The 71,766-nt window shown below is 33.1% G+C and overlaps 3 protein-coding genes and 2 pseudogenes across 3 annotated transcripts; 3 read left to right on the forward strand and 2 right to left on the reverse strand.

Annotated features, from left to right (window-relative positions):
• The first annotated feature begins 791 nt into the window (after positions 1–791).
• On the forward strand, positions 792–3,248 carry LOC120170471 (annotated as a pseudogene).
• A 2,827-nt stretch (positions 3,249–6,075) lies between these two features.
• Positions 6,076–28,622, reverse strand: LOC120170445 (ADP,ATP carrier protein 1, mitochondrial). The gene is made up of 5 exons (XM_039178381.1): positions 28,611–28,622; positions 8,559–8,635; positions 7,125–7,599; positions 6,668–7,039; positions 6,076–6,568 (listed from the first exon to the last, which is right to left on the reverse strand). The coding sequence occupies exons 3-5, from the start codon at positions 7,596–7,598 to the stop codon at positions 6,272–6,274; spliced, it is 1,143 nt and encodes a 380-aa protein (XP_039034312.1). The 5' UTR covers position 7,599; positions 8,559–8,635; positions 28,611–28,622; the 3' UTR covers positions 6,076–6,271.
• On the forward strand, positions 23,791–25,872 carry LOC120170446 (zinc finger protein WIP2-like). Its single transcript, XM_039178382.1, has 2 exons — positions 23,791–24,317; positions 25,288–25,872. The coding sequence occupies exons 1-2, from the start codon at positions 23,865–23,867 to the stop codon at positions 25,708–25,710; spliced, it is 876 nt and encodes a 291-aa protein (XP_039034313.1). The 5' UTR covers positions 23,791–23,864; the 3' UTR covers positions 25,711–25,872.
• A 12,107-nt stretch (positions 28,623–40,729) lies between the features above and the next one.
• LOC120170364 lies at positions 40,730–60,458 on the forward strand (annotated as a pseudogene).
• A 1,307-nt stretch (positions 60,459–61,765) lies between these two features.
• LOC120170263 lies at positions 61,766–71,012 on the reverse strand. The gene is made up of 10 exons (XM_039178241.1): positions 71,002–71,012; positions 65,741–66,161; positions 65,096–65,196; positions 64,584–64,935; positions 63,395–64,252; positions 63,252–63,309; positions 63,017–63,072; positions 62,822–62,928; positions 62,622–62,709; positions 61,766–62,237 (listed from the first exon to the last, which is right to left on the reverse strand). Exons 2-10 carry the CDS (start codon positions 65,873–65,875, stop codon positions 61,932–61,934), a joined length of 2,061 nt encoding a protein of 686 aa, XP_039034172.1. The 5' UTR covers positions 65,876–66,161; positions 71,002–71,012; the 3' UTR covers positions 61,766–61,931.
• Positions 71,013–71,766: the final 754 nt, after the last annotated feature.

The raw sequence follows: 71,766 nt of genomic DNA on the forward strand, positions 1-71,766 counted from the left end.
ACCACTATAAACAAAATCAGAAATCGAAGAAGCGAAATAAGGAAAAAGAAAAGGGAGATGAAGAAACGAGGCATACCTGAGAAATTGTACCGCTGTCTTGTCGGTGAAAAGGATTTCAAATAGTCGCCGGTATGGAGCAAGAGACGGGAGAAATCAATCTTGGTCTTCTCTGTGTGGAACAATGGCTGCTTGGAAAACAACTTACCCTTTTAGAAACGGTAAGTTGAAATACCGTGCCTAAGTTTTCCCTTGACCGTAAAATGTTTTACGTTGACGCGAACCAAGCACTCCCGTAAAATATTTTTCCCGTTCCAAACAGACCCTTTAGTTCTCTCTCGTTTTCCCTTAGATCTGTTTTGCTTTTATTACCAAATTTTCAGCTTCAGCTTGGATTTCCTTGTTGGTAAGTTTGATTTTTGCTGCTGCTGTATGTTTGTGTGTGTTTTTCTGCTGAAGATTGCAAAAAATGAAGCTTCGGAGAAATGTGTTTTCTGTTTGGCAATTTTTTTTTTACTTTATTGAGCAAAAAAGCATTAATGGCTAAAATCTTGAATAAATACCAATGTACCATGGATTCAAGTTCATCACAACCTATAGAGCTTCAAGGTTATGATTTAAATTATGGTTGAATTTGTATTTACTAGAAAATATTCATTGAAAATCTCTTTTGATCTCATTCTTGCCTTGTCTGCATTTTATTCCTTCTCAGATATAATTTTTTAAAGATTCATTGAAAAGTATTTTTTATCTTGAGAATAAGAATCATTGGCTTTCTTAATTTTCTGTCAATTATTTATCCAGATTATTCGAAATTACCTCCGGATCTGTCATCTGACACAGAAGATTTAAGATTCTTGTAGTTATTGATGTGAGTGTGAACAAAAGTTTCACATTGTCTTTCATTATTGCTTACAAATTTCCAGCTAACGGAAGCATGTGCGGTGGCCCGGAGCATTCGAAATCTGAGCCGACTTCTACATAGACTGGAAAAACAATGAGTAACACCAGAGAAATGAATCACTTAACTGCGAAAACTGAGTACTGCTTTTCTAGCTTACTTGAGCTTGCTTCTAACAATGATGTTGAGGGTATTAAACAATATATAGAGCAAGATTCTTCTTCAATAGAGGAGGTTGGGCTTTGGTATTGTCGTGAAAAGTGCTCGAACCGAATAGATGCAAAGCATAGAACTCCTTTGATGGTTGCTGCTACCTATGGCAGTGTTGATGTTGGTAAGCTTATGTTGACTCAGTCTGCGGCTGTCAACCTATCATGTGGCACAGACAAAAGTACTGCCCTTCACTGTGCTGCCTCTGGTGGATCTCTTCATGCAATTGATGTTGTTAATCTACTTTTATCAGCTGGTGCAGATCCAAATTACTCTGATGCCATTGGCCATCGACCTGCTGATGTTCTTGTAGTACATCCAAAGCTCCAAGGCATGAGAGGTGTTCTGGAAGAACTTCTTTCAGGATGTGTTTATGATAACCCTTTTGGCAAGCCGAATTTACGGATATCCATTGATAACTCTGCTTCTGGCTTGCTGACCCTTTCTTCATCACCAGAAAATGGATCACCACCCTCTACTTCGAATCTAGCATCTTTATTAATGGCTTCAAAGTTCATTGATATACCTGTTAACTCTGCAACATTGAGGAAAGAGTACCCTGTTGATCTATCTCTCCCTGATATCAAGAACAGCATTTACACAACTGATGAGTTCCGGATATTTTCATTCAAGATTCGTCCTTGTTCGAGAGCATACTCCCATGATTGGACGGAGTGCCCATTTGTTCATCCAGGAGAGAATGCACAGAGAAGGGATCCTCGTAAGTACCTCTACAGTTGTCCCTTGCCCTGATTTCAGAAAAGGAGCTTGTAGACGTGGGGATATGTGTGAATATGCTCATGGAGCTTTCGAATGTTGGCTACATCCAGCACAATATTGCACTCGGATGTGCAAGGATGGCACAAGTTGCGATAGGCGGGTATGCTTTTTTGCCCACACAGCTGAAGAACTGCGCCCACATTATGTCTCAACTGGCTCAGCTGTTGCCTCTCCACGCTCAGCTGCATCTGCTGCTAGTGTCATGGACATGGCTTCCGTTATGAGCCTTTTACCCGGTTCACCCTCATCAGTATCTTCCATATCCCCTTCACCGTTTAATCAACCCATGTCTCCATCTGCAAATGGCCTTTCACACTCATCTGCAGCTTGGCCTCAACCAAGTGTTCCAACATACTTCATCTTCCTGGTAGCAACTTTCAATCAAGTCGCCTGAGTTCCTCTCTTAGTGCTCGAGACATGCCACTTGAGGACTTTGACATGTGGCCAGAATTTGATGCCCAGGAACAGAATCTAAATTATTTATCCGACTTTTCCCAGTCTCATAACAATCCAGTGTCTATGAGTCGTTCTGAACTGTCTAGAACATTAACTCCTTCAAACCTCGAAGAGCTATTTTCAGCGAAAATCTCTTCATCTCCTAGATATGCTGACCAGCCAGTTGCTTCTGCTATATTTTCCCCAGCTCATAAATCAGCTCTCCTTAATCAATTTCAACAGCAACAGAACAAGTTATCTCCTATTAATACTAATGTTTTTGCACACAAAAGTGTCGAGCATCCACTGTTGCAGGCTTCTTTTGGTGTTGGTTCTCCTGGAAGAATGTCACCGAGACGTACTGAGCCAATCTCCCCCATGGCTGCTCACCTTTCTGCACATGCTCAGCTCGAGAAGCATCGACAACGGCTAGGCTGCCTTGACTCTAGGGAACTTGGTTCCAACAATCCTGCTTGTATTGTCGGATCTCCTGTGAATTCTTGGTCAAGTGGGGTTCACCAAATGGAAAGTTCAACTGGTCAGTTAGTACAGACGAAATGGGTCAACTACAGAGATCGTCGTCACTTGAGCTTCGTAACAGTACTGAGGAGGCCGACTTATCATGGGTCGGTCTAGTCTCTTGTAAAGGAACCCCCACTCGAGATTCCTATCGCACATGGTGCATCATCCGGTGAGGTTTCGAATGATTTAATTCCCAGATTTATTCTGTTATAGGAGCATGGATTGAGCAAATGCAACTTGATCAACTCGTAGTGTAGTGTGTAGAAAAAAAAAGATGACACTGGAAAATTGACTTGTCGTGACGGCCGATGAACTAGGCGCAGCATAAAGTGTAGGTGGAAATTTTATTCGAAATTCTTTTTAACAATTTATTGTTACAGCTGCAGCAGATTTCCTGCAAAAACAAGGTGTACGAAGCCTCAACCGGGGCTGATATTAAGCACTCACGCGCCTGTTGTTTAGGGTCCTGTACCATTTTGATGTCTCTTATTACTTCAATATTTATTTTGCTTGGATCAGTGAAGAAAGAACACTGAAGAATAGCTAAGGTGATTGCTCTGTTATATGATTTATAAGTTATGCAATTTACTAGAAGATGCAGTTTATGGAATCATATTACTTAATGCATTTCCATCAGATGATGTAAAAACCTGCCTTGTTCTTCTCAATTTTCGATGATTGCATGATTAAACTGAATTTCAGGTATAGTTACTGAATTTCGTATTTGAGAAGTTGCGTGAATTAATTTTTTTTATTAAGTTAAAGGTGATTGTAAAGTAATATTTATGCTAAGTATTTTTAATCATTTGACACATGAATCTAAGATATGATAAAATATGATCTTAGATTTTTCTGTTAAAAATTGGTTGTTTAAGTTAGATGTAATCCTATTGATTGAGATATGATAAAATCTGATTATAGAATCGTTCGAGGCTTTGAGTTATATTTTATGAATTGACTCTTCGTTTAGATTATGTCGTCGAGTCAGTATTTAAAACATTATAGTGTCGAACTAGTGCTTGAAAGTAACAATGATGTTATAAAACATCATTAAAATATGATTTTATCATATCTTGATTAATATGTTAATATTTAAATAAGATAACCGTTAATATTTTAACTAAAATTGATGAATTTAAAATATATAAATAATTTGATGATTATTTTATAACTTTTAATAATTTAATAAAATAATATATAGTCGGGAAGTACATTTGTATTCCTATCCTGAAAGGTACGTGGGTTGGTCTTTAATGGCAGATGGAATTAGACAAGAAATGATATCGACGTTGATATGTGTAGGGCCATGGACGTCGATGGTCGGTTAGGACTTAAGGTTAAGGGTTCAATGGTTTGGTTCAAAGTATCATCAAATGTATCTCATATGAAACATACCTCCGCCACCCAATTGTTCTCATATGAACGGCGAGATCAAAAGTCGAGGGGGTCATGATATAAACCTCCAGGTACACTTAAGTATACGGAATGTAAGATTACTAATGAGAATGTAAGATTATTAATGGGAATATAAGATTATCAGGGAATAAGATTATTGAGAATATTGTATTTTGTGTTTGGTTAGTTTAGCAGGAATATAAAATTATCATGTTTAGTTAAAGGAATAAAAGATTATTGGAATGTATATTTGACCAAATTGTCCTTATTATATATTTGTTTTTTTTAACAAGTTGAAAAATATTTATATATTTTCTTTTAAAAAATTAAATTCATATATATTTATTTACAAAACTGAAAATATAAAAATGTTTAATGAAAGAGTAAAATTTTATTTTAACCCCTGAACTTCATATAAAATTTTAATTATAGATTTTTCTTGTAAATCTAAAATAGTTTAAGGATAAATTTGTAATTTAACATTCGTAGAATTTTTATTATTCAATGAAAAAAGAGGATATTTTTGAAAAATTTTAAGGGCATTTTAATCCAAAACGCCAGTAATCCAACAATACCTAAGGAAAGGGAGGTAATGGCATTCCCAGTAATATACCTAAAAAATTTACTATTGATAATATTACATTATCGAAAATGAAATTTTTGACTAACCAAACGAGAAAGGTGGATTTCATTCCCATGAAATCTCACGTTCCCATTCAAACGCCCCCCCAAGTATCAGAGGTGTTCCGGAGTAGGAGCTGCAACGCTACTGATTCGGATCAGCTCCGAAAAATCTTTAAACGGAGTATTGAACCATAAATATATATATTGCATAGTAAAAGCTTGAGTTTTGGATCAGCGGTAGGGTACGAGAAACATATCTAAAGTGGCCATCTGGGTTAACAAAACTGGAATTGGATCAGCCAATGATTCAAAGAGCACGGCTGCTACGGTTGAGAACCACAACATTTTCACCGGAGTCTGAATCACCGTTCTTGGTTGCCCCGGCAAGTACCTGCTCTCTTCGAGAAATCTCATAACGGCTCCTCTCAGTGGCCTTGCACCGTAGCTTGGGTCATATGCACCCTAACAACACGAACCACTTTGAGAGACTTAGGAACATACTGTGCTCAGGAAGTTGCTCAGCTTCGATGTAATTGTCTTGAGGGTGTTATTTTCTTGGACAATAAAGAGAAGGGGGTTGCATATGTTGAAATTTGTATTTCAGATACATTATGCAGGAATCAGTTAAATGGTCTGTCCAAAAATAATTAAATAATTCTTTAAAATTTGATTCATCAATTAATTCAATTTGAAACACATTAATTAATTATAACTGTAATATATATCTAATATAATTTTAGATTTAAGTTTAAATTCCATCAATGATCTATAATATTTAAAATCTAATGTTTACATTTTAATTCTAATATTAAGTCCACAGAGATTAAAAATTAGAAATAGAGATTATCTAACAAAAGAAATTCAGTTTTATTTATTGTTACTTGAATTATTATTTCAAATCAAAATTAAAAGATATTAGACAAAATTGATTAACAGTAAACGTAACAACAAATCATAAAAGTATTATAAAATAAAACAATAATCTAAAAAAAAAGAAGAGGAAATGTAAAAGTAATATCTACTAGGCAAAATTAGGAGAAAATGGTGATAAAAATTGGGGAAATAATGTTTGTAGAAAATTATTTACGGCATTAAAATATTTTCTACAACTGGTGTTGATAGTTACTATCGACGATTTTATTTTATTTATTTTTTAGATGCATAAACCACAATATAAATTATAATAATAAAACCCATCATTTCAATTTCTTAAAGTAAAGCCAAAATCCGAGATGGGTAATCAAAATTTCCCATCTGAAAAATAAAAATCGTTTAGGGAGTTAATCCCCTAAAATCTGAATTATTAATGAAATTTTGCCGGAAATAAATTTCTCGAGTCGAGCTTTTCATCGCCATCTTTAAAACCTAAAACAAACACAACAAAAGAAGAGTTGGTATACCCCAAAATTAAGCACTTCCAGATCCATACTTCTTTCCGAAAACGATGAGCTGCAACTTGTCGTATCCGGCGAGCACACCGGCACCGGCAATAGCACGAAGAATGTTAGCGCCTGCACCTTTAAACAGAGACTTGGCACCCTCATTCTTCAAGATCTGAGAAAATGCATCAAGCGAGCTCTTGTATTTGACGGCTTCTCCAGACGTCATCATCATTCTTCTACGAACAGTGTCGATTGGGTACGATGCAAGGCCAGCACCATTGGTGATGAGCCAACCGAGGGCAAAGCTAGCAAAGAAACTATCCTGTAATCATCAGAGAGATGTCATTGCAAAATAACAGCAGGGAGAATTATGATCAATGAAACAGTGGTAACATGACATAGCTTTAAACATCATACTGACCTGCATACTTCCGGTCAAAACAACCGGCTTCAGAGAGTCGTACATTCCGAAGTATAGACCGCGGTACACAATGATTCCAACACATGAGATGTTGAAACCACGGTAAAGACCGGCAATACCATCGGATTTCAAGGTCTTCCTGTAGACATCAACAAGACCATTGAATTGCCTCTCTCCTCCCTTCTTTGCAGCCTTTGCATCATTGGCAAGACGGGTTCTAGCATAATCCAAGGAGTAGACAAAGAGAAGGGAAGAAGCACCGGCTGCACCTCCAGATGCCAAGTTTCCAGCAAACCATTTCCAGTAACCATCTTTGTCTTTCTTAAAGTTGAAAAGCCTCTTGAAGTAATCCTTGAAAGCAAAGTTCAAGGCCTGTTGCAAAATGAACAAGGCAATAAGCATAAAACATGTAGAAATAAATGTAATTGAACAATGAATTAAAATTACAACAGCTAACCTGAGTGGGGAAATAACGAATAACATTGGCAGTGTTTCCTCTCCACAAAGAACCAAATCCTTCATCCTGGATCGTTCGCTTGAAACAATCACCAATACCCTTGTAGGGTTCAGCAAGCCTACCAGTTTTGATCATTTCGTCTTGGTTCTGAATCAAAAGCTTAACACGCTCAATTGGAGCAGCAGCAGTTTTAGATACGGCAGCAGACACTCCACCCATGAGGAAATCAATAGCAAAGCTGGTAAATCCTTTCTCGGCAGGGGCTTGAACACAGATAGCAGATGCTGCTGATGGAACCACAGAGAGGTCATACTGCAGGGCAGCATTGGAGTAATTACCATATGGAACACGCCTTTGGGACAGAGCAGGCCTGCTGAAAGACCCACCATAACCTTGAAAATTTTGAGAATGGCTAGAATGAAGGAGCTGACCAGCTACCTTCTGCATGATGGACGGGTGTTGAACTTGATCCATTCTGATGCAAGAAAACCAAACACGTGAACATACATAGAGAATACAATGTAGCAATGCAGAATACTAATTATCAAATGAAGCAAAATCATCTAAAACATGGTAATGGTTCAATCCATCATTAATAATCAACAATGAAACAAAGTCGGATATATGATCAAGGACAGAAAAATAATATAACCAAGATTTCAGCAAACATCAGGCAGAGCCGCGGAGGCATAGTTATTCCTAAAAAGCATAAGCAAAAGGTGCATCTCGGTAAACTAAGAGGATCTTGCAGGAGTGACACACCTCAGCAAGAACAAAGCATCACTATATGTAAAATCAGAGAACAAACCGGTATCCTAAAACAATCATAGATACAGGAAAATAAACATCAAATGAATTTTAAACAGAAAGCGTCTAATAAAAACAATATAACAGACTAAACAATCAACTAAAACGCACTGCATGTATAAGCATAACAAAATCTTTCACATATATAGGTATGGATTCAAGTATGCACGTATTTCAGTATGAGGTAAAAAATTTCAGCAGATATAATTCAACATTACAAATAAATAAACATAAATATTGCCTCGTTATGCTTAAGCTTGTTAGAAAAAAAAAAGTAAAAGAAAAGCAGTGGATCTGAGAATTTCAACAGCATATGAGCAGTAAGTACCAATAGATCTAATAAATCAAGCGTAAACATTTACGAAAACAACACATTCGCGATGTATCAGATCAAACGTAAGCAAAAAATAAAGGAAAATCAGTTCAAAGCATTTCACAATTTCTCCACAGATCAACCGCAGCAGGAAACAATCAGATCTAATAGTAATAACAACGATAATGATGAAGAAGAACCTCTGACAGGATAATAACAATATAGATCAAAATAGAACAGTGATGAACTAGAACATATCTGATACTTGTGTAAAACAGTTTACTTGATTTGAATTTTTGGAGAGAAATTTTTACCTTTGAAAAGAGCGTGATTGGTTGGCGTGAAAAACTGTTGGAGGTCTCAGCGCCAATCTCTCTGCGTCGGGAGAGAGGGAGAGGGAGAGAGAGAGAGAGAGAAAGATTCCTTTGATCTTTTTTGTTAAGAGAAAGAGAGGAGAGAGAGAGTGAGGGGCCGTCCTGCCATTTTTTGGGACTATAAATATTAAAATAATTGGAGAGAGAGAGAGAGAGAGAGAGACTAGGGTAAGGAGGGCACGCCGCTCACGTCACGCGCGGATATGACGGTAACGAAGCAAGGTGGGATAATATTTTACTTTTGGCATAATGTCAAATTTAGTCGCCAATGTTTAATAAAATAATATTTGAGTCCTTATTTTTTTTAGCATTTAGACCATGTTACAATTCATTTTAGAGTTTAGAATGTTAATATTTTCTAGCTGACAATTTTCATTTATATAGGAGAATTTTTTTCCCAAATTAAATGTTGTGGATCAAAATACTTAAAAAAATGATGACTAAAATAATTATTTTGATAAATTGATTTTTAGGTAAAAAAACTAACAACGTGATAATGAAATAATCAAAGTAAAATAATAATAATAGTTTAAAGAATAAATTAATATATAACAAATCAAATATTAATAGTTAAAAAAAAAAGTCTATGGTTGACTATGGGATGGATGGGTCCGGGGACTTATTTATTTGGCAGCTTCAAAACGTGATTGCTCTTCTTCGGTCCACAATTTTAGTAAGAATTAGCGACTCCGGTCTATGAAAGCCACCTGTGGAGAAAGCTGAGGAAAGTTCTCTTCAAATTAGTTACGCTTGCGATGTTTATTTGATTTCTTGATTTCGGCCGTTTATTTTATTTTCATTCTTTATATATACATATATGTATATATATATATATGGAACTAGAATGAATTGTAGGATATTGAAGAAGACGTAGGTGAAACCATCATCGTTAGCAGAAATTTTAGCAAGGGCATCAATGACAGTTTGTTTTACGACGAATAAAAAGAAACTTCATTATTTAAGGTTTTGAAGTCAGACAAAAGATGATATAAACAATATTAAACTGACCACTTAAAATTATATAAAGATCGTACAAGGAAAAAAATTAAACACCTAACAAAAAACTCGAATGAAAGATAAATTGTAACACTCTTAGATCGATAAGGGTGACCTGATCTGATTTGGAGTGTCACATTAGGGTCACCGAAGCGACCCAGACTGAAAATCCTAAAAAAATTAAATTTTTTATTAATCCGTTAAAAATTGTAAAATAATTTATAAATAAAATACAAGTTCAGAAAAATCATTTATATATTAAAAATAGAATTCAACAATATCCAATAATAAAACAAGTTTTAGACTCGAATTTAAAAATAGAATACAACCTACATTCCCCATAATTACATGCATAGTACTCCACAAGCAACGCCGGTGAAACTCCTTTATTGATGATGGTAAAAGCACATGATCAAATTCTTTAACCTGAAATGGTAAGTAACAGAGTGAGCTTTGGAAAGCTCAGTAATACAGAACTACCAGATGAATGCAATAGGCCATCGAGTATAAGGTAATGCATAAATTTTCTTAATGATACAAATATCATCAGATTCTAGCGACGAGTTCATATTTCCTTAATTATTTCTTCGGTAACCATCCAGAAATCATAATCTGAAGGAAATATTCAGAAAGACAGATTCAGGAGATTGAGATGAGGAGTCTAATGTGTTTCAACAAAATCAGAGAAAGTGTACATATGTTTTAAAACAACAACAGTTTAAAAGATATTTTTAGGACCACATTAATACCCTCCAACCGAATACAGATATGCAATTCCCCAGAACTGCATCCATAAGGACTTACCCTAGGCCTATTGGGCGTAGTTGTCAGCCTAAGGGATTATATTGTGCTTAAGAGCCTACCCAATAGTGTACCTTGGGGCCTAAGAGCCTACCCAAGGGAATACCTTAGAGGCCTTAGAGCCTACCCAAGTATCACCTTAGGTCCATAAGGATTTACCAGCTTGATCAGAGCTGAATCTCCATACTCCATAATCCTACCCAGACAATATCCTAATAAATTGGTTCATACAGTAACCAGTAATTTCCATGATCCATAAATCAAGCATAATTATATTTTTTTTAGTGAAAACAGATAACCAGATAGTACATATCATGTAGCCATAGTTCATAAACAAAAAATCAATACATTAGTAAGTCAGAATATCGAACTGTTAAAATATTTAATATATTAGTAAATTCGATGAATCACAATTCAGAACAAATAACACAATCATATAACACATAGGGAACACACTGGAGGATCTAGTTATTTTTTGAGGTACTTGGTATTTATCAGGTAGGGAACCATAAAATTTCTGCAAACTGATTGAATTTCAGAACGAGTTCCATATAAAATGGAGGTTTGATAGCTAACGGATTCATCAGTCATTCAAGAAGTGATTTATCAAGATCATAATATTCAGATATATTAGCAAGGGATTCCGGAATAATTGTATCAAAATTTATTTAGAATTCGAACATTCATAAAGTGATTCCATAAATCAAGTTTATAAGAGCATTTTAGTCATTTAATTCCTGAGAAATTTGATAAATCAATTTAATCAATGTATGCAGCGATTTACAGAATTCTAGATTTCAAGCATCTTAATAGGTTTTCAATTCCAATCGCGTTGTACAAATTCCCAGCAAAGGTGACACTTATCAATTATGTAGGTAGAGAAACTTCACGAATATTCATTTATTAGAACTGGGTACACTGCAGAATCGAACTGATCACCTTCAGAACCATCTTTGGATGGATCATGAGGAGACAAATATGTATTTAAGCCGTATTTATTTACTTCTCGTATTGTAATAGTATTATGGATGGTCGACCTACTTAGGTCGTACTCCATAAACCTCAAAGGCGTTACAATATTTAAAGATTCACTGATATCTTCCGAAGTTATCCAAAGGCATTTGCTTAATCCAAGTCATGAGGATATTCAAATTATTCTAGTATTCAAGGTAGATTCATTCATTCCAGAGCTTAAGGGTATTCAATCATTTCAGGGCTTGTGGGTATTTTAGGTTATTTTACACTTCAGGGATATTTTTGTCATTTTACAACTCAAGGGTATTTCACTCATTTACTTCTGTCCAATATTTCCATTTAATTCAAACTTGTCATTTATTTCAGTTATTTCAAACAATTCTGACAATAATGGCACTTCTGATAAGTTAGTATTCAGGTGTTTGCTCATAAAACATAAATTCTAGGTCAAGTGATTTCTCAAAGGAACGAACTAATTCTAAATTCTTTTCAAACAAATCAAGAATTTAATAGGTGAATTAGTAATATATAAGATTAAATACGAATTCTCAGGATACTTTCACTATCATTGTCAATTCGGGTCATTTTTTCTTCTCAATGGTAATTTCGTAATTTATTAATCGATATTAAAACTTTTAACGAAGATAAATAAAAGTTTAAGATTATGAGGTTAATTGTTTTTCTGGATAATCATTAAACTTGAAATTATTTTTATCAGTTTTCTAGTGTCTTATACGTATAATCTGAGTCTTATTTAGTTTAATACTTTATATAGCATACAGATTAAGTTTAGAAATATTAACTACACTCATGTGACCAAACATAATCATTCATGCATTAACAAACACCAACATGAGAAACTTCACGAATATTCATTTATTAGAACTGGGTACACTGCAGAATCGAACTGATCACCTTCAGAACCATCTTTGGATGGATCATGAGGAGACAAATATGTATTTAAGCCGTATTTATTTACTTCCCGTATTGTAATAGTATTATGGATGGTCGACCTACTTAGGTCGTACTCTATAAACCTCAAAGGCGTTACAATATTTAAAGATTCACCGATATCTTCCGAAGTTATCCAAAGGCATTTGCTTAATCCAAGTCATGAGGATATTAAAATTATTCTAGTATTCAAGGTAGATTCATTCATTCCAGAGCTTATGGGTATTCAATCATTTCAGGGCTTGTGGGTATTTTAGGTCATTTTACACTTCAGGGATATTTTTGTCATTTTACAACTCAAGGGTATTTCACTCATTTACTTCTGTCCAATATTTCCATTTAACTCAAACTTGTCATTTATTTCAGTTATTTCAAACAATTCTGACAATAATGGCACTTCTGATAAGTTAGTATTCAGGTGTTTGCTCATAAAACATAAATTCTAGGTCTAGTGATTTCTCAAAGGAACGAACTAATTCTAAATTCTTTTCAAACAAATCAAGAATTTAATAGGTGAATTAGTAATATATAAGATTAAATACGAATTCTCAGGATACTTTCACTATCATGGTCAATTCGGGTCATTTTTTCTTCACAATGGTAATTTCGTAATTTATTAATCGATATTAAAACTTTTAATGAAGATAAATAAAAGTTTAAGATTATGAGGTTAATTGTTTTTCTGGATAATCATTAAACTTGAAATTATTTTTATCAGTTTTCTAGTGTCTTATACGTATAATCTGAGTCTTATTTAGTTTAATACTTTATATAGCATACAGATTGAGTTTAGAAATATTAACTACACTCATGTGACCAAACATAATCATTCATGCATTAATAAACACCAACATGTTCCATAAAGTACTCAAATGGTAATAATGTATTACCTCAATTTTTGAGCTACACCGATCGAACATTTAAACTCTATTCAATCGCTCTCAACTTGAATCCAACGTCCAATAATATCTCGGATACATATCAACAGAAATTACATCAGAAATGAAGCTTAATTGTGAAAATGGATCAAATCAAGAGGTTAATCAGTGAAAAACATATTATCAAGTTTGAATTTGGCAAAATGAACCTCAAAAACATATTATATACATCGAAAAACATAAAATATGACTTTTTGAAAAAAAAAATTAACTTTTTAGTCAAAGGCAACGGTCAAAAGGGTCAACATGTTTTGAGTCAACTCAGTTTGGGTCTGCTGGCCCAGATCTGCTGGTTCAGGCCCATCAGTTTGGCTAATGGATTTGGATCACACCAACACTTTAGCCCAAACCCAAACCCTTATTCACACAAGCTTAGAAATAAGGTTCCAAGCCCTCATACTAACGACGGCGCGACGAACGGGAGCATTGACAGCGATAGTGGCGCGATCGACGGCGGCGACGACTGTAACACCCCAACCAGTATCCGACCCAGATCCGAGTCTGATGTGTCACATTGACTTTTCAAACATTTTTCTTTACAAAATGACTAAACTTTAAATTCCTAATTCAAGAAAATGATTACTTTTCATTTATTTAAAATCAATTGGTTTTACAAAACATATCAGAGCTTATACAAATTAAATCTTTTAGACGACATGCCAACTACACTCTATATAACCAAATACATATACTTAAATACAATTCTGATCTGATATGTGAAAAGGAGAATCTGACCTGCCTTGCTACTCTTCGCTTTTTTTCTCGTTTTCTGGAACCTACGTGTGAAACACTCACACGCTAAGTTTATGACTTTGTGAGGCATATAAAACATATAATGTAAATTCCAAAATAACAATGCATGAATAATTAATATTATCATATCATATACAAGCACATATCCAGTCATATAACAAATACACACATGCACATATATTGTCATATTCATTCTTAGTATTAACAGTAATTCCTCTTATTAGATTATCCCATACTTAATTATTTGCACACATCATTTATCACACATATCACTTTACAAGAAAACAAACATATTATCATATCAAGTTCTATACTTTACTTCATATTACCAAAAACATATACATGACATATAGAGTATTTATTGTTATATCTGTTTTAGCCCATGAATACATGTGAGAACTTAAGGTATGCGAGTACATAGAGGTTGTGCACTGATGCTGTCACCACAGCTCGTATAAAATCCACTAAGTGGCATATGAAATATGTGTCCCGAAGGACCTATCCATATGTTTCGAATAGCATAGGTAATTGTCCATATGTCCCGAAAGACATAGGTAAGCTGTTCATATGTCTCGAAAGACATAGGTAACCCTCGACTCTTGGCATGTCAACTATACCTCTAGCTCTCATAACTCATATCATGGGCATTATCTTTTATCATTTCCCATATTCACATAGTTACACAAATCATCACATAATGTATAACATTTCACATGTAGTCACATGGGTCATATCTCATAGCATCACATGGTTCATGTAACATTTTCATGTGCTCACTTAGATCATTGTCTTATAACACATATCACATAGCTTCACATCTCATTTCATAACATATGGTTTATGTTTTATTCTCTTATATTCACATATTCATAAAATCACATAATTTATTATCTCGTAGATCATGTCCCATTTTCATACAATCTCACAAATCATTGTCATTTATTGATATCACATTTTACTTAGTCACATAGATAATACTACATAGCATTTAAATCACGCAGTTCATATTACATAGCTTATATATTGTTCTTATATCTTCTTATAGCCATATAAACACCTAGATCATCATTCCCTAATTTATATTACATGTTCATATAATCATTTATATCCATATCACCTAGCTCATATTTTGTTCTCTTATGTTCACATAGATCATATAACATATATTGTAGCATACCAACATATATCACTTATATAACTTCATTTATATACTAATTTCCTATATTCCCTTAGTTCAATTTCGCATTACTCCTGTAACCTTTTCCTATGACTTCATAGATCTTTACCATGTAACCAATATATCATAGTTCATCTAAGCATATTAATTTTTCTCATATAGCTTATCTCACATATGCTTATCATTATATATGTACAGGTCTCCTAATTGATATACTATTCTCATCTTGTCCTATAGATCAATCCTAGTTAGTTTATCTCACTTTTCATTTAATACTATAAGTAGATTATATTAGTTGCCATAAATTTAACTCATGTAATTTATGTTTTGTTATTATATCTTCATCTAGACATATATTTACATGTTCATAAACACCTAACTTATATTCTTTCTATTGTTATCACATACGACATTTACTATCATACATAGTTCGTGATCTTATAACTTATTTTATATACTCATACAACTCATATAAGGTTCACATATAGTTACATATATTGTTTCCATATAGCCCATATCATATAAATTCACACCACATAACATATAATATGAACAAGGTATATTCACCTAATACAAACATAATCATGCTTCTACTTATGCAATCATATATAAAGATATTAGAAACAGACTTGTCACAAGTCTAATTTCCATATAATAATATGCACTCACATGGCCTCACTAGGTAATACCAATCTCTTATCTTATCCTCGATGATTATTACTTGTAACTTGTTTGGACATTGCTCTCGATCAATATCTACACAATCATATGTATTATATACATATTAGCATTCTAAATACCATGATTCGATCCTTGATTTCTTAAACTAAAAGAAATATCTAATTTCATTTTCCCCTTGAAGTGTATCGATACACAATATAGGGTATTGGTACATTCTTTGACTTAGTGAGACATATAAAACATATAATGAAACTATTCACATATTCATGCAAAAATAATTAGTATTTTTATCGCATACCAAAAGCATATATCCTTTCATATAACCAATACATACATATACATATATGATTTCACAAAGAGTACACGTAACATCATATCAAATTATACATATTATTGACAATCATTTCCATTATTACCAATATGTACGTTAGTTCTTATTATTTGCTACTCTTATCCGCCAACATCATATCATAGCCCATATATCACTTTATATTACAAAAACACATATACTCTCATTATTATTATCATCATTCCCATTATCATATGATTTCAAAATTATCATTATACATGTCACATAACACATATATCAATTCACAAATGAACACACTTATTCTCATAACAATTATTGATTCTCTTTAAAGCCCATGCACTCTTTTGAGAACTTAAGGTATGTGACTACATAGAGGTTGTGCACTATGCTGTCACCACAGCTCGTATAATTCCCACTAGGGGCGCGTAGAGTTTGTCCCGTAGGACCATTATGTCTCGTAGGACCACGTAGAACACATGTCCCATAGGACCACTATGTCCCGTAGGACCACTATATCCCGTAGAACCACGTAGAGCACATATGTCCCGTAGGACCACTATGTCCCGTAGGACCACGTAGAACACATATGTCCCATATAACCACTATGTCCCGTAGGGCCATGTAGAACACATATGTCCCGTAGGACCATTATGTCCCGTAGGACCACGTGAAACAAATATGTCCCGTAGGACCACGTAAAACCCTCGACTATTGGCATGCCAACTATACTTGTAGCTCTTATAACACATTACATGGGCGTTACCTTTTATATTTTTCCACATATTCACGTAGACACATAGTTTACTTTCATGTAGCATAGTTCCATGTAATTCACATTCACTTATCACATAGCTTCTCACTTTTACTTGTATTATTTTTCACATAACACATGGTTGCATATACATTCTCTCATACAATCCCTTCATTCAGTTATAACATTGAACCTAGCTTATTACACTATCATGTATTCATATCACTCATTTAGCATACATAGCATATCATGTAACATTCTAGTAGAAACACGTATAACTCATATCACTTTCATATATATATTTCATCTCATGGGATCACATAACATATTGTCATACATACATACATTTACATAGGTCACATATAAAGATAAATTCAATCAATTAAACATATGTATTTACTCATATACAATACATTTAGCATCATATCACTACATGTTTATACTTCAGTTATCCTTACATGTTTATGCTTCAGTACCCCTAATCACATAATTTTGGAATTATACTCATAACAAGTCTTAATTCCCTATACATAATGTACACTTAATATCATGTACTCACCTGGTCTCAATGAACACTCATGAGCTCTTGTTCTTCCTTGTGTATCTTATTTTTTCGACCTATCTGAACTTTGCTTTCGATCGATGTCTACACAATCATGTATTGATACCATCAGTATCTAATTAATATACTATAATCTATCATTTCTTAGACTTAAATAAAGATTTATTCCATTTTTATTGAAGTGCATTAGTACATTCTACAGTGTATCGATGCATCCCTTTACATGTGCATCGATGCACTGCCCCTGCATCGGTACACAATTTACATTCGATGTTTGTATTTTAATGGGGTGCATCGATGCACTCCTAATGCATCGATGTACTAATTGCATTCGATGTTCATTTATTTGAGAGTGCATCGATACACATTGAAGATGCATTGATGCACACTACCCATAAATTACATCTTGAGCACGAAATTCACTCTCTTTTCAGCTCAAATATTCATCTTTGGCCTCCTTTAATATTCCTAACTTTCATACACATACTTGCACTCATTTCTACTCAATAATCACTTCTTTAACCTCCATATCCTCTTCTCTTTATGAAATTCAAGAATCATACCCAAATTTTAACATATTACAAATCCAATTCTAACACTTCATACATGTTAATTAGATTGATGACAAGTCAAATTCACTCTTAAACCTCATTAAAGAACCCTCTTTCAAGATTTCACTTATTCCTCTATTTTCTTTAATTCCCTCTATTCTCTTCATCTTATTGTTTCAAAACAATTTAAGCTCTCCTTAAGCTTAATTATCACTTAATAATCAAAACTCAACCTTAAATTTAACCAGAAACTCAAAAATCAGAAAACTCACCTTTAGCTCTTGGTTTTCACGCATGAAGGAAGAATAAAGATGAAGAGAGCTCTAGAAACCACTTTGATTCCTCTTCGCTTCCATGTGTTTAATATATAACCATCTTTAATTATTTTCCCTACAAATGACCCTTTTGCCCTTCAATTCATCTAATAATTACTAACATCTTTCAAGTAATATTTCCTAATAATCATTGAACTATTATATTCTTCTACTTTAGTCACCAAATTCTGAAACTTTACGATTTAGTCACTAATAATAGTTTAGGATGTTACAATTAACTCCTTCTATTTCAATAATTCACTTAAAAACTCCTTTTACTTAATCTCTCATAACTTGTTCATTTTGGAGTTTTAAGTCACCTTAAATCTTCCCTTACTCTTTCTTATCACTCAAGAATCAAAAGAAACCATAAAATTGAAGAAACAAACAATTTGAATCCAACTCACCTTATAAATGAAGACACGAGAAGAGAAAAAGATAGCTCCACCATCTCCAGACTCTTCTTTTTCTTCCTTTCTTTCATCTCAATTCCCACGTGTTTTATAGCCCCCAAATGAAAGATAAAATCTTTCTTGTCAAATGACTATTTTGCCCTTTATTTCATTTAATAATTACCAACAATCCCTTAAAAATATTTCCAAATGAGTCCCTAAACTTTACAATATTTTGAAATCATACCTCAAAGTTTTAAAAATTCCATTTTAGTCGCTAACCCTGATTTTGGGATATTACGACATTCCAAATGGACAGTTTTGGTTGCAAATCATCGGGGAACACAAAGGTGGTGGCGGTGAGAGGAGTAGACTGTTGGATCGGTCAAAAACGAGAAAAACAATGGCTCCGGTTTAGGTTTCCGGCTTATCTTCAAGGCGTTTTCTACGGACAACAATGGTATCTTATGTCAATAGGCCACCAAGGTTTTGATCAGACAATCGAGGCAATTCCAGTGGATGAAGCGATGACGAACACGACTGACGGTGGTGGAGACAGGAAGAGGAGGAGTCGAACAATTTTCCTCTTATCGGCGACGACTAGCAAAAATGGCAACCGAGGTTGAGGTCGCACGACGATGACAGAGCTGTTGGTATAGGCGGTGTAAGCCACCGCTGGCCGTAGATTGGTGAATGATGGTGAGATGGCGGCGACGAGAGCTTTAAGCCAAATTTAGGGATTTGATTTGGTTCCACATTAGGGATATCTGATTTTTTGGATTAAAACCGAGCCTTAAACAATTATAAGATTTTTTTATTATTATAATCATCAATAGTGACCTAGACTAGATGGCTAAGACATCAATGGCTATCCCCATGTTATAGGTTCAAGCCTCCCAATAACTATTTTATTTAAGTTTTGTGTCAGATGATACTTTTGGTTATGGAAAATTGTGAAGCTAGTCCTTGAAACATCTTTGGTTTACATTTTAACCTAAAATCATTAATAAAAATTCAATTTAACCCGTTTAATAAATTTAACAAATTTCTAATATTTTTACCCGAAAATTTTGGGGATTGACATAAATACAAACAAATATGGAAATATCAACAAACAAATCACAAAAAAGTTAAAATTACTTACAAATCATAAGTTAAAGTTGAGCGACATGAAAAAATTATCCACAAACACAAATCGATGTTTAGTTTATAATGATCATAAAATTTGGTCAACTCAATTATCATGTGGAATGGAATATTAAATTAAAAAATCGATTAACTGTTTGTTCACCCTATTGAGTAACCTTCCAGTTGTTTAGAAGTTTATTCAAATATCTCTCAAGATTTTTTTTAAAATTAATAAAATTTTACAATTAACTCCTTGAAACTTGATGTTAAGAACAGAATAGAATAAATAAGATCAATCTTAATATATATCTGCTAATAATAAATATTTAACCAGCCAAATAATAAATAAAATTATTTATAAATGAGTATTATTATATTATTATTATTAATATTAATTATTAATATTAATTAGTGTTATTATATTATTATTATCCAATCATAAACGAGTTTTATATAAGTTAAACTATTTATAAATGAGAATATTTGTAAATATAAATAAATTAAACCTATTTTGTTCTCGTTTAATTTACTTAACAAATGAACTTTAATTCTTTATTTTTTAAAAAACGAATATATTTATTTATAATCCTAATGATGCCTAAAAGGTATAACCGACTAGAATTCAATAATAAAATATTGATAAATTTAAACGTAAATTCAAGTTTGATTAAGTTTTTTTTTTAACTCGAGCTTGTTTCGATATAGATATTGAAATGATCAAGTTTGTTAGATTAAAATTAATTACCTAATAAAATAAGGTAAAGTTATACAAATGTTCTCTCGATTATAGGGTATTATTTTCTTGAGTCCCTTAATTATTAAAAATTATGAAATGATCTTCCGATTATATAACATTGTTTTGTTGAGTTCACCGACTATTAAAAGTTACAAAACGGTCACCCAACTATTCATATGTTCTAAATTCGTCTTTTTCTATTAAAAAAAGTGGTGGTCACATGAGTTGGACGTTAACATGTTGACTAAGAGACATGATAAATCTGATCCTATAACCGCTTTGAGTTGTATTTTATGTATCGATTTTTACATTATGTCGTCAAACAAATGTTTGAAACATTATGCCGTTGAACCAATACTTGAAAGCAAGGGCGGTGTCCGTAGACATCATTAAAATATGATTTTATCATATCTCAATCAACGTGTTAACGTTCAACTCAGATGTTCGTCAATTTTGTAACAGAAAAGGATGAGTTTGGAACATATGAATAGTCAAATGATCATTTTATAACTTTTAATAGTCGAGGGACTCAACAAAATAACATCGTATAATCATGGGATCGTTTTTGTAACTTTTAATATTGATACACTCAATAAAGTAGTGTCTTATAATCGGGAGATCATTTTTATACTTTTCCCAGTAAAATATAACTATGGTTATCATACTTGACCTCGAGGACTATTATTTTGCTTAAGCTCAAATTCTAATACAATAATTTGTATCGATATTTTCCCTTATTAATTAAAAAAATAAAAATAGTTCAATGTACCAATAAATTCAGATTGCTAATAGTCCAAGGTTGGCCCAAATTTTAAAGTGTTATATTTTTAATCTTAAACTGATGATTTAACAATTAGATCATGACCATCGTTTTACCTTTGTTATATTTGTTCTCTTGAAATTCCATTATGATTTTATCCCGAAGTATAATCGAGTTGAATTGGTCTTAGCACGTAGAAGTTTAAGTTTGAGCTAAACTCAAATATTTAAACTTAATTTCAATCGGATTTCACTTTTATAACTTGAAGTTGTTCTAAGATAAATATTATAATTATCTCTTATATATTTAGAGATAATTATAATAATATATCTCTATATATTATTATTTTTAATTAAATTCTTATTTTATCTAATAAAAATGAATATATTGGATCGATGCGAGTGTTCACCTAAAAAATAAATCGAACTTCATGTCAAATGTAACCATCCTAAACTCGTATGGATAAAGGGTTTACTTTTTAGGTCGGATACGAGTGGGTAAAATACCAAACCTGACTCATGACCATCCTTACCCATGCCCCTCACATTTTTCATCTAATGACAATTGAAGTCCTTATAAGTTTAAATATTAAACATATTTTTTAGTTTAAGCCCTTGTATTTTTGAAATTCAATAATTTAGTTCTTCTTAATGTTTAATCCTAGTTCCGTCCGTCCCTAATTCGATCTTACATGGTGTATTTTCAATATTAATTAAACATAAAAAGCTCGACAGACCAACAAGATACTGTGCAGTGACAAATGATTTATGAAGTTTCAAGTCCATCCCCAACCTAAAATATAAAGTAAGATTTAATTGTACCAGAAAAAACTTGGTTAGACTTATGAACATTAAAATACTTCAAACGTACATACATTTATTATATTTCGTAGATGGTTAATTCTTCGCATACTGATACAACCACCTCTACTGAGAAAAAAGAAAAGAACAACACTTCTATTATTGTTCAAATTTATGAAAGATAAAACCTTTGAACTGTTTTTGTTTTTGGGAATTGTATGAATATATCTGAGTTAGTTTAATTTACTTACAAGACAGATGACATTAATGAAACAACAACTGCTGTCGCACTCTCTGTCTGTCTTAGTTGGAGGCAAAGCAACGTGGAACCCTAGTTTCTCACTTCCTTTTTGTTCTGTGTCTGCCTTCCTGCTTGTATTAATTCTTGTTTTCTTCCCTATCTGCAGTCGCAGAGGGTAATTTCTTGACTTTCCATGCACTTTCTTTTTACCCCCACTTGCTTTATCTGTTTCCTTTTTTTTTATAACTTTGCCAAACTTACCCTAGTTTATCTCTTTCATTAGTCTCTTAGGTCAAGTGGGAGTACTGTGAAGTTGTTTGGGTAAAATTTGGAGTTCGAATCTTGGAGGTGAAAAGTTAATATTGGGAGATGGAGTTAGATATGTTAGTGGTTTAATTGTACTTTTAAGCCTTTGTTAATCTCTGCCAATTTTGAAATTGGTTACCAAACGTTTGTTGTGGGTACAATAAAAGGTATATTAGAGGTACGTTCTTCCCGGTCCTCTCATGGTATGAAAAAATTATCTCAATGATCTAACATAAAACATTGTATATGGACTTAACTGTCTCTCGACATTCTGAATCCAACTCACCGTTTTGGTGGACAAACAACTCGACCCTAGAAATATACTACAGTTACAAGCGGCGAAGAGCTGACATTGAGGTACTAAACCTTCATGTCGATGTGATTTGGAGAAAATCAACATTTAATCTCTAGAGTAACTTTTTTCATTGGGTTACGTCCCTTTAACTTTACATCATTACATCATTAAAGTCAATTTTCGTCTCTTTTTAATAAAAGGGTCTTGTAGTCAAGCTTTCTTCTATCATTTTACTCGAGTGTCAATCTCTGATTGATTTGAAGAATCCATTGACACTTTTACTGAGTTTTTTTTAAAATCTTTACCAGCGATAGAATTAGACAAATTAAGTCATATCTTTATTATATATGAATATATAATATTTCTTATGTATGTGACAATTTTGAAGTCAAACAATTTGTCTGCTAAATAGAACCGTCCTAGTTTTCACCTTTGTTGGGAGAATTTCTTTCGATGTGGAGGGAGAAAGAAGCATAGAAGTTAAACACGATTCGACTATGAATATATACATCAAACTTTGTCAAGTTAAATGAAAGGAATATTTTATGTGTTTTAAGTAAAATCTCAATTTTAAATCTTGTAGATAAAAAAAGACGAAACGAGAAAAGTTTATTTTTTTTAGGTAGCGATGCAATCAAGACCTAATGTAATTATTGGACAGGGGAGGTGTCAAATTAAATCAAAATATGAATGCATGTAGCCATCTGTATAAACATATGTGTCTTATCATTTCAGTTGCCTAAGTACAAAGCAAAGCTATAGGTAAATTTGTATATATCTCTTCTTCTTTTCCTTCTCTTTTTCCATTTTGTCCAAATCTTTTGAACCATGACAGATCCATGCTTCAACTTCATCCCTCTGACTTCAAGTTTTCAAACTCCAAATCAACCAAACCCTTCTTCTCAACCTCAAATTCCCCACAAACAAGCTCTTCCTCTCATCAACTATCTATCAGCAACCAATGAATCCTCAAGCGGTGGATCTTCCATGGAAGAGTGCTTGTTTTCCACCACCGCTGACGACGCCAATGCAGACGATGGCAACAATGATTATGGTGTAACTGTAGACCTACACATAGGTTTACCTAACCCTAGTTCCGATCTGAGGTCTAAGGCAACCCCATATGCAGATTTGACAGCAGACACTAGTGCTGGAGTTCAAGGGAACCCTATACGCAAGGGACAGTATTGGATCCCTACGCCTTCCCAAATTCTCATTGGACCTACACAGTTCTCATGTCCCCTTTGCAGCAAAACGTTTAATAGGTACAATAACTTGCAGGTAAACGTTCTTATATCTAACCTAATCGCATGAGAGCATCCATTAGCCTCTTTGGATTTTTCTCAAGTATCATTTTGCATACATGTATACATACATACATACATATATATATATATATATATATATATACATATATATTGAACTTGAAGATGCTCCTTGGAGCTTTGAACAGTGTGCTTAAAGTGATAATATGATTTCAGGGTTTTCCAGGGTTTCAGACTGATACAATTGGGGTCTTTTGAATGCTCCAGTCCTTCAAAGAACTGTTTGCTACAGGGAAATATGCATATATACATATACATATATACATAGTTATTTCTCTTGTCTTAAAAAGGAACACCCTGGGATTCAGATGCTTTTGCAATATTTAATCTTCTGACACTTCAGCTTTGTAAAATTAGAGGACTTTTATTTGCCACATCTCATGTTAAATCCCCAAAAAAATGTTGACAATTACCTTTTGTATCATTATAATTGTTGTGATTAGGGTTTATTTAAGGGTTTAAACTCTTAGATACTTCTGCAGATGCATGCATTATCTGCAGACTCCCTTCCTGCCTTCCTTTTGCTTTTATCGATGTTGAATGTTAAATAATTAAACATTTGTTAATAGGTTGTATTATTCATCCAATGATTATATTTTTATGTAAAACTAATGAATTTTATACCATACTTGACAATAATGTGTTTTCTCTCGGTTTTTTTATTAATTTCAATGAATACATTTATATTATAGGTTGATATATGATACCTTGATAGTGTGATTTCTTGTTAATAGTTTGCATTTTGCAATGTTGTAATTTCTCATCCTTGTAAGCTCATGTAGAGTGGGCTCATACATACATACATACATACATACATATATCAAAGATTCATCATACATACATATATACATATAATCTTCGGTTAACATGCATAAAAATACATACATGTATGTATAATTGTATATATGTATGAATGTGTTGTGCAGATGCATATGTGGGGACATGGATCTCAGTACCGGAAAGGACCCCACTCGCTACGAGGAACGCAACCGACCGCCATGCTAAGGCTGCCGTGCTACTGCTGTGCTCCGGGTTGTCCGCACAACATCGACCACCCGAGAGCCAGGCCACTCAAGGACTTCAAAACGCTTCAAACGCACTACAAGAGGAAACATGGGATCAAGCCCTTCGTGTGCAGGAAATGTGTGAAAGCTTTTGCCGTGAAAGGGGACTGGAGAACCCACGAGAAGAACTGTGGGAAGATTTGGTATTGTGTTTGCGGGTCCGATTTCAAGCACAAGCGGTCCTTGAAGGATCATATCAAGGCTTTCGGTCCGGCCGGTCACGGAGCGATCGGCATCGATTTGGACGAGGATGACGAGCCCGGGTCGGAATTTGAATCGATGTAAGATCTTAGCCCTCCGAGTCGAAATGAACTAGTTGTTTCTTCTTTATTTAGACATCTTATATCTAAAATAAGTTAAGTCGAATCTTGTTTAAGAAGGCAAATTCTCTTATATGAAGTTAAAAATTAATTTGAAGGACATCGATTCACTTATAAATAAATAGTTATTCATTTAATTTTTTACTCCCAAATGAAGTGGGAAAATAATTTGATTTAATTTTGAAGTGATGAAAATGAAGTTAAATTATTACTTTCGATAGAATTTTTGAAAATTCTTAGCTTAGTTTAATGATTAAGTGTAGGATCCTTTGTGCAAGGGATTTTAGGTTTAAATCCCTTCTCTCTCTTTTTTTCTCGCTATACACCTTATTTAAAAAATGACATGCAATCGGTTGATTAGAGAGAAAATGATATGGAAAATTTAATATGTCTTTCGAGAAGAAAAAAGTTAATGACATATTTATCTTTTCCTTAACTGTAATTAAGGGTGAGCAAAATTCGATTTGATTAAAAAAATATTTTTTAAATTATTTGAGTCGAGTGGAATTAGTTTTTTAAATTTTGAGTTTGAATTTTCAAAGTTTGAATAATCGAAAAATCAAATATTAAAACTATTTCGTTTCTATTTCTTTAGTTTTATCTAAATAATTTGATTTTTTTGTGATTTAGTCTCTAACTTCTTTACTTCTTCAATTCTTTATTTATTTTAAATCAATTTTTAATTTTTTTCTTTATTTCTTTAATTCTTTTTTATTTAAATCGATTTTTAACCAAAGTTGAGTCATATACTCCCTGGCTACTTGAGCCTATTCCTACAACCCCAAATGTGCTTACTAGCAACACAAGCAATTTCAATCACTTGTAATATACAAATTTGACATTGTTTTTAAAAAGTATTTTTGAAAAGTGATTTTGAAAAATATTTTTAAAAGGTTGAATTTAAAATTTTACTGTTCGGTATTGTTGTCAAAAGATACATTTAAGAAGATAATATATATATTTTAGACGCGATGTCGTAAAGTAAAATAATCTAATTGAGAAAGATGTTCGAATTCGTTGACATTATGATATACGAAATAAATCAAATTAAACTATAAGAAAATATAAAAAAATATACGAGAACATAATCATTATAAATTCATAACAAATTAAATAAGTATTTTTAAATTATAACTATTTATAAACCTTCGTCAATTCCTTAACTCCTTTATACTTCATAAATATTTTATCCTCAAATATATTTTTAAAAATAAGTATTTTTATATAATTTTAGATGATATCTAATTTATGAAATAACATTGCCAATCTTATTAAACATGTTTAAAAGAATAAATAAATATGTGTATATCGTATATGGTTTATTTGAGTCATTTAAAATGAAATCCAACAGTATTATACCATTATTAATAATTATAATTAAATTGTAAAAAACTCGAATAAATATATTCGCACAAATCTACTTAAATTTTATAAGTTCAACTAAAGTTTGAATGATAAAATAATATTATTCAGCTTAACTAACTCAAAATTTTCCCACTCGATCAAATAATCGCACTTAACTCCAAGTACAACTTGAGGGTAGTTCTGCGGTGCGGCGCCTAAAAAACGGCTAATATACGGCGTGACCGGTTAAACAAGTGACCGGTTAAAATTTAGACCGGTTATATTATATTATTTAACCGAAAATATTATAAAGTACAATAACATACTAGGTAGCGCTTATATAATGTAATAGGTAGCGCTTATATTTACCTATTTTATAAGTAAACCGGTATATTTATATCGATAGCATTGCAAATTTACCTATTACATTATAATATGTTGAAAGTGTTCATACTTTTTATAAAAATGATCGATACTTTTTTAAAGTTATGTAATTTATGTTTCAATTTTTTTTAATAGTGTTTCATGTTTTCCACCTACAATATTAATTTAATAATTTCATTTGCACAAAAAATTATTTGATTGTTTTGATATTTTATAAAATAATATTTAGAATTTAAATTTAACAATATTAACCAAAGATAATAATAAATATGTAATATATATGTTAAAAATAAATCATTAGACGCCTATAATTACTAAATTAATATCTTAAAACTCACTCAAAAGATAACCTTAAATTAATGTTTTCCACAGTGAAAAAAGTATGGACACTTTTATAAAAAGGATAGATACTTTACAATATAAGCACTACCTATTACATTATATAAACGCTACCTATTACATTATATAAGCGCTACCTATTACATCATATTTTTACCTATTATATTGAAAGTGTCCATACTTTTTATAAAAAGGATCGATACTTCTTTTAAAGTTATGTAATTTATGTTTCAATTTTTTTTAATAGTGTTTCATGTTTTCCACCTACAATATTAATTTAATAATTTCATTTACACAAAAAATTATTTGATTGTTTTGATATTTTATAAAATAATATTTAGAATTTAAATTTAACAATATTAACCAAAGATAATAATAAATATATAATATATATGTTTATTATTTTTAATTTAATAATAATATATATCGTAACGTAAAAAATAAATCATTAGACGCCTATAATTACTAAATTAATATCTTAAAACTCACTCAAAAGGTAACCTTAAATTAATGTTTTCCACAGTGAAAAAAGTATGGACACTTTTATAAAAAGGATAGATACTTTACAATATAAGCACTACCTATTACATTATATAAACGCTACCTATTACATTATATAAGCGCTACCTATTACATCATATTTTTACCTATTATATTGAAAGAGTCCATATTTTTTATAAAAAGGATCGATACTTCTTTTAAAGTTATGTAATTTATGTTTCAATTTTTTTAATAGTGTTTCATGTTTTCCACCTACAATATTAATTTAATAATTTCATTTACACAAAAAATTATTTGATTGTTTTGATATTTTATAAAATAATATTTAGAATTTAAATTTAACAATATTAACCAAAGATAATAATAAATATGTAATATATATGTTTATTGTTTTTAATTTAATAATAATATATACCGTAACGTAAAAAATAAATCATTAGACGCCTATAATTACTAAATTAATATCTTAAAACTCACTCAAAAGATGTATATACCTAAATATGTAGTTATTGTACATACCTAAATATGTAGTTATTGTACATACCTAAATTTAATGATAATATATACTTGTAGTTATTGTACATACCTAAATATGTACTGCGAATTTAATGTTGTACCCACCCTTTAACTACCACTACCAATGCCACATCCTATTGAAAGCAGCACGACTGAAACATGTTCAAAATGAACCTTTGCTTACATCTCCATCAACTCCTGGAGCACTGAACTTGCACAACAAAATTTTTTCCATGGATAATACTGATGTAGACAATATTAAGCCAACCGAGGAATGCCATGAAGTACATAATGTTGATGAATCTGACAGATTTGTTGGTCAGCTCTTCTGTTCACGTGATCAAGCTTGGTACTTTTACAAGGGATTCGCACGGGAACATGGGTTTAGTGCACGTAAGGGAACAACACAGCTTGACGTGGAAGGGAATGTGAAGACACAAGAATTTTGTTGTTCCAAAGAAGGGTTTTGAGTATCAAAAGTCAATAATGTTGATCGTCAACGTGCTCATACACCAGTCACAAGAACAGGATGTAAGGCTAGAGTCGTAGTTACAGCAACAAATACAAACGATCAGTGGGTTATAAGTAAGTCTGATCAGAAACATAATCATGCATTGTGCACACCTGCTATGACACCATTTATGCGTTCTAATAGAGCTGTAAGTAAGGCTGATATCGATGAGGCAACAACATTGAAAGAGGTCGGTGTTGGCACGTCACAAGTAATAAACTATTTAACGCAACAGGCAGGGGGCTATCATAATGTTGGATTTACACATAAAGACCTCTACAATGCACTTCAAAGAGGTAAAGCAAAGGAAATCGTCGATGGGGATGTGAATGCGCTTATTGCCTACTTTGATTATAAGAAACATGATGATCCCGGGTTTTTTATGACATACTCGGTAGATGAATCGGGGGCATTGTATAATCTTATTTGGTCGGATTCTACATCGAGATCGGATTACACATGCTTCGGTGATGTAATTGCGTTCGACACAACGTACAAAGATAATTTGTATGGTCGACCAATTATGCCTATTATTGGTGTCAATCATCACCATAACACAATTGTGTTTGCCACTGCCATAATCGCTGACGAGACGTCTCAATCTTTCGAGTGGGTGCTACAGAATTTTTTAGAAGCCATGATGAATAAATCACCTATTTCCGTTGTAACCGATAGGGATAGGGCAATGCAGAGGGCTATCAAATCTGTTATCCCTTATGCTAACCACAGATTATGTTCTTGGTATCTTTCTCGCAATGTACAAGCTAACATTGGTGACCCAAAGTTTACAGCAGCATTCTCAAAATGCATGGCTTCCTGGTGGACAACCAAGGAATTTGATATTCAATGGCGTTTGGTTGTTTCAGAATTCAACGTCCAAAAGCATCCATGGTTGATTGAGAAGAGAAATACACGACACTTATGGGCACAAGCATATCTAACCGGTCATTTCTTTGCCAATATTCGCTCAATACAAAGGTGCGAGTCTATGAATACTTCACTAGCTACTGCACTGAAACACAAGAAGACATATTTAGATGTTGTTCGTGCAATTGAAGATGGAATTAGTAGAATGCGTATGAACGAGTTGAAAGCGGATTACTTAAGTTCCCATACGAAGCCCTTCTAGATCACAAAACTGGTCGACCTTGAAAGCCATGCCGCTGCGATTTTTACCCGCTAATCTTTTCGTGTGTTCCAAGATGAACTTATACGGGAGACATTGTACCGGATTGAGGCAGAGATTAAGTCCTTATCAGATGAATGTCAACATTATATTTTGTCAAAGTACGCAGAAAAAAATAGGAAATTTGAAATTAGTTTTGATTCTCGTACGAAAACTCTAATTTGCTCCTGCAAAAAATTCGAGACCGTTGGACTTCCGTGTCGCCATCAACTTCACATTTTGAAGCAATTGGACTACACATATTTGCCCGGGACTTTGATTCAAAGTAGGTGGACTAATGATGCGAAGGCTTCTGCACCCAGCTATGTTGATTTGAATGTGTCTCCAGAAGTGATGCAAATGGCAAGGTTCGCTGATCTACGTTCAACGTCAAGTAGGTTATGCTACATTGCATCAAAGACAGACGAGTCTTTCAAAACCGAAAGAGATGAGATGAAAAAACTAATAGAAGAATTAGAAAACTCGTTTGGTTTGAATGATTCAGTCAACCAGAGCATTGTAGTAAACAATGTTCGTGACCCTCAACGAAAACAACGCAAGCGAAAAGAAGTGCCGAAGAACAAGGTCGAGAAGAAAATTAGGCGATGTGGGTACTGCAACGGTGAGGGACATAACAAACTAACATGTCCTCAAGTCAAGCTCAGTTTGAGTACAAGCACACAGCCTACATCAACTGATTTTTTCGAAGACGGAATGGAATGACAACGATCTCCATATATCGTAAGTATCAACATGACTCCTATTGTATGTACATATAAATATTTTGAATGAAGGAAGAAAAACCGCGTTACTTAAAATTACCGACACAATATTAAAACGTGTCGATATAGGTTGTAAGACATATTCGCTCATAAAACCGGTATATTTATACCGGTTATATTACAAAATTATCTATTACATTATAAATCTGGGTTCCGATGTGTAAATCTCGACACTTTTTTAAATGGTATCGACACATTTTTCTTCCAATCTGGATATAAAGTACCGACACAATATTAAAAAGTGTCGATATAGGTTGTAGACCTATTCGCTCATAAAACCGGTATATTTATACCGGTTATATTACAAAATTATCTATTACATTATAAATCTGGGTTCCGATGTGTAAATGTCGATACTTTTTTAAATGGTATCGACACATTTTTCTTCCAATCTGGACATAAAGTACCGACATAATATTAAAAAGTGTCGATATAGGTTGTAGACCTATTCGCTCATAAAACCGGTATATTTATACCGGTTATATTACAAAATTATCTATTACATTATAAATCTGGGTTCCGATGTGTAAATCTCGACATTTTTTTAAATGGTATCGACACATTTTTCTTCCAATCTGGACATAAAGTACCGACACAATATTAAAAAGTGTCGATATAGGTTGTAGACCTATTCGCTCATAAAACCGGTATATTTATACCGGTTATATTACAAAATTATCTATTTCATTATAAATCTGGGTTCCGATGTGTAAATATCGACACTTTTTTAAATGGTATCGACACATTTTTCTTCCAATCTGGACATAAAGTACCGACACAATATTAAAAAGTGTCGATATAGGTTGTAGACCTATTCTCTCATAAAACCGGTATATTTATACCGGTTATATTACAAAATTATCTATTACATTATAATTCTGGGTTCCGATGTGTAAATGTCGACACTTTTTGACAATGTATCGACACATTTTTCTTCCAATCTGGACATAAAGTACCGACACAATATTAGAAAGTGTCGATATAGGTTGTAGACCTATTCGCTCATAAAACCGGTATATTTATACCGGTTATATTACAAAATTATCTATTACATTATAATTCTGGGTTCCGATGTGTAAATGTCGACAATTTTTGACAATGTATCGACACATTTTTCTTCTAATCTGGACATAAAGTACCGACACAATATTAAAAAAGTGTCGATATAGGTTGTAGACCTATTCGCTCATAAAACCAGTATATTTATACTGGTTATATTACAAAATTATCTATTACATTATAATTCTGGGTTCCGATGTTTTTTCAATCGACAGTTTTTTAAATGGTATCGACACATTTTTCTTTCATTCTGGACATAAAGTACAGACACAATATTAAAAAGTGTGAAAACTTTGTTGTGGATATCATCGAAAACAATGCTATAGTCATGTGTTTCGATACATTTGCAAGCAGATGTAAAATACATTAGTATTGATATTTCAACAATCCTCAAATGTATATGTACACATAGAAGCAAATATGGAATAATTAATGAAAATATACACACAATATAATCACACCAAAATATAAATACACAAGAATGTTCAAATAATGTACCGACAAACAAAATTAATCCGATGAAAAAGGGTTATTTCTAACGGTGGAAAAACACTTGATATTTAAATTAGTATCGACACAAACTAAAAAAGTGTCGACACATTATTTAGACATATTCTCTCATAAAACCGGTATACTTGTACCGGTTAGATTGAAAAATTACATATTACATTATAATTTTGGGTTTTGATGTTTTTGGGATCGACACATTTTATATATGGATCGACACTTTATGGTTGCACCTTGTTTTCCATTCATTCTGGACCAAAAATATCGACACAAACTAAAAAAGTGTCGACACATTATTTAGACATATTCTCTCATAAAACCGGTATACTTGTACCGGTTAGATTGAAAAATTACATATTACATTATACTTTTGGTTTTCGATGTTTTTGGGATCGACTCTTTTTATATATGGATCGACACTTTATGGTTGCACCCTGTTTTCCATTCATTCTGGACCAAAAATATCGACACAAACTAAAAAAGTGTCGACACATTATTTAGACATATTCTCTCATAAAACCGGTATACTTGTACAGGTTAGATTGAAAACTTACATATTACATTATACTTTTGGTTTTCGATGTTTTTGGGATCGACACTTTTTATATATGGATCGACACTTTATGGTTGCACCCTGTTTTCCATTCATTCTGGACCAAAAATATCGACACAAACTAAAAAAGTGTCGACACATTATTTAGACATATTCTCTCATAAAACAGGTATACTTGTACCGGTTAGATTGAAAAATTACATATTACATTATACTTTTGGTTTTCGATGTTTTTGGGATCGACACTTTTTATATATGGATCGACACTTTATGGTTGCACCCTGTTTTCCATTCATTCTGGACCAAAAATATCGACACAAACTAAAGCAGTGTCGACACATTATTTAGGCATATTCTCTCATAAAACCGGTATACTTGTACCGGTTAGATTGAAAAATTACATATTACATTATACTTTTGGTTTTCGATGTTTTTGGGATCGACACTTTTTATATATGGTTCGACACTTTATTGTTGCACCCTGTTGGCCATATTGTAAATTTGCCTTTTACTTTAAAGTATCAACATGACCCTTAATGTGTATAAGAAACATGTACAAGAACATACTGCTAACTTTTCTCATCTCATTCATAATTATATTCACATACAAAATTATAAATCGTATACAAAATTATAAATCTTATACAAAATTAACCCTACATTTACATCATTGCATCCTTTTGTTATTCTTATGTATCATGGCAGCTTTTGTTATCTCCTGTCTTCGTTCATTTTGATTGTGGCTTACGAGATCGTTTAATATTCGCGATCGATCCCAGTCTCCAACAACCTATATTCAAATTGTCAGAACGTTAAGTATTGTCAACTACAGCATTCAATCTACGACTTTTAACAATTTTACCACAAACGAATTTTTCTTTCCACTTACAAAATCACCAGTTGCCCCTGTAGAACCGATCGATTCCATCCACATCATCACATACATGCCGCAATCATGTCTGTTACAAAATTTGAAAACCACACATGTCAATTATGATGAATACTGCATAAATTAAGACTTCTATTTGTGATAACATCTCATACCCATTCAATTGCTTATTCTTCTTATGCTCCACAAATTTGAAATTTTCCAAGGGATACTTTCCTAGAGATCCACAGGATTCAACCCAAATGCGTTTCTTATTATAAGAATCTAATATTTTAATCTGCATTAAAATAGAAGAAGTTATGATCCAAAAAAAGTATGCATTATAATTTACATAATGTCCTTTCATACATACATACATACCAATCTCTTAGCATCCTTCACTCTCTGTTTAGCTGCTTCAGTTGTAAACATACTATCATATATTGTTGCAACACGATCTACCATATCCAACACCAACAGATACCAATGTGAATTACAGTAGTTTATTGTGATCATGATCTGCAACAAATTTCACACCCAAATTGACAAAATTCAACATTCTATATCCGAAAAAATCATTTGCAATTGGTATGGTGTCTTACCTTCTCACAGTCGGTGAATTTCACATAGTTATTCAGTATGGGACCCCAAAAGGTAGCAATACCCTCAACACTTTCTTTGCTGTTGGCATCCAACGCCTGCTGCTGCAATTACGCAACAAACATTATTATTTTACCGTCTATAACACTACTTATCTCCATTTATTAATTTAACTCACCGCTAAGTGGTATGGAAGGTAGCCAATCCTCCGGAGTGACTTCTGAGAATCGTAGCATACTGTCCAGGCGAGCAAATCAATGACCTAACAAAATTAATTACACAATCAAAACATATTCAATAAGTTTTAACATTTTCTAATTTCTACTTACCACACCGCCAACCCATTCCGTAGGCTTCAACGTTGCAACGTCGTATACACTAGCGAATTGATTTCCCATTGAGATTACAGAATATCTGTATGAATCATTAGGATTAATATGTTGTCATGAAATATTTAAATATAACTCACAAAGCAATATATTTCACTTACTCCGATTCTAACTCACTATTCCATAAATAATCACAAATTGCAGCTTCGATGTCATCAATTCCGCTTGGAATATCCGCTTTTTCAACCTACAATTTTGCATACAAATTTTTGTCACAACAACATAATAAAAATAAAATTAAGTTTTCTTTTATTTAACTTACCTTCTGCTTCTTCTTCTGGGGTGCAGGACATTCCGAATCCAAATCTGCTGCTATAACACTCTCCGGTGTATAAATGACATCGACTTCCTTCCTCCTCATTTCTTCCATCTCTTCTTCTTCCTCATCCCTCTTTTCTTCTTCATATTTTTTCAGTTCATCGTATTTTTTTTCTACATAGCTCTTCATCTCTTTTATTTCACCCTTCAATTGATCTCCTTCATCCAAGTATTTATCAACCACCCCCTTCACCCCCGTAAGTTCACTCCTCAATTCCACAACCTCCTTCACCACTCCCTCAAATTTTTCACCCGTCACCATCTTAATATCACCCCTTAACACCCCAACTTCTTTCACCACTTCACCCCTCAACACCTCTACTTCTTTCACCACTCCATCTATTTTTCCTTCCACTACCCCCTTATGCCTCTCAAGTGTATCTTCGACTCTCTCAAGTTTCTCTTCGACTCTATCAAGTTTATCTTCGACTCTTGATTGTCTTTGCATGATTTCAAATTGGATTTTTTTGATATCAGCCAATTCAGACATCAAAATGTCGAAGTTACTCTGTTTTCCCTCACCGTCGTCCCACTCACCGTCATCCCCCAATACAACCATCCCTCCTTTCTTCTCCTCTGCCTCCACTGCCTCCTCTACACCCTTGCCAATAACCTTCAAAATTAAATTACAATATTAAGACATTGATTATATTCTTAATATTATTTAATTACATTTATTACCCTTTCTTGCTTCTTCGCTCTATCCAACATCAACTTCACCATCACTCTAACCACCTCTTCCTTCCCCCATGCACGGATGCGTGCCACTCCGGTTCTTTCATAAGCCGGCACTGCCTCACAGCCCGACCAAAAATCGAACAGTGCAACCTGCATTTATAATAAAATTTATATTTTTATATAAAAACACAAAAAAGTTCTTCAACTCATTTACCTCTAAGATTGTTATGCACCCTTTGAGGTATCTCTGGCTGCCCTTTTTAAAGGTGATTATTGATTCAATCAATCTCGAATGGATATATTCAGCCCAATTGAATTCACCCTTCAAGCCTTCATCACAAATGAGCTTCATATGTTCTTTGTTCGTTGACGTATTACCCGTTGGACAAAGAAAGATACCGACAAGGTATAATAGAACTCTGGCCTTCAGCTCATCCCCAACGTAAGATCCACTTTTTATTTCCTCTTCAATTTCAGCATATGTCACCTTATGCTTCAAACCATATTTGGAGGCAAGTGCTTTCCAGTCCTTACTCTTACAGACTTCTACAACACTTTTGTCTTCATTTTCTACCCCCAATACGGCTGCAGCACATGGGATCCCGAGAGGAAATGAAAAATCACCATATTTAGCAATACATTGTCTGACATCAAATTGCGCCATCAAGGATCGACACAATTCCCTCCGAATAGGTCGATCCCTTACTCCTACCAACGATCCAAAACCTATTTCTCCCAGCACATTCAACTGACCCTTCTCCTTAAGGTGTTTAATTAATAAATTCACCCTTTTAATGTTGCATCTTGTCGACACTTCCTACATTTTTTAACAATATATAATGTTATAGTTCTTATATATTTTGTATCAACGTATTTACAAGTTTAATGAATACCTTATTTTCATGTGCTTTCCTCCGTTCTTTGTATTCTTTACTATCATTCCTTGACTGTGTGATGTAGGTTCCTTTTCAGCATCACTCATTGAATTCCATTTGGACCTCACATCTTTTGTCACCTAATATAAAACATAAACGTTTATTAATCAATACATTAACACTAAATACTACTCAATGTCAATTTCATTTTACATACCGAACCGCTCTGTCTGCCATCTTCCTTCATCCTTTTGCATTCGGCCATACTGTCAACATTTAAAATTTGTAATCAATTTAAAGTTTATCGATACTTTAATCCAATTACCATTTCAACAATAATAATAAAAAGACATTGATACTTACTAGAAGTACATATATCCACCCTTTGGTTGCTTTCGAGTCTCGGCCTCAATTTCAAAGTCATCTGCTCCACCAACAATTTTCCAACCCATTGACTCCATTTTTCCTTCATATATCAGTTTACGCAAATCAAATTATTTTGTTACATACATTTTATTCAATATACAAATATAGATAACTACTCTTGTGGTAAAACGGTTTTCTTCAAAAGAATTTGAATGGCCACACCAAAATGTGTCGGCACATTTATACAACCTATAATATCATTTTCTACCTATAATATTTAATAAAAGTATCGACATTTATATTTTTCCTTGAATATCACTTTCTACCTGCAATCGGTCCCAAATGATTCTTTACTCCAAAACCCCAAACAACACATAAAAACCCTATCGTGATTACTGTAATAATAAAAAATTAGGGTTTCGACAACATACTTTTCGATTCGACTGCAGCAACAAACAAACAAACTTCGCTTTAGAAACGCCTTCTGAAATGCAGCAACAATTACGCTTCGATTTCAAAAACTCGTCCATTCTATCTATTTTCAAATGATATTTAGCTTATATTTTCATCGGATATGTTATTTATATTTAATCGATACAAATACAAAAGTGTCGATACTTTTATGTCAGGTGTCGATACTTTCGAAAGGATAATTAACTATTTCTTTGAAAGTGTCGATAATTTATTACACGTACTTACGAAAGTATCGACACTTTCAATATATCCGGTATCATTTTACCGGTTTTATCATTTTGATACCGGTTTTATCATATTTTTACCTGTTATATCGTTGTGGATCGATATATTTTTTAAAGTATCGACACATTATAGGCGCTAAAACTGTTTCTCTTTTAAATTCACAAAGTGTCGATCCTTATATAAAGTATCGACACTTTTAATATATCCGGTAACGTTTTACCGGTTTTATCATTTTGATACCGATTTTATCATATTTTTACCTGGTATATCGTTTTGGATCGATACATTTTTTAAAAGTATCGACACTTTATAGGATTTAAAACTGCTTCTCTTTTAAATTCACGAAGTGTCGATCCTTATATTAAAGTACCGACACTTTAAATGTATCCGGTAGCGCTTTACCGGTTTTATCATTTCTATACCGGTTTTGTCATAGTTTTACCTGTTATATCGTTTTGGATCGACACATTTTTAATTTGGATCGACACGAACCGGTAGCACAATTTTTTAATATTTCTTCATGACTTAGACCTACTTTTATAAGTATGGACACTTTTATAAAAATGATATATACTTTTTTTTTAAAGTTATGTAATTTATGTTTCAATTTTTTTTAATAGTGTTTCATGTTTTCTACCTACAATATTAATTTAATAATTTCATTTACACAAAAAATTATTTGATTGTTTTGATATTTTATAAAATATTATTTAGAATTTAAATTTAACAATATTAACCAAAGATAATAATAAATATATTTTCACAGTGAAATAAGTATGGACACTTTTATAAAAAGGATAGATACTTTACAATATAACAGGTAAAAATATGACAAAACCAAATTCATTATGACAAAACCGGTAAAATTTACTTGATATGTTAAAAGTATGGACACTTTTATAAAAATGATAGATACTTACCGATAACCAAAGTTTACCGGTTACCAAATTTTTTAATAGTTTTTCATATTTTCTACCTAAAACATTATTAGTTGTCAACATAATAGGTACCGCTAAACCGAATTTATTAAATACATTTTAATGTATCCGGTACTGCCGTATATTAGCCGTATATTAACCCGCCTTTCCTGAGACCATAACATATGGGCCCTTACTATACGGAGACCCAAAAGAAAAATAGGCTGCAACGTTAATCAAAATGTTTGTGTTTGTAGCTTCAATTTCGCTTCGCTTCCCTCTTTACTCACCTATCATTCAAATTCTTGATATTTTTTGCAATAAATAAATGGGTAAAGTATAGTAATGGTCACTGAACTTTTTTAAAGCTTTCATTTAGGTCCTCCAACTTTTAAAACTTGCAATACAATCCCTCAACATTTAGTCTATTTGCAATATGATCCCCGACGTAACCGGCAGTTTGACGCCATTACAATGTCGTTAGTACGTTTGCAATATGGTCACTGAACTTTTCAGGTGCTTGCATTTAGGTCCTCAACTTTTAAAACTTACAACACATTCTTCAATTTCATTTTAAACCCCAAATTCCTTTTCGATCTGGAATTTCCTTTTTCGCTTCTCTCTTCTCATTTCCAGTGTAACTTTTCAGTCGGGGATGCATGGGAAATTATAATCTAACTTTGAATTACGTGGAGGTGTTGACTTGAATAAAGGCCCATTGAGAGAAGACCCGACCAAGGGACTATCGGGACCATCAACGATTCAAGGTGTAATGTTAGATACATGTCATCTCAGATGAAGCATAGATGTTCGATGAAATTCTTGTGAGAAAAAAATGGGGTTAGAATTGCATAGTTGATAAATACTACTAAGATGAACTAAGTATCATTATTGAAAGTCACCAACAAAGCTGAAATTATTATGTATAAATGGTATATAATAATTTCTTCATTTAATCCTTGTGGTTAAAGATTTTCCAACATATGATCAAATATAATGAAATCTCAAACAGCGCATTCACCTCTCAGTCTCTTTCGCTCACATGCACTCTCGTTTGGTTTTTGTTTTTCAATTTATACATAATAATTACAAATTTGTTGGTGACTTTCAACAATAATACTTAGTTCATCTTAGTAGTATTTGTCAACTCTGTATTTCTAACCCCATTTTTTCTCACAATCATTTCATCGAACATCTATACTTCACCTGAGATGACATGTATCTAACATTACACCTTGAATCGTTGATGGTCACGATAGTCCCTTGGTCGGATCTTCTCTCAATAGACCCTTATTCAAGTCAACACCTCCACATAATTCAAAGTTAGATTAGAATTTACGATGCATCCCCGACTGAAAAAGTTATGTTGGAAATGAGAAGAGAGAAGTGAAAAATGAAATTCGAGATCGAAAAGGAGTTTAGGGTTTATAATGAAATTGAAGAGTGTGTTGTAAGTTTTAAAAGTTGGGACCTAAATGCAAGCGCCCAAAAAGTTCAGTGACCATATTGCAAACGTACTAACGACAGTGTAACGGGTTAAACGGACGGTTACGTCGGGACCATATTGCAAACGGCCAGTTACGTCAGGGACCATATTGCAAACGGACTAAATGATGGGGGACTTTATTGTAAGTTTAAAAAGTTGAGGATCTAAACAGAAGTTTTAGAAAAGTTCAGTGACCATTACTGTACTTTACCCTAAATAAATTCAACAATTTAAATTAAATTCCTTTGGCTTCTTTCATTCCTCTCAATCCATCGCCATTTGCTATTTCGTCCAAGCCTAAGAGGTGAAATTCCTTCAATCGATCAATCCCCGGGTTGCTAATTTCCCTTTTCAATTTCATCAATTTTTCGAATCGTAATTTGAGTTTTTTGCTATTGGGTATTTGACGATGATTTTGATGATTATTTCAATTTTTTGTTTTATGTATTTGACGATGATTCTGATGATTATGGGCATGTTCTGCGCGATAATATTACTAATGTTTCTGAAATTTTAAATGAAATTGGCGGACTAATGAAGAGTTCAGTTAAATGCTGGGGATATATGTATTGAAATTGCTGATTTACTAGAATTTTTTATGATGGGGTTTTAAAAAATATATATTTTTCTTAATGTTTCAGGGTTCTTTGTAAGTTCTTTGCTCATGGAGCATGCTTCAAAGGGGAGAATTGTGAGTTTTCCCATGATTGGAAGGATCCACCAAACAATGTAGGAAGTGCCCCTTTGACCTTTTTGTTTTCCCTGTACTTGCTGCTGGTCCTTTTTTGTTACGTTATTGTTGCTTCTTACTTGGTTATTACAGATTTGCTCATACTATCAGAAAGGAATCTGTTCATACGGTAGTCAGTGCAGATATGAACATGTTAAGGCTTCTCAATTGGATTTATCTGCTTCATCTAAGTCGATGAAGCCTCATCAATTTGGGATATCGGGTTCTGTTCCTCAAGGTCCTTCAACGAGCAAATTTCGTGGTTCTGCTGTACTTTCAGCTACTTCAGCAGAGTTTCCTGGTTCCAATGGCGGGTTCCTTCTCCCACCAAAAATGCATGGAATTTGGAATATGAGCATCAAGATCTATTGGATGATGGTGATGTTTTGCAGTGTAGGAGTGGTAATCTAGCTGATCGTTCCATCTGTACGTTTGCTGCATCTGGTAATTGCCCCCGTGGAGAAACATGTCCTCATATTCATGGAGACTCTGTCCCACCTGCAGAAAACATTGTTTGCATCCTTTCAGACCTGAAGAAAGAGAGGACCATATAAAAATATGTGAGAAAAAGCAAAAGCACATTGAGGCGTTGAAATATAGTCAAGAAATAGAATGCAGTGTCTGCCTGGATCGTGTTCTGTTGAAGGCCACAGCAGCTGAGCGGAAATTTGGGTTGCTCTCAGAATGTGATCACCGTTTTTGCATATCCTGTATTAGAAATTGGCGTAGCAGTTCCCCATCGTCTGGAATGGATGTCAATACTGCATTAAGGGCTTGCCCAATCTGTCGTAAGCTATCATATTTTGTCATTCCTAGTGTGATTTGGTATAGCACTCCAGAAGAAAAGCAGGGAATTGTTGATAGCTACAAGGCAAAACTGAGGTATACAACGCTTCGATGATCTATAATATGTCTTATGTACATGTATATTTTTTTAATGATTTGACAAGCATTATTTTTTTGCTCACAAAACTTAAGATCTGTAACTTTGCGAATTTATTATCCTAACTAATAAGTTATATTGTTTTTATCTTCAGGTCAATAGATTGCAATCACTTCAACTTTGGTAATGGGAACTGCCCTTTTGGGACTAGTTGTTTCTACAAGGTAATCATTGTCTATTTGTTCGGCTTTTTGAAATGGAGAACTTCCTTTACTTAGCATTTCCAAATTTGCATTGTTTCATATCCTATTAAGTGTCAACTGCTATAAGCATTTTAGATGTGATTTTATGTTATAATTCTCTGTTTTGTGGTTTTTGGTGCTTGTGGTTATTCTTCTCTTGTTGTGTCACAATGGTTGCTCAATCTTTGAGCAATTTCTTTGCCAAATCTCTATCAGGATATGGATATCAAACAATTAGACTTTTATCTGAAGAGGTTAGTGTAGAAATAAAATTTTCTTTTATTGTCAAATTTGAAAACCACAAGCTTTGATCACAATTTCCTTGTAAGTCCCCCACTAATATTTGGTAAGAGGAAAAAGTATGAGAACAGTGGATTATTGGGAAAAACTAATAGGTAAGGCAAAGATGATTAATCATGGCTGAGATTTGGACTAAGTGAATGCAACGAAAGATTGTAATTCGCTAAATATGATTTTTGTATGAGTAATCATCAGAGAGAAGGATAATGATGATAAATTAAGAAGTTTGTTAGAATTCAGAGACATTTTGGTTTGTTTATATGACTTCTTCATTTCCGCTTTGTCTATGTCTCTCTACCTTTGCTACAACAGACACACGTATCACAAGTTCAATAGCAAATTGCATGGTGCTTTAAGATTTTGTTTTCCCTTGCTCTAAGTTGACTTTTATTTTAATTGTTAGTCATTCTGAGAGGTTTACATTGAGAATCAAAGAACATTAACAAAAGATCCAGCAAAGCCAATAGGAAAATCGGAATATCTATGGTGCCTTTATACCAAAATTTTCTCCTTCTGTTATTCTATTATGGCGCTTCTTTTGAATGTATTCTTGCTGCTATAATTAAGGGGGGAAATTGTGTCAAATTGAAATTGTCATCTCACTAAGTCCAAGTGATTACTAATATATTATCTATTTAATGTTGCTGTTTGGTTCAATTATACTTTTTTAGCCCAGAGGTATTTTTGCTTCCAGTTTTGTGATATGTCAGGTGTTGGGATTCATATATTTTTGTATCCTGTGTTTCTTCTTTCTATTGTATGTGCTCTGCCATTAGTTCCTTTCTTCTCGTTTTTTTTATGCCGGGGAATAAGGGTGGGATTAAGATGTCTTGTTGCAGTGTCACTTTCTTCGCAGTGTAGGATATGGTGATGTTTGTTTAGATGCTCAAAATCAAATGTAGCGTATTCTCTCCTTTCTGTTTTGTTCATTTTTATACAATTTACTTTAGTCATAGAGAGCGTTAGTTGTATGATTCTTTTAATGGATGCACTTGTGTTGTCTTCCAGCCTACTGTCAAGCCAGGCTCTTATGCATGGAAATACCACAAGCCACCTCCTCGCCGATCCAATGTTATAGATATGGACACAATTTTTTATGCTTTCAAGCACTTAATTGAAGAAGATGGCCTGAATATTTTTGATGATGAAGATTTGGAAAACGATGCTATGTCTATGGAGATGGCCTTGTTTCTAATGGAGCTAGATTGTGAACCAAGTGACTCCTCGAGCGATGAGGAGGATTTTCACTATTAAGTTCCTAAATTTAGTTGTTGTGCTCCATTTTTCTGGAAATATGGAAATGTGGTAGCATTGGTGTTTCTGTAGGTTGCTACCTTAAAACATTCGTTTATTAGTATTGAAATCTGGATTAAGTTATGATAGAGTTCAAATTACTTTTCACAGTTTACATTAGTTTGAGGCTCAATGTGGGGGATATTAAGGTGTAAATGTATTGCCTTGCAATCCTGGGATTTGTAATTTTGTATAATTGTTCTTGTCGTAACCGGTTTTCGTCCGGGCACGAAAATTTTTACTTGGCGGAAAAATGAATAAATAAATGATTTTAATTTAAAAATATTTTGGAAGTCGCTATTGACCTTTTTTTTAGTTAGGTAGGTCAAACACCTAAAAAAATAATCTTTTAAATTAGTTTTTAAGAAAATTTATTTTAAAAGATAAATTGATCTGCGTATAACCAAAATCATTTAATAAAGAAGGAATTCGTGGTCGGTTACGTTTAGGGAAGGATTAGAACTGTTATAACGCCTAAAATTGGTACTCATTAATTATAAATTACCTCTATTATTAGAAATTTAAAAAATATTTAATTTATAATCCTGTTATTTCAAATTTATTATTATAATTTTAAGAAAATCTATTAATTTATATATATATATATATATATATAATATTTATTTATTTAGAAATATCAGAAAAATGACTTCTAGATGCTTTAAGACAGCTCTTTTTTTAATATTAAAAAATAAATAAATATTAATAAAACATTTATCTAAAAATAATTTAAAAAATAGATTAATATAATTTATAAAAGTAAAATATTTATTTATTTAAAAATATCAGAAAATGAACATCCAGTTGCTTTAAGACTGTCCCTTCTTAATATTGAAAAATAAATAAACATTTTTCTTAAAAGTAATTTATAAAATTAAATTTATAAATAGGATTTTAATAGAAAACAAATAAAATAAATAAACATTATATATATATATTTATATGACTTAAGATAATAATAAAAAAATAATAATGAAAATAAAATACTAATTTAAAAGTATTGAAAAACAAAGTACAATACAAAATATAAATAAAATTGCAATAAAATTAATAAAAAAATAAAAAAAATTATAATATTAAAATATAAATATTGAAATTAAAGATACTAATTCAAAACATTATAAAATATAGTGATTTAAAGGTGTAATTTACCCTAATTAATTAATTCATATTAAAATAAAATTTATTAAAATTACAGGGACTAAATAGGTTATTTTACTTAAAATATATAAAAACAGGGTGATGACTAAATTATAAATAAAGTAAAATTAAAAGATCGAATTAATATGATTGCATTTTGATTTAAGTGACTAAAATGAAAGCTTACTAAGCTAAAGGTATCGAGGAAAGGATTTGGCCATACCAAAATTACGGATATACCCCTCCTTAAAACGGCGTCGTTTAGGGGAGGATATTTATACCCTTTATGGCCGGCTATAATGGCCATCTCTTCTCATTTATTTTTCTTTCTTCTCTCTCTTTAAAAGAGAGAAAAAATTTTCTCTCAACTCTCTCTTCAATTCCCTCACCGGAGGAACGAGCTTCGGCCGACAACCGCGCTCCGACGCCGACCACCACCACCAGCCACCGTCAACGGTGGCCGAAATTCCTAAATTACCCTAAAACATAGATTTTGACCTCCTAAGGCCGAAAATGACCTTTGTTTTCTTTAAATCCCCTTAGATTTCCGTAGATCTAGGAAAACCGAAGCTTTTACCTCGGTTAAAACAACGTCTCCGACGACGATTGGGCTCTCCTCGGTGGTAAGTCCCTCGTTCTTGTTCTATTTTCTCTTGGTTTTTAGTCTTTGTTACTGTCGTGTGGTTGTGCTTGCTCGTTTCTGGTTCCTGCCCTGTTGGTCTCTGTCGCCTCTGTTCTTGCTTGCAGTTTTGGTTATTTCTCCTTGGATTCTTCCTCTCTGTTTTCAGGTTTGGTGGTGGCTTTTTATAGCCACCACAATGCTCGGATCAGACCAGTCCAAAGGGGGAAGCTTCGGTGAGTCACCATAGCTATGGTGGTGACTCACCATAGGGCTTTGACGTGGGGCGGTGACGCGGCGCTTCTAGAGACTTCGGCGAGGGTTGGGCGTGGCAGCAGCTTCAGACCACATGGCAGTGGAATTAGCAGCCACCTGGTGCATCAGAGGCGGCTGGAATGGTCTAGGAGGCAACGGCGGGGCTAGGGTTGAGATGATATAAACCCTAAATGATTTAGGGTTTCCTTTAGGTTACTGGTTCTGGGCCGGTCTGTAATATTGTGGGCATGTAATAATAATTTAATTAATTAATAATAATAATAAGTAATAAAATAATAAGAATAAAAAATAAAAAATGGATAAAAAATAGTATCTTCAGCTGCCCCTCTTTACTCATTCTTGTGTTAACAAGAATAGGGCAAAGACAAAAAGATAATTATTTTTTTTTCCATTTGACTTCACTTGATTATGATGGCAATGTTGAGCAAATTCTTCTTTGGGATTAGTTCTTCTCATTATGAATTTTTCCACTGGGGATGACAATTTATCTCATTCTGGGATATAATCTAGAAAAAAGTTGAACAAATTCTTCTCTTTCAGATGAGCTTTTTCTTCTTTTTCCGATGAGTTCTTCTCATTATGAACTCCTTCTGGAAATGCTGATCTTCAAAAGAGGTATTGTTGATTCAATTTCAATATGTGATGAATCTAATTAAGGTTGAACAAATTCTTCTATTTCATCAGATGAGTTCTTATTATTATGAACACTTCTGGAAATGTTGATGTTGATCTATCTCCTTCTGTGATAGAATCAAACAAAGGTTGAACAAATTCTTCTCATTATGAACTTCTTCTTCCTCTTCAGATGAGTTCTTCTCATTATGAACTTCCTCTGGAAAAGTTGATCCATCGAGTGATGAATTCAAGAAAAAGGTTGAACAAATTCTTCTCATTATGAATTTCTTCTTCATCTTTAGATAAATTCTTCTCATTATGAACACTTCTGGAAATGTTGGTGTTGATCTATCTCCTTCTGGATAGAATCAAACAAAGGTTGAACAAGTTCTTCTCATTATGAACTTCCTCTGGAAAAGTTGATCCATCGAGTGATGAATTCAAGAAAAAGGTTGAACAAATTCTTCTCATTATGAATTTTTTTTCTTCATCTTCAGATGAGTTCTTCTCATTATGAACACTTCTGGAAATGTTGGTGCTGATCTATCTCCTTCTGGATAGAATCAAACAAAGGTTGAACAAGTTCTTCTCATTATGAACTTCTTCTTCCTCTTCAGATGAGTTCTTCTCATTATGAACTTCCTCTGGAAAAATTGATCCATCGAGTGATGAATTCAAGAAAAAGGTTGAACAAATTCTTCTCATTATGAATTTCTTCTTCATCTTCAGATGAGTTCTTCTCATTATGAACACTTCTGGAAATGTTGGTGCCGATATATCTCCTTATGGATAGAATCAAACAAAGGTTGAACAAGTTCTTCTCATTATGAACTTCTTCTTCCTCTTCAGATGAGTTCTTCTCATTGTGAACTTCCTCTGGAAAAGTTGATCCATCGAGAGATGATTCAAGAAAAAGGTTGAACAAATTCTTCTCATTATGAATTTCTTCTTCATTTTTCAGATGAGTTCTTCTCATTATGAACTCTACCTAGCATTTTGATCCATTGAGTGATGGATTCGAATCTTTGCTAAAATCTTTGAAATTCCTTCAAATATTCAACATGGATAAAATGAATGAAAATGCCCCTATTTTGCAAATGTCTAAATATGATGCATGAATGCTAAGTTTATCTTTATTTGATTTTAAAGTGGTGAACTCGGTCTTCTTCTCTTGGTTAAAATGTCATTTCAAGCTGGTATTTCTGATTTGGAAGAGCAATCTTTGTGTCTTCTTTGTTTCATGAAAGTCTCAGAAAAGATGTTTCATTTATGGAACTCTTGTCGTAGTCAAAACTATGACCTTGATGCCCCATTTTTTCTTTGATAAAATCGGCTTTCTTCATCTGAACTTGTGTAAAAATCCAATAAAGCTTTCATCTTTAAAAGAGAATCTATCATATTTGAAGAGAGAATCTATCATCTTTGGGGAATGTAGATGTAGATATGCTAAACTCAGCAGAGATTAATTAGGAGAGCAACGTCTGTTCTGATTTGACTTTTGAAACACATCATAAGGAAGATTTATCCTAATTCCTTTCATGTCTCCTTATCTAATCAGATCTCAAACAAAGACATTCAGACCATATTATGTCGAGATGCTAAACAACAACCTTTCATTTAACCTTGGTTGGCTCCACTAGTTTTTTGTTGTTAAAATTTCTGCTTCCCTTCTGTGGAAAGAAATCTTCATCATATTTCACTTCAAAGTTTGGTGTTGAAGAAGAAAGACTTCATCTCGGATCCATAAATGGAAATGCCATATGATTGCAACATTGGTTCAGCACCATAATCACTGGTTCGTAAAACATTTGACACACATTCATCATCTCATGTGATTTCTGCTCAGATGCTCGTAAAACATTTGACAACACATTTATCATCTCTTGTGGCTTCTGCCCATATTTCTCATCAGTGAGGCTCTTTCATAGTGTTCAAAGCTTTTTGTATGATGTCACAAGAACACTTGAGAACAAAACTCAGTGGGAATACAAACGGGATACTGGTGTGTTTCATGACCAAAAAGTTGGTAAAATTCACAAAATGTGCTAATCCCGAATTGAATAAGAGATACCAACTGATCTTGATATCATCTCGGGCAAGGGCCAGTGTGATATTGATCACATTTTCTTCCATAATGAGCATTGTAGGAAGTAGAAACACATCAACTATATGATCCATGTACAGAAGGAGGCTCATGGAATTCTTGTTGCTGTAGATGAAAAGCACATGATAAAAACCAAATGGATGAAAACTCAGTTCAGCCTAGCTGGCAATGATAACCCCAGTAACAACGGGAAAGAGCAATATACGTAAGTTAAGTCTCTTTATTCAATATCATCAAGTAAACAAAAACTGATGTGAAAAATAGCTTTGTAACCCCAACAATATGATTGAAACTAACTGCCAGGAATTTCAAAGAAATATTTCAAATCATCATTTGCGTGTCACAAATGTATTTGAAACACAAAGTCGAGATCTTAAGGAACTAAACCCTAGATCGAATGGTTTGCATAGGGACCATCGTTATCCATGCAACTATGATGTAGCTGAACAAAGAACACACTGTCATGTCACATATGTTTAAGAAGATTAGGTATTTGAAACCCTACTTGCTAAGTAGATATTTGTTCAACAACATGATCATAATATAACTGCCTGATAAACGAAGCAATTATGTATAGTTAGCTCGACTGTCACTGTTTCACCATTTTCATTCTTCATATCTTTCTGTCTTATTAGAAATATTTGCCCAAGTCAATGATCTTTCCCTAAGATGATATGGGTCTTCAACATACCCTAACATTTGCTGATACAGACGTTCAAAATGCACCAACATTCTTGATTCTGATTAAAAGGGATTTCAGCATGCCCCAACATTTGCTGATATAGACGTTCAAAATGCACCAACATTCTATTTTTGGTTGAAATGGGCTTTCAAGATGTCCTGCATGGATTTGTCTGAATTAGGCCTTCAAAATGCCCCCACATTCTAAACTGTAAGACTTATTCTCAATGTTTGTTTGATTTAAATCTCATGATCCCCACGAGGTCCAATTTTGACAATGTACTATTGTGGGTACTTGCGGCTTTATTCGTGCCTCAAATATATTTATCTTGAATACTCTCATTCTGATGTCACTAAACAGCAGTTGTAAAGTAATTTGAGGAATTCTCTTCACGTTGTCACAAACTTAAGAAGTAATCAATCATTTTGACGAAAATGTATGATATATGTGTCTCTTCTGAATGAGGTGACCATTTATAGTGGTACAGGTTCTGGAAAAGTCCGCACCCATGCAACATGTTGATTCTGATAACTACTCATCTGATTATGAAGCGACCTTTCATGATGATTTCACAGATATTGATAGTTCTTCTGATACCGAGGAAATCCTGAATTCTAATTCTGATGAGGAGAATAAACTGTTATACTTGATGAAAATGGGATACTCAAAGGTTGAGGCTTCAATAGCTATGGAGAGATGTGTTCCGGATTCATCAATTGCAAAATTGACAGTTTTTATATGTGTTGTTCAAATGGCTAAGGCTACTGACGCACTTCTTTCGGTAGAAGATAGGAAGCCATTATGCAATAACCCCATTAAAAGAAAAGGCAAAAATTAGGCTATGATTTTTGGAAAAGGAAGAAAGAGAAGAAGCTTCTTAATGAAGACGATCATGCAATTCATCTTCCAAATCCAATGATTGGTTTTGGGGGTCCTACCAAACCAGATCAGATAACTCAAAGAACACTTCCAGAAGATGTTATTGGGCCTCTTTATTTCTACTATGAGAACGTGGCACTTGCTCCAGTTGATGTTTGGACCGAAATATCACGGTACTTGTACGATGTAGAGCCAGAATTTGAATATTTGAAGTATTTTTGTGTTGTTGCACGGAAAAGGGGATATATTCATAATCTGCCAATTGAGAACATATTTCTTCTTCTGCTTTCTCCACGCACTATACATGATGTTTTTTTATTGACAAAGAAATGGTGGCCTTCCTGGGATCTAAGAACAAAGTTGAACTGTTTACAAACATGTACAAGAAGTGCCAAATTAACAGAAAATATCTGTAAGGCTCTTGAAGCTTATGATAATGAGCCTCCTTCGAGTGTCCAGAAGTATTTTCTTGATGAGTGCCGAAAATAGAATCTGGTATGGGTTGGAAGGAATAAAGTTGTTCCACTTAAACCTGATGAGGTGGAAATGCTTCTAGGTTTCCCTAAAAAACCATACACAAGGAAGAGGATCTGCTAGAGACATGTTCCCCAATGGTATCAATATTCTGTTGCTTTTCTCTGGATCAGGGATGTAGAGGTTGCCTTCTACTGTCTGGGCATACCTTTGAAAACAGATGCTCAAGAACTGAATGGTGATCGGTTGGAGCAATTGATGAGTAGATTTGACATATTCGATCTTGTTGTCAGTGGCATCCAGTGTAACAACCTTACCGGAAGAAATAAACCTCATCAGGATGAACTCAAAGATTTTTGTTGGTGCATTTTCTTCTAATAACTGCTACAATGATTGTCTCTTCTGATGCTCCAAAATACTCACTGCTATATCCCATTCACTTTTTCTGAACCATGGAAAGGTTTGGTTTATAGTAAAACTGGTTATCTCTACTTTTGGAATCCGGTAACCATTGTTACTCCATATGAAAAGCCTACAAATGTAGAATCTGTTCCAATGTCTTATTCTGTGTCTATAAGTTCTCAGTTTTAGGTTCAACAATCTTCTGAAGGACATAATGAATATAATCCTGACAAAGAAAATGATCGGCATGGAAGAAGTAGTAATTATGTATCAAGACTTGAGGCAGTATCATGGTATAACCAGAGTGTAAGTAGTGGACTTGTTCGTTCCCATAATACACCTTAATGGGACTTATAGCTCTGTGATTGGAGGATATGCTAGAGACATGGATTAGTGACTAGGGAAAATAATTTGTCTGGTGATGCTTATCACCCTCAGCATGAGATAAGTGATAGTCTTTCTTGATGAATTGCTAATAATGTCACAGGATAGCGTCATAAGTTCAATTCTCCAAACTTTCTGGCTTCTTGGACCACTTACTTTCAAGAAAGTGAAGTACTTCATCATTCTGGCATCGCTCATTCTTTTTCTACAACAGAGGTAGAATAAACAATAACTTGCTTCAAGGACCTTCCTCGTTTGAGACTGCCCTATTTGAAAATGTTTTTCCTCCTTTCTTTATCGAAAAATGAAAGAATTTTGTAAAATGTTGCCTATTATAGGTTCACAATAGAATCAAATCATAAGACATAAAATCAATGAATATCAAATAAATCAACTAATCTTTTAAATCATTCAAAAATCATAGTCCTATGGCAAGTGTCAAAATTATTGACTGGTTTAAGGTGTAGGTTGATTCTGGTAAAGTAGGGTTTCTCAGGATAGTCCAGCATATATGTCTCTTTGGGCTTTCATTAACTTGAAGAAATTATTGTTATGCTTATCTGGTAGGGATACTTCTCGTTGTTATACTCATCTTGTAGAGATACTTCTTATTTCTAGACTCTCAGGAACGTCTTTGGGATGTGTGGTGCTTCATCAAGAGCTTAAGATTGTCTCTCATGTCATTGTTGCACCATTCAATATTCAAGCCGCCTTTTCATGTTTTCAACTCGAATCCTCCTTTGGTTTCAGGATGTTATTTAAAAATTTACATCTTGAACCCCCTTTTATCATTTTTCATATCATGCATTAAAGATTTAGAAAAATAGTTTTTACAAATAAAAATCAATCTTGAGAGGTGGAATGAAATCTGAAGATATTCTCTTTCACATAGAAATCCATGTATGATTAGAATGGACTTTTCAGGTACATAACGTAGGCCAGGGCTCATGGTTACGAAAGAAAGGGATAAAAAGGCTCAAACAAGTGTTTAAGGATAATTGAACCAAGGATCAATTCATTCTGATGTCTTCAATCTTGCTTTGCTTGACTTGGATCTACTTTGTGGGGATTTTTCCATAGGATTCATTCATTTGTAGCATTTCTTGCACTTCTTGTTGAATAAGAATCTTTGAACTGATTACACTTGATCAACCTTGTAGCTTGAGGCTCAATAAGTCACCCATCTTGATTCAATTTTTTCTTTTTTCCATTTTTTTTTATGAATGAGTATATGACTCTAATTGCTTTGAGAACCTCATTTTCCTCTTGCATTTCAAACATTCTTTCGTTATTCTTGAATGGATTGATCTTCAAGCACTTTGTATTTGATCTACCTTGTGGTATCAAAACTCTCTTCATTTCATGACGATTTGCCTTCGTAATTGACAATTTTTATCCCTGTGAACAGATATCCTTCTTCTTGCCCCCCAATGTGAAGGGTGATCCTTGGTTAAGGTAGAATCAGAAAAAAAATATTATAGGCTCAAAAGGGGACAACAAGGGATATATATATATATATACATATATTTGAAAGGATAAATGAAACAATGTCGTTCGTCATCTCATACACAGAAGCCTTTGTAAAAAGAGGTATCCCCAGAGGGATGAATATTCAAGATTAATCTTTATTTAAATGAAAACAATTAATGCATGATATATTTATCTAAATCAATCTTTTTTCTTCTTTTTTGAGTATGCCCCAATCACTCGAAAATTATCTTCGATAAGTTGGTCCATGATGCCTCATCTCGTCTCTTCTTGCAGGAAGATTCACGGATAATTGAAAGTTTTATTCTTTTGAGGTCTTTTGGTTTATGATGGTTTTGTATCAGGAAGTACATAAATGTGACTTATGAAGTCATGTATATGGTGGAAGGTAGTATCATAAACCAGTAAACATCTGGAGTTGGTCTCTCAAAAATAGGTAGAGACATTTCTTCAGAGTCTCAGATAAGTGTAGTGTCAGGATTTGGTTTTGGTAAGGGTTTAAGTAATTGGCGTTGGATGGGATATGTAAGATATAATTTTACCACTTGCCAGAGATCTATAACTCTTAAAAAATTAAAAGAATATTTAATCTACTTGATACTCAAGAATTTTAAGTTTAAAACTTGATTTCTTGCTCATAACCATAAAAGCAACACAAGTTTATTTATTGCACAAAAGCAGAGAAAGGAACAAAAACTTGTTCAAACAAGATGTTGAAAGTAGAAAGGTACTATAGTGATAGATAATAATTCCACTTGTTTATTTTATCTTGCTTTATCATTCTTCGAATGTTGGGTGTGTACTTGGCCCAGGATTTTCATCCTTATTTGCCCCCCATTCCTTTATCATTTCTTGTGTCAAGACTCCTTTGTCAACGAGCGTCTTTATATCTTTTAACAATGGCCAACAATTCCCTGTTGAATGCCCCTTTACCCCCAAGTGAAAATTACAGAAGCTATTTTGATCATAGCAATGGGTATAAGGTTTGGGTGACACTTTCACCGATCTTGGTGTAATGTATTGGCCCTTAATCAAAATAGGGTACAGATCTGAAATAGATTCTTGAAACACCTTCAAAGTTTTTCTCGCTCGAGAGATTATCACTTTCCTTGAACGTTCTGAACGACTAAATGCTCTCCTGTGGTCGAGGGGATTCTGGATGCTCATTTCATCTACAACTAGAGTAGTATTAACCAGACTTCTTAAGTTGCCCCTTGCCTTACTGGTTTTCAGAAAATCTGATATAGGTATCTGAGGTGTCTTCAGGGTTACATATGCCTCATTCTTTTTTAGACCTATGGGCCAATCTCGGATTACCTCTATGGGAGCCTTTTGATTTCTTTTTCCATTTTTTTGCGCCCGATACTCTTCGCAGGATTTGGTCATATCAGTCTCTGTTGAAGCAACGATTTCTGAGTATTGAACCTTAACCCCTTCTTTTACCTTGCATTTTTGAATTGCTTGCTCTAAAGGATCTTGGAAATTTCCTTCAAGGTTACCAGGAAACTTAGATGAACAATTTGGAATTCCAGTCTGATTTATCCAATGAACCTCCTTATAGGTTCAATTCTCATTTAGAGGCCACTGTGTTTGAACAAGTCGTGGAGTGGTTAATCTGGCTGAGCGTATTTTTGGATGCAATTTTTCATTCGAACAGTAAAAGGGAGGAAATTGAAAACCCTGCACATTCTTTTTCTTCTTGATCACTCTATAAGGTTTGGCACCATGTTTAAGACCTCACTGTATTAACCTCAGCTTCTTTCTCGACGTCAGTATTGTCAGAGTCTCTTATCTTGCCATTCTTGATAGCTATTTCGATTATTTCTCCACTTATGATGATGTCAGAGAAATTATTAGTGGCAACAACCCCTATCATGTGATTAATATAGGGAAATTTTAATGTACTGATGAACAAAGTAGTGAACTCCCTTTCAGTCAATGGTGGATGAACTTGAAAAGCAACGTTCCTCCATCGTTGTGAATATTGTCGAAATCTTTCATTGCACTTTATATTCATGTTTTGCAACATTGTTCGATCAGGGACCATATCAGTCATGTGCTTGTATTGACCCAAAAAAGCTTGAACTAAATCCCTCCAAGAACGTATTTGAGTACGTTTTAGCTGATTATACCACTTGGATGCAAACCCAAATAAGCTGTCTTAGTAACAGTGGATCAACAACTTTTCATTCTCCACATAGCCAGTCATACGACGAAAATACATAGTGATATGATATGAAAGGCATGTGGTCCCATTATACTTCTCAAAATCTGGAACTTTGAATTTTGGTGGGAGAACTAGGTCGAGGACCAAACTTAGCTCTCTGGCGTCAAACCCATAAAATGACTCAACCGTCTCTCTAGAAGCAGTACAAAATTCATTTGGCTTCAACCCAGAAGCAATAGGACAATCAGTGGAGAACGATGCTCCAGCTTGATATTATGAATTCTTAACAGTGAAGTGTACTGGTGATTGAATTTCCTGGTGTACAGAGGTGTGCTCAGGAATGTGAACAGGTGTAACACCCAAAGGATTTGTGGGGTTTTCAACAAGACTCTTTCCAGCAGTTTGGTGCTTCCCAATCATTTCTTTCATATTGTTCAGTAGATCGGTATGAGAATTTGCGATATTAGCTTCAATTTGTGCCAACTTGCTCCTTAATTCTTTCTGCCTCTCTTTTTTCTCTATCTCAAATTTGGTTAGCCTATCTTCCGTTTCTTTAGACATTTTTCCTGTGTCGTGCTAAGCGTTCTTGCTACAAGGAAGAACCAAGATCACTTTGGTTGAAATCGTTATTTTAATGAATGAATGTTTTAATGCATGATGTAAGTTTGAAACTATATATGTAACTATGCAAAGATGCAAATGCAAATGTAAATACAACGATGCAAAAATATGAATGCAAATTGTACAATACAGAAACAAACATAAAAGTACGAATGCAAAATGAAAATGCAAAGATGCAAAATGCAAATGTATATATGAAAAGGTGTTACTCAAGAGTGATCATCTTAGAACAGATTTCATTGAACACAAAAGTTTTCGTGCATCAAAGAAAACTTTACATATAGGGGACAACTTTCAGTCCTAACTTCAACAAAACTTTATATATATGGGATAACTTTCCCTCCTAACTTTTCTAAAGCCAGGTTAGTTTATCAGCTTATGGGCCATATTGATTGTCTGGATTGCAGCTTCTTCCATGACATTCTCTTTCATCTTCTGTATCAGTTCTCAGAGTTGCTCATTTTCACTTGTAAGAGAACCTTTCTGTCCAAGAAGTTCTTGGACAAGATCTTCATATATGTTGCAGTTCTTTTTCAGTTTGGTAACCCCTGTTATCGACTCTTCTGGAGTGTTTCCTATGTCAGTTTTTTGAAAGGCTTGACTGATCTTTTGGAAATCGTCATGCATGGTTTCCACTTCTGCGCTCAATTTCTTGTTTTGATCCTTCAAATAGCATACTTGAGCTTCATAAAAACCTCTTCTACTCTGTGTGTCCCGACTGATACTCTTACCGTGGACTGCTTTTGGTATCAATCTGGTAAGATCTTTGTGGAGTACTTTTGGTATTAATATAACAGGATCTTTGCATGCATAACTTGCTTCTATCCTCGGGGTTTCCTTAGGATGTCTTTCCTTGGTCGCGTCATATTTTTTTTGATCATAAAACTTTTTGTCCATTTATGAAGTCTTTCCGATTTGATGAACAGTCTTTCAAGTCAACACCTTTTGGTTATGCCATGATCATGCAATGCAAATAAAGGAAATCAATATAAAAAAAGTTAAAGCAAAATAAAAAATGAGAAAGGAAAAAATAAATTGGTTAGTACCAATTAATGGAAAGAAAAAATCTATCTACCAAGGTATAAATTCTAACCTCATGCTTTCTAGTTCCATGCTTTGTTTGGAAAAATTAACCTAACTGCATAATTTCTAATTCACATGTATTTATTTAGAGAGAAAAAAGAAAATAAAATAAATTAAAAGCTAGGGCTTATTTCTCCTTTGTGTACACCTACGGATAGAGGTTCAGTACAGTCTTAGATCAGGAGAATTTATAGGGTTTATTATATGCAAGGTTTCAGTTCTAGGAGTAAAGGTACTCGAACTGTCATTATTGGTGCCCCCTTGGGCTGCCAAACCCTCAATCCTAGTCCATTACAGACTTAAGCGGATCGAGTTCAATTCGAGGGGACACATTTCTCTATGCCTGACATGGAGAATAAATTCTCACGAAGACATAGAGCATATGAACCCCGAAAGCTACTTGCTAGATCTGACACGGAGAATAAATTCTCACGAAGACGTCGCTTTCACTCCCACTTAAAAGGGACAAGCTTAATTATAAAGCTTATGTTATGTAATGTAAGTGATGTGTGTAAGGACAAATGTTCAAACCTCTTACAAACAAATAAATATTGAAATTTAATACTTGAAAATAAAATAAAAACATTAATAATATATATATATAAATATTATGAAAATAATAAATATATATATAAATTTTGAAAATAAAAAATTATAAATTAAATATATGATTTTTTTTAATTTCTAATTAATAGAGACAATTTATGATTGATTTTAAAGCTTGACAAAAGATCCACAGCGGAGTCGCCAAGCTGTCGTAACCGGTTTTCGCCCGAGCACGAAAATTTTTACTTGGCGGAAAAATGAATAAATAAATGATTTTAATTTAAAAATATTTTGGGAGTCACCATTGACCTTTTTTTTAGTTAGGTAAGTCAAATACCTAAAAAATAATCTTTTAAAATAGTTTTTAAGAAAACTTATTTTAAAATATAAACTGATCTGCGTATAACCAAAATATTTAATAAAGAAGGGATTCGTGGTCGGTTAAGTTTAGGGGAAGGATTAGCACCCCTATAACTCCCAAAATTGGTACTCGTTAATTATAATTTGCCTCTATTATTAGAAATTTAAAAAATATTTAATTTATAATCCTGTTATTTCAAATTTATTATTATAATTTTAAGAAAATCTATTAATTTATATATATATATATAAATAAGATATTTATTTATTTAGAAATATCAGAGAATGACTTTTAGGTGCTTTAAGACAGCTCTTTTCTTAATATTAAAAAATAAATAAATATTAATAAAACATTTTTCTAAAAATAATTAAAAAAAATAGTTTAATATAATTTATAAAAGTAAAATATTTATTTATTTAAAAATATCAGAAAATGGACATCCAATTGCTTTAAGACTGCCCCTTCTTAATATTGAAATATAAATAAACATATTTCTTAAAATTAATTTATAAAATTAAATTTATAAATAGGATTTTAATAGAAAACAAATAAAACAAATAAATATTATATATATATTTATATGAATTAAGATAATAATAAAAAAATAATAATGAAAATAAAATACTAATTTAAAAGTATTAAAAAATAAAGTACAATACAAAATATAAATAAAATTGCAATAAAATTAATAAAATAAATTTAAAAACTTATAATAATAAAATATAAATATTGAAATTAAAGATACTAATTCGAAACATTATAAAAGATAGTGATTTAAAGGTGTAATTTACCCTAATTAATTAATTCGGATTAAAATAAAATTTATTAAAATTACAGGGACTAAATAGGTTATTTTACTTAAAATATATAAAAGCATGGTGATGACTAAATTATAAATAAAGTAAAATTAAAAGATCAAATTAACATGATTGCATTTTGATTTAAGTGACTAAAATGAAAGCTTACAAAGCTAAAGGTATCGCGGAAAGGATTTGGCCATACCGAAATTATGGATACACCCCTCCCCCCAAAACGACGTCATTTAGGGGAGGATATTTATACCCTTTATGGTCGGCCATAATGGCCATCTCTTCTCATTTATTTTTATTTCTTTTCTCTCTTTAGAAGAGAGAAAAAAAATTCTCTCAACTCTCTCTTCAATTCCCTCACCGGAGGAATGAGCTCCGGCCGGCAGCCGTGCTCCAGCGCCGACCACCACCACCAGCCACCGTCAATGGTGGCCGAAATTCCTAAATTACCCTAAAACGTAGGTTTTGACCTCCTAAGGCCGAATATGGCCTTTGTTTTCTTTAAATCCCCTTAGATTTTCGTAGATCTAGGAAACCCGAAGCTTTTACCTCGGTTAAAACAACGTCTCCGACGACGATTGGGCTCTCCTCGGTGGTAAGTCCCTTGTTCTTGTTCTATTTTCTCTTGGTTTTTAGTCTTTGTTGCTGTCGTGTGGTTGTGCTTACCCGTTTCTGGTTCCTGCCCTGTTGGTCTCTGTCGCCTCTGTTCTTGCTTGCAGTTTTGGTTATTTCTCCTCGGATTCTTCCTCTCTATTTTCTTCTGTTTTCTGGTTTGGTGGTGGCTTTTTATAGCCACCACAGTGCTCGGATCGGACCAGTCCAAAGGGGGAAGCTTCGGTGAGTCACCATAGCTATGGTGGTGAGTCACCATAGCTATGGTGGTGACTCACCATAGGGCTTCGACGTGGGACGGTGACGCGGCGCTTCTAGAGACTTCAGCGAGGGTTGGGCGTGGCAGCAACGTCGGACCACATGGCAGTGGAATCAACAGCCACCTGATGCATAAGAGGCGGCTGGAATGGTCTGGGAGGCAGCGGCGGGGCTAGGGTTGAGATGATACAAACCCTAAATGATTTAGGGTTTCCTTTAGGCTGCTGGTTCTGGGCCGGTCTGTAATATCGTGGGCTTGTAATAATAATTTAATTAATAATAATAATAAGTTATAAAATAATAAGAAAAAAAATAATAAATGGATAAAAATTAGTATCTTCAGTTCTCTCGGTGGTTTTTTTTGTGATGCCTCCTGCTGCGTGTATGTTAAAAAAGTAAATGGTTTTTCCTATGTTGGCCAGTATTTTGTGGATAAAGAAATGTTCATTGAATCGAATTGTTATCTTTTTTTCTCAGCATCCTTGTTTGTAGTATATATTATTCAAATATGATCGATGATTTTCTATTCAAGTACCGGACCTGCATTTTTGTATTCTATTCGTGTTGTTTCATTAGAGGCAGAACTTTTTCTAGTGAATTTTCATGGATGTTATATATTTGTAGCATGCGTATCGAGATGATCAGTTGAAGTTTCTCTTCGCCATCTTGGAGCGGAAGATGGACAGACCATCATAGCTAAGAATATTAGGTATGGTTTTTTGGTACTTCCATTCTCTTTCTTTTATTTATATAGACTTGGCTAATAGAAGGAAAAAAAGAAGCAATGTCTTCTTACGTGTCTTATGCTCGTTTCTTTTCGTTCTTTCTTACTTTTTTGAGGGTGTTTTCAGGTTGTCAGACTTTCTCAGTGACTTGCACATTAGATGAATGTTCATAATATCTACTAAAGCGTGAGTTCTTTCTTTGACTCTGCTTTTTCTTCTCAACTACTTGCAAGTTATGAACTTACGATATCTACTACATTCTTGTCACGGGGCTTGTTCTCCGGTTACGTCCCTCTCCCCCGTTCGTGTAGGATGAAATCATTTATGGAGACCTTGAAACTTTAATTGTTGTAATGCTCCTTACAACACATTGGATAGCCATTGTGAAAACTCCAATTTTGATAGAATAAATACCGTTTTTGTTTCCCGGAAGTCTATTTATTCCCATACTTATTTCATGCATGCAGGATACCTAAATAATGCAAGGACCTACATGCACAGCTTTGATGAAAAACACTTCTTCGGTTTCTAGTGTTGCACTCCATTTGCAAAGGTAAAAATATCAAACGAATTCCGTTCTTTCATTGGGGTTACAGTTGCACGATTATGTGTGGCTTGAAAATTGTATACTTTATAAAACCAGAAATGCAGGATTGCGGAATGGAGAAACAAAAGGTTGGAATCATGGGGGTTATATGCAGTTAACTGCATCTAAATATTAATGAAGTAAAAACGGTTTTGGGGTGACAATGCTGATGGATAGATGTTTGTTGAAAAGGCTTTGGAATATTAGTAATAGCCAATGGCGATTAGTTTCCAATAATCGAATATGCGGGGGTGGTTGTGTTTATTGCTTCATGCTTCCCCATTTATCAGTGTAACACTAACAAATTGTGCTATATATATACACGGGGATATGCAATGCTGAGAAATGGTCTCAGGTTGCGGTATGCTATAGGTTATGTGTTGAATATCCAAGTTCGTGTGCTTGATGCATTTTACGTACTGTGGTGTAAGTGTAACAGTGCTTTCACATTGAAATTTATTTTAAATGAATACGAATACAAATACAAGCAAAATACAACTAAATTTGTTTTGATGACGCTCGCTATGTCAACTAGAATGATATCCGATGAAAGCCGTTGCCTTCATCGGCTGGTAGGTAAGCCGTCATATAGGTCCGATGAATATTGCCTTCATTAAAGCTAGCGTGACATTGTCTTCCATTTAATTTTATCAGACAAATCGAATCCCAATAGACAAGATTACCTTGCATTGCAATTAAGCAATCATGTTCTATTTTTCGTTATATATATATATATATACCACTTTGACATTGCTTCCCCCAACTATACATATTTCCCTCCCTTCCCACACTTAGAAGCCAAAGCGTAGCAAAATTTCTTACAAAGACGTCAGTTTGACACTTCTATTACATACGTCTCTCTATTTTGGACATGTCTCAAGGTGTTGAAGAATCATCGCCTTCGGATTTTTTCCCCATTCTTCGATCCATAATATATACTTGATTCAATCGGTCCATTTAAAAATATTTCGGAAAAAAAAAGCATATGCCAAAAAGAGAAAAATCAATGCAACCTGGGGGCCGGAATGTGAGAAAATGACAGAGATTGAACTAGGAGGTAGTGGCATTCCCTTCCAGCTTGGGCTCCGTCCGGATATAGGTGAGACTTCGGGTAGTGGGATAAGTAAATTTACTCGCAGCAACAGCAGCATCGGATGGAGTGGCCTGAACACCACGCTTCCACTGAAAGCTTCTTGCACCAGCTTTTATGGGGATGTGAGGCCTAAATGCACCTGGGATACCTCTGGCGAAAGGAGCTCTAGCAAACCTCGCGGCAGCAAATGGAGAACCCCGAGCTACACGGGGCCATGTCATGACAGGAGCAGCTTCTTGAGGAGCAAAAGTTTTCTTCACAACCTTAGCAAGAACGAAATCAAACAAGTTGTGACCTAGTCAACTTGTATTTTGGTGCAACAAATCAACATGAATGCGAAGAAATTGGAAGAGGAACACATTCAACAGAATTGAATCATTCAGTAAACAGTATAGCACGGCCATTGGGTATAGACCATCAACTTACTTCCGGATTGATTATATTATATTTACAACTATTCAGTGATGGGTCACAATAACAACATTGTCGCAAGCCAAAACCAATAACAAGCCTAAATACGTACTATATTATTAGAATAGTGTTTTCCACACAAAACTCTCCAACTTAATGTTAGAGAAATGCATGGCAAGTTACACAGAAAACTCAATAAAAGTTGAATAATACAATAGAGAGCAAGGATAACAAACCTTAAGAATCCGTGACATGAATGAGGTACCATCCAGAGACAAAGCATTGTCTGCTGCTTCCTTTTGCATAAACTCCACATAAGCTGACCTGTGTAAGCATTTCACCTTATAAAAAGAGAGGATGTTCTTCCAGAGAAATGCAAAGAGTGAAGGGGGGGCGGGGGCAGACATATTCAGAACAAGTATTTCAAGCAAATTACCCTTTCGGTTGCCCTGTCGCTGCATCCATAACGATAACAACTTTTAGCACTTCTCCGAACTTGTTAAAATGTCGAGAAAGACTATCCTTGGTAGCAGCAAAATGCACCTGCTTATGTTACAGATCTATATATTGTCAAAACAGTGTAAGGGAGACATCCTCTTTGTAAACTAGACAGATAGGTTTGGTTTCTTACATTGCTTACAAAGATGGTTCGAGAATCAGCATTAGGACTACCAGCAGAATGTAAAACTGCAAAAAGAAAATGGCAAAAATTAACAAAAATGTTAACAATGCAAGGAAAAATCCAACAGAATAGAATTATATACTTAGTACAGAGTTTTAAAAAAAAAGTCACAATGCACAAGAGAATTCATGTCTGACACATGCAACAGCCAAATAACTAATCCTTACAATAGAAGACAACTCACCAGAAGATGGCTGCACTGCTTTCTGAGACATATCTTGATTATAAGCAGCATTTTTAACCTATAATTTAACAAAAATAAAGTAAGTTTCGAAAGCCCAAATGCAAAGAATAAGGTAGAGAATAAATATAGGAAGAAGATCCTACATTTCCATTACCGACAGCAACAGGGTTGTCATTCTCCAATCTAACATTAGATCTGTTAGCAGCTGCTTCACTCTCCAAAAGAGATTTTCGACTCTCCAATTCTGAAACCTCCCTTGGCTCTTGATAATGAGGTGGTTTCCACGTATTTACATTGACAGAAATGTTAACTATCTTACGAGAATTTGCTTCTATAGTAGATTGGTTTTGATCTTTGTTCCTTGTTTGCAAGATTTCATTATCCTTAGCCACATTGTACTGCACAATAAGTGAGTTATCACCCTTGTTTCCACTTGATGTACCAGTACGAGACACGTCCATAACTCCATGGCCAACAACGTCAAGATCATCATACCATTCATTGTCAGACAGATAATCTGAAGCCAACCCGGTCTCACTTTCTAACGCAGTTATGTTACCAACATGTTGACCACCATACTGATTTCTTTGATAGTATGACAAATCGGTCGTCTCCAAAGGTTGGTCAATATCTCCATATTCTTCATCCTCAGGACTAGACTCTCTGAATCCTGGAAGTAGGTCATGGCTCTCCAAAACATCCATTCCAGGACCAAGCCTGTCAAACACACTTCCAGCATTTTTTACCTTTGTCACGTCTTCAGCAGCTTCTGCAACAGCCTTGATCACTGACGCCATTGGATTTGGCACTCTTGCAACAGACTGAATTCTCCGACGATGAACTGGCAAATCTCCAGATGTTGTTGAGACAACAGATCTAAGGCGCTTGGATGATGGTTCTTTGGATGAAACAGTTGTCCTTGAAGTTCCAACTGCATCTCGCACAGCAAACTGAAGCAGCCGCCTAGGGGCATCAATGTTCATCTGAGAAACTGCTTCCCTCTACAAAAGGAGTTCATCCATGGATCAGATGACCATAGCCAAATTAACAAAAAGGACATTGGCATTTGACATAACATCAAACTGCTATACAATTTACACCAAAAAAATTCATTAAGAAACAAACCCTTCTGAAATATTGTTAGAGCAAAAAATATAAGTAGTTAATGATTAATATGTGACCTTAGGAAAATCAAGAAATTTACCCCTATACCATCAGATCTAAATCATTTCCATAAGGATATATCTTTTCCAATTAGAGGAGAACCATATGCTCTTAATTCTAGTCAATGGTCATCAACTAGTCAAGAATATGTATCCTATAAATTCAAACCTTTATAGGCTGTCGCTCATCAGGTCTACTCCTTTTCTTCTGAGAATGACGAGGAGAGGTAGATCTTCCATTGTTTACTTTATGACTGGATTTTTCTTCAAAACGACTAATCTCAACCACAGACCTCTGAAGAGGAGGTGGTTCAGCTGCATCCCTAATTAGTCCCTTCCACTCCCTGTTGTGCCGGTTCCTTGAAACCTTAGTAGTCTTTCCTTGTTCAGAATCAGTGTCCAACTGGTGAGAGCCGGTACCAATAGAGTGGTTCCCCAAAGCAGTTGTTCTAGCTCCTTCAACATGAAGTTCCTGAGAAGGAACATATAGATCCAAATTTGAAGACAAATGATCCCACAACCTATTCAAAAGCAAAATAAGAATATTATATCCATACACACTAATATAAGAAAACTAAAAGTATCAGAGATGAGGATAACTTAGGGTTCAATCCTGTCAACTATGTTTATATAAGCACTTATTTTCCAAAACGGAGGAAGTTGGAAAAATAATCTAAATACCAGTTGACAAAAGAATCACTGTCGTCCCCAAGAAAAACATTCAACTCATTCATTGCTTCATCTTTACGTCTGCCATTTCTCAATAAGACAATCACATATTCCTGACAATCAAATCAATGACAGAATACCATTAGACATCAACTGGAATAGCTAATCTTTCACAATTTCGAACAGATTTGATAGTTTGTGTATTCCAACTATCTCAGAGGACAGAGATCGTATGTAATCAGATAACCACATCAAAAACTGAAAGGTCAAGAATGCTAACCGACTACAATTAAGGCGAGATACATCGTTATAGGAAAGATTAAAACCATATATCATTCAAGCAATCTTACAAATGAAAAAAAAAATATTCAAGGGTTTTAAAATTCCACGTAGAGTTCAAATTCTACAAATTTCACTAAAAAACAAGCTATCATTATGAAATTGAATAGAAAAACAAAAGCCAAATTTCCAATTCAAAAGGCCGAAATACTATAAGCCAAAAGTCACAAGAAAACAAAATGCAGAAACAACGTTATGATCAATGCAACGGTTCAGAGAGAAAAACTTCCAATTTTCACACATTTATATGAACAAATGAAAACACATATGAATAGTATAAATCGAAAAATTAAATAGCAAAGGGCAAAAAAGAAGTACCACAAGAGTATCATCAGTGTAATCGCCCATAAACTCCTTGAGTTTTTTATTGACTCTATCTTTCAACTTGGCCGCTCCATCTCCGCTAAAATTAACTTTAAATGTCAAATCATCAACTCGATCCACGCTGCCCATCTTCGTCGATTTCCTCTTCGAAACCCTAATCTAACCTCTACCGATAAAAACAAAAAAAATAGAAAAACAAACGGATAATCCTGCTATTCCAGAAACCTTAACTCCAGGGGTTTGCAAGCAACGTGAAAAGGCGGGACACGGCGGCCCGTGAGATGATCGTGGTGCCTGCGAGAGAGTGAGAGAGAGAATTGGGTTTCATAGCATATGGGAATCCCCCGATCGTAAAAGGAGGAATTTGGGGGCTAAATAGAGATATAGAGGAAGTGTTGTTAGGATGCAAACGAAGCTTATAATGTGCGTCTCGGTTCATATATATGTGTCGACTGTGAATGGGACTTTGTTTGGTCAAATTTTCATAAAGTCCCTGTAATGTCTATTTTTAATGAAATTAATCCCTCTACTATAATTTTATTGTTCTTAATTTTAGGGGTGTCAATAGATTAATTCGATCAGTGACCAAAATAAATTAGTTAGAATTGAATCAATCAATTTTTTAACTGTTAATTGGATTGAAATTTTTAAAATTATTAATCAAATAGAATAATTTGACTAGTTTGGTCATCTTTAAATTAACTAAAATTTATTATAAGTTTTATTAGTTAGATTAATTATAGTTTAATATAGATTTTTTTTTCATTTGGATTAAAATTTGTTGGAATCTTAAAAGTTTAATAGATTTGGTGTAATTAAAAAATTTATCATTTTAGTGGGATGAGACATTAAATTCTTTAAGTAAGGTCAGGGTTCGAATCTTGATGTTTGTGAATGGAGCAAATTGGGTTAGGAGGGTCACCCTCACATCTACAATACTTGATCATCAATCAATAGATTGAATACCGATAGTTATACCAAAATATAATTTATCATTTTAACTAGAGATGATAACAAGATAATTTTTTGTCAAATCAAATTTGATCCGACTCAATTCTAAAATATTTAGTGATTACACATAATCAAATCTAAAATTTTAAATAAAAAATTGACAGACCCAATTAACATAATTTTTAATTTATTTATATATTATTGTCAAACTATAAAAATAATTTTAAAAAAATATTAATTTATTCAATTTAACAACATAAAATTGAAAAAAAATATTTTTATTAATATAATTCTAGTACCTTGGGTTGGGTTGTAACAAGTTTTTCCTAAATCCAAGCCAATTCAACATAACTAAGTTTAAGAAAAAACCGAGCCAATACTCAAATTTTATAACAAAATTCTTGATTATATCGAATTAGATTGAAACAAAATTCATCATATACTCTTTTTCTTATCATCCCTAATCTTAATCTAGGGTAATAGTTTGAATCTTTGTATGTGTAGAAATTCTTTGTTGGGAGATTCATCCACCAAAGTCATGTGTGCAACGCAGGTCGATATGGATTAGTCAAAGCGAAACCTTGGAATCGCGAGGGCAACAAAATAAATAAAAAAACAAATAAAATATCTAATATATATGATAATTTAAAAAATTTATTGGGATTGTCCCTCGTCACTACCACTCCTCGATCCATTCTTAATTTGATTGTATCTTTTTTTCTTAGAGGTTTTGTTAGTTTTTCTTCTTCTTCATCTTTATGATCGACCGAGGCACCAACTTTGGTGTTGGTCGTCGACTGTCGGTATTCATTGTTTTTACTTTATTTTATTATAGTGTATCTTTGTTTTTTCTTATTTTTTATTTTTAATATTTCTACTTTTATGACACATTTTCTGTTGTCTATATGGTATATTTTCGGTCAATTAGTCGTTGTTTTCGTTTTTCATTTTTTTGTGTTAGATTTGACATCGACATAACTGATTAATATGGCGTTTATTTGTTATCGTACTAATATTTTTTGCTTTTGACCCTCGTATTAGATTTTGATACACAATTTGTGATAGTAGATAGTATTTTTCACATAATTTGATTCTAATTTACGGTTTTTCAGTGGTCTTTCAATAGCTCTATCATCTTCTGTGATTTGCTTATCGATACGGTCAAATTTGTTTGTATCTATCTTTTGTTTGAGTTTATTTAGTTATGTTTTTTAACATTTTTCTTGTATAGTACTTATGTGATCTTAAGTGTGTAATTTTTTTATTTTTAAAAAATTGTTATATATTTAATTTACTATTATAATTATAAATCTGGATTGTAATTTACATATTTTATATTTTTTAATAAAATTAACTACTTCTAAAAATATTTTTCGACTTAATTGATGTGGGTTTGTAACGGTTCATTTTATGAACCGGTCGGATCAAGTCAGCCCATTAACATTAGAGAAAACGCGCACTCTTGTGTTGAATATTGAATATGACATGGACATTTGGGACACACTTGTCTTTTACTGTATGGATTTTACTTAATATAACAGCCAATTCTTTATTCAAATGACCTGCATTTATATTATAATAAATATTTTGTTAGAAAATATCAATTAGTTTAACATGAGACGAAATTTTTTTTTAATAAAAGCTGTTAATTTTATTATAAGAAAAATATTTAAAATTTTAATAAATATTTATAACATAACCGTAAACTAAACACATAATTATGATATTTTTATATAATCATCAGGATAATAAATAAGTGTAATCTTAATCAGTTGAGGCATTGTCAAACCCAAAGAAAATATAAAAACAAAAAGAATAGTCAAATGACCGGAAAAGTGTTAGAAAGAATAAGAGAACATGCCATAAAAGCAAAGAAAACATGTTACAAAAATAAAGTTATTGAAAATTAATAATCAAAAGGATAATAAAGATATGGAGTAATATAAAAAAATGTGAAAAATAAGAAACACTGAAGATCGAAAATCAATACTAAAATTGATGTTGTCATGACGAAGCAAAAATATAAAAGAGAACGGCACAAAAAAATTACGAAAAAACCTAGGGACAAGCGACTAGATTTATGAATGTGAGAGGATAATTTTTCTAAGTACAATAACAAATTCAAATTTTATAAATACATAAAAGTAAATTAAAAAAAAACATCTTTATAATATATCTCTACAATATTATGTTTGAATTAAACGATAATAAATTTTTTTAAATATAAATCTAAATATTTGTAAGTAATTAACATAAATTGTTTATAAAATTTAATTTAAATATATAAATTATATTTTAGATATTTAAATTGTATAGATATGATAATTCCAATTTCATAATAAATTTAGAATAAATTATAACTTATTTACACTAGTTAAATAAGTTGATAGAAACTAATTATTATGTATGTATAAACATTAGCCTATTAAAATTATATAGAAACATAATCATTACAAATTTATAATAATATGAAATAAATTATTTATTTACATCGATATAAATAAGTTGATAAACAAAAAAACTATTATGCATGTATAAACATTAGTCTGAGTGACATATATTTTTTATCGTGATTTTGGTACCAAAAAATAAATATTTGACATGGTTTCAAAAATATTTTCTGTTGACCGGTGCAGTAGACAACAACCATAGATGGTAGCTAGAGAGTTACTCCGATAGAATGGTCTGAATTTTTTTTTTAGAGAAGAAGTGTTTACATTACGTTTTTGTTGCACGGCTATTTATAATGTTTTGGACAAATGTCGATCGAGATATTGTTTGGACGTTTTAAGAAGTGATGGCTTATACTAATTTATCATCAAAAGACCGTGTGTATCGTGATCGCTGATAATCATATGTGATATATGTTCACAGAGATAATAGGTGATTTACACGTGGTCATTGGTGATTGTACGTAGGATATTCTATACATGTCTAGAAGTTTACATGAGTTTTATATTTACATAGTTTGAGGTTCGCACAAATCATGTGTTCGTATATTCGAAATTTTATGAAACTAAGAGCTCACAGGTAGTAACAAATTTTGAGATCGAAAATCAATTTCGAATCTTAAATTGTAACTTTAAAATGAAAATGAACGGTTTAGATCTCCTTTCATTTTCCGATTATGTTTAGGCAACAACTCGGGATGGGAGGAAGCTGCTCAACTTGAGACAAATTGCTCAACACATGACCGTACAAGTGAAATTGCAACTTGAAAATGCTGAAAATGGCAACTTGGTTATTATTTTATTTTATTTTGGGACCATATTGTTCACATGGTATTTAGTAAGCGACATTCTTGGAATTTTCTAGTTTCTAATTCAATAAATGTAAACTTAGGTAGAATTAGGGGTAAAATAATTGTTGGTCCATAAACTTTGTGCCTTTTCTCAACTTGGTCCTTCAACTTTTTTCTTGTTCATGTTAGTTTTTTTAATTTAACAAATTTTCTCTTTTTTAGTTATTTAATTTATACGACATTATAATTATAGGTCACGTAGTACAATATTAGAGTCTCGCGCCATCAAAAAGGATAATAAATCAAAATTCAAAATTAATATAAAAAAATCAAAGACCAAATTGAAAAGAACAAAAAGTGTTATATTTCAAAAGTTGATGGTCGTTAAACTTTTATGGTTATATCACTTGGTCATTGAAAATTTAAAGCTTGTATTATAATTATTAAACTTTTAATTCACATTCCTTTCGGTCAATCTCGCTAGTTGTCATTTAGAAAAGTTGGTATGACATGTTAAAATCTTCTTTCTCAAAGGAACCATAAAGTTCCAAACTGAAAGTTGACACAAAGGCCAAATTTTAAATGAACGAAACGATCTCTGGTTAATCTCAAAGATGGAAAGATTTTGTTTAGTCAAAAGATTAACATAGTTCAATTTTAAGTTGATACAACGATTGATATTAACAAATAACAAAGTTTTAACTTTTAATTTCGATTGGAATTTGAGAAGATCATAATATTTTTTCGATGAATTTGAATTTAAAAAATAAGATGAATAGTTAAGTGGTCTTTTTCGATTAAATAAACCTCCAAAACGACGAAGAAAAAAAGGATTGATGATTGCCGATTTTTTTAAGTTTTTTAGTGTGTCACATCAATCGTCATTAACGGTTCAATGGTTGAAATGAAAATTTTTCTTTAACGATAGTAACTCCAATAAAGGTTTTTCGATTTCAATAATCAAAGTAAAAATACCCTAAAAATTAAGAGACTGTTTTTGTAGTTTACCCTTCCTATTATTGTTATTGTTTTTATTATTTTATTTTTATGGTGCGCGGTTGACGAATGGAGGAGTAAAAGACGCGTAAGCGCATTTAAACAATGATCTCCATAATGACGATTAACAAATAATGACACGTCACTCATTACTAATACCAATTCGATGTTATTTCAATCAAATATAAAAAAAAATTAAATATCTTCTAATTTAATAACATGAAGCACGAACGAAGCTGCAAGAGTGCATGAGTTTTCTATATTGAATGGTTAAAAATATTTAGAATATATATTATTTAATAATTCTTTAAATTAATAAAAAAACACCAACGAAGCGAACTCAACGATTAAAAGATTTGTTGTTATTATTTGAAGTTTTAGGTTTAAACACCGTAAATACTAAAAGTATTTAATTATTAAATGATTGAAATTATTTAAATGGATATTACTTTATATTTATTTTAAATTTATAAAAAAACAATTAATATGATTAATTGATTATCTGATATTAATTTCAGAAAAAAATATCAAGAAAATTATTTTTAAATATAATTTAATATATATATATATATACTAAATTTATGTTGGTGTGTACGTTAAAAGATTTAATCTCTCAATTAAGATTTTAGATAGGAAGTGAATGAATAAAAAAAGAAAAGAATTTTATCTCTCATTTAATAATTTAATTGTATTCGGGTAGTTGTAAGTTAGTATATATTATAAAGTTTTTCAATCATTTGATAATGAAAATTTAAATATCTTTATGGTCTTTGATACTCGAACCTGATACCTCTAAGAATAATAATTATCTCTTTAATCACAGAGATATTTT

The sequence above is a fragment of the Hibiscus syriacus genome, unplaced genomic scaffold (assembly GCF_006381635.1).
Source record: "Hibiscus syriacus cultivar Baekdansim isolate YM2019G1 unplaced genomic scaffold, ASM638163v2 tig00111779_pilon, whole genome shotgun sequence".
In the NCBI taxonomy this organism is placed as follows: Eukaryota; Viridiplantae; Streptophyta; class Magnoliopsida; order Malvales; family Malvaceae; genus Hibiscus; species Hibiscus syriacus.

Excerpts from the sequence above, each read along its gene's own strand:
- LOC120170445 (XM_039178381.1), bottom strand. The coding sequence starts at position 7,598 with ATGGATCAAGTTCAACACCCGTCCATCATGCAGAAGGTAGCTGGTCAG. Across the intron at positions 7,040-7,124 it reads TTCGTTATTTCCCCACTCAG|GCCTTGAACTTTGCTTTCAA; the intron begins GTTAGCTGTTGT and ends ATTTTGCAACAG. Across the intron at positions 6,569-6,667 it reads TTTTGACCGGAAGTATGCAG|GATAGTTTCTTTGCTAGCTT; the intron begins GTCAGTATGATG and ends TGATGATTACAG.
- LOC120170446 (XM_039178382.1), top strand. The coding sequence starts at position 23,865 with ATGACAGATCCATGCTTCAACTTCATCCCTCTGACTTCAAGTTTTCAA. Across the intron at positions 24,318-25,287 it reads ATAGGTACAATAACTTGCAG|ATGCATATGTGGGGACATGG; the intron begins GTAAACGTTCTT and ends TGTGTTGTGCAG.
- LOC120170263 (XM_039178241.1), bottom strand. The coding sequence starts at position 65,875 with ATGGGCAGCGTGGATCGAGTTGATGATTTGACATTTAAAGTTAATTTT. Across the intron at positions 64,936-65,095 it reads AGTGATTCTTTTGTCAACTG|GTTGTGGGATCATTTGTCTT; the intron begins GTATTTAGATTA and ends GCTTTTGAATAG. Across the intron at positions 62,238-62,621 it reads TCATGTCACGGATTCTTAAG|GTTGTGAAGAAAACTTTTGC; the intron begins GTTTGTTATCCT and ends GTTCTTGCTAAG.